Source organism: Cupressus sempervirens, chromosome 7 (assembly GCF_028749045.1).
Source record: "Cupressus sempervirens isolate cs-2001-9-10 chromosome 7, ASM2874904v1, whole genome shotgun sequence".
NCBI lineage: Eukaryota > Viridiplantae > Streptophyta > Pinopsida > Cupressales > Cupressaceae > Cupressus > Cupressus sempervirens.
Genome location: NC_143124.1, coordinates 219233787 through 219305875, shown reverse-complemented (window position 1 = coordinate 219305875; position 72089 = coordinate 219233787). Strand labels below are relative to the sequence as shown.

Genomic DNA, 72089 nt, shown 5'->3' with positions numbered 1-72089 from the left:
GCCCAAAAGGGCGGCGCAGCGGTGCGACGCGCATGCGGCCTGCCCAAAAGAGTGCCACAGTGTGCGGCGCAAAAATGGAGAGAGAGAAGGGGGGGGGGGGGGGGGGTGGGGGAGAATTTTCCTCACCTTCCTCCCTTAGCCAAACAAGATAGTGGAAAAAATGAAAAGAGTGGTAGGAAGGAGGGGGTTTTATAACCCCTCCCCTTGCTTGCTCTTACAAAGCGCGTGTGCCTCAGTATGCACACTCACACGGGATTTTTTTTTTTTTTTTTATTTAAATTTTGGCTTTTTAAATTTTTTTTTTTTTTTGACTCAAATAATCTAACTAATAAACTAATTTTCTTCTCCCGATTGTCGAAATGAGAGTCAAGAGTCAAAAAAAAGTTAGGAGGCCCCCATTCTGGACTCGGAATGGGGCGTGTGTTGTGAATACCACAACAAATAGCCCCCAAAAAAGGAAGAAATGTGTTAAGCATTTCTTTATCAGCAAGCATCCTTCCGACTATATCGGACATCAACCTAGCTTTGAACATGTTAGGCTTATTTCAAATGACTTCATAGTCAAAATACCAAGACTCAAAACTTTGAAGCTTAGTGTGTGCATTATGAATTTCTTCCCTTCGATGCCTTAGCATGTAGTCCATTGAAATTTTTTGACAACTCGAAAACGATCTTCCACTCCTCCTAGCTCATTCATTCGAAATCTCCATGAAGACTTTTATCAACTAATTGATCGACCAGATGAGAGAATCAGTTCGAGGGCTCTTGGCGGGATGTCACGCTCTTTTGATTTTCAGGCCTTTTGAAGAATTGTTCCATGTCATTTGAAATGCCACTTTTGATAGAGCAATACTTTGAACATAAACTATTTTGTTTTGAGAACATATCTTGGAGCCTTTTCAGATCTTTGGAATCCTTCGTTCTTAACACCGTTTTTGTTTTTTTTTTTTTTTTTTTTTTTTTTGTTATAATTTCTTTTGTATCCTAACTATGCTTAGACTATGTAGTCAGAACATCGGTGTCATTTCTTGGATTCGATCTCTTATGAACATCCCTTGCGTTCCTCTTTTAGAACTTTTTAGAAACTCTCACGCCAATCAATGGTCTTAGCTATCTCCGAGGAGACCCCTCCCATTTGAACCAGTTGGAGCTTGAATCATCCCTCATCATCTTTGACTTCAATCCAACAACACCTAAAATGATCAAATTTTAAGTTTTGCAAAGTATTGAGAACTTGTTGGTCTAGAGTCCTAATTTCTTGACTGAAAAACCCTTTATTTCCACAAGAAATGTCCAATGTTCGGTTGGTGCACAATGCACAATCATCTGAATGTTTTGACGAAGAAATACCCCTTCCTGAAATTGGGACCAAAGAGTGGTTAGTAGAATCCTGAGAAAAATCTCAAGTACACCTTACCCCCTAGGACTCAACTTTGAAAACAAAACACACAACTGAAAGGAAACACAAGACCGAAAGCAAACACACGACTTGAAATCAAACACACTTGCAGAAAGGAAAAATCTATTCTAGATGCAGAAATAAAATCTGACTTTTGTTGTTGTTGTTTTTTTTTTTTTTTTTTTGTTTTTTTTAGGCTTCAAAATAATGTTTCAGAAATTGGCCATTTATGGGCAAAGGTAAAAACTCCCCCTGTAAGGAACTTAGCCTAAATGTGTTTTCTTTGAGAATTTTTGCAATCTGATATGGGCTTGTCCACAAGCATTGAAACTTAGTATGGCTTTTTGGCTTTTCTTTCGCCTTATTCCAAAGTAGGACTAGGTCAGAAATCCTAAAGGATTTTATGGTGGCCCTCTTCTCGAACCATCTCTTGACAACAGCTTGATGTTTAGCCATGTGTTCCAATGTAGTTGTTCATTTCTCTTCCATTTCTAGAAGATTCATCAATCAGATTTTGTACTCTGTCAATGTCATCCACATACCCACTCATGAATTTTAAAATAGGAATCTTAAGATTGAGCAGGAATACCGGTTCTTGCCTATAAACAAGTAGATAGGGAGAAGTACCCAAGGCCTTTTTTACTCTAACCCGGTCTATCCACAAGGCGTATTTCAATTGTGTATGCCAATCCTGAGGGTTCTCCTTCAGCAGTCATTTTATCACAGTGATCAATTTTTTGTTCGTAGACTCCGCTGCCCCGTTTCCTTACAGGTAATAATTTGAAGAGAATCTGATGATGACTTTGTTTTCAAATGCCCATTGTGTTAAAAATGTGGATGCAAATGCAGATCCATTGTCGCATATAAGAGCGAACGACATTACAAATTTGGTAACAATGTGCTCTTCCAAAAAAGTCTATCACCACCTTAGCAGTGCAATTCTTGAAAGTCTCAGCCTCCGTCCAACGTGTGCAGTAATTGGTAGCTGTAAGGATGAATGCGTGTCCAGTTGATGACGGTGGGTTTACTGGACTAATGAAATCTAGTCCCCACTTTGTGAAAGGGCGCACCTTGTATACCGGTTGAAGTGGCATTGTTGGGTGCCTTTCTTTGTTAGCACTAGTTTGACATGTATGACAGGAACGCACATGTTCAAACGTATCCTTGAATATTGAGGGCCAAAAATAACCCGACCTTAAAATCATGTGTGTTGTGGCTTTTTCTGAACCGTGTCCTATACCATACTTGTCATGAAACTGTTCTAGGACATCCTTAGCTTCTTCACATCCTAAGCATTTCAAATAAATTCCCTTGTAGTTCCTTTTATACAACTTGTTATCAAGTAACTTGTAAGACTCGCATTTCATCTTAAGTCCCCTACATTACAAACTGTTCATCCATTTGGGGCATTGATCTTGTAGGAGATAATAAACAATATCCTGGTACCATACATCTGTCACCACACCTTGATTGATATCAACTTGTGACACAACCATCTTCTTTTCATCTTCTTCATCAGTTTCATCATCAAATTTGAATTCCTTTTGATTTCCTTCTTGGTTGTCAGTGATCATTTTGGATAATCCTTGACCTCTGACTAATCACATAGGTTGAATCTCTAGATCGAATTCTTGAAGTATTGCCATCCACTTTCCTCTTCTTTTGCCAAGTTCATTCTGCATCAAAAGCATTTTTATAGCTGGGTCAGGTACAATTACATACACCTTACTTCTAAGTATATAGTGACGGAACTTCTTCACTGCCTTGATTAATGCAAAGGATTGTTTATCAAGATTTGAATATTTTAACTCAACGTTCTTTAGAGGAAAACTCATGAAAGTAATGGGTCGCTCATCTTCCTTCTCTCTTTTTTGCGTCAAGATCCCTGCGCAAGAATGTTCAAAAGCAAAGGAGTAGATCTTGAAAGGTAATTCGTAATCTGGGCTTACCAAAATAGGGGCTGTGGAAATGGCAACCTTAATATCTTGGAAGGATTTCTTTATCTCTAGTACCCATTCTCTTTTAGCCCCCTTTTTGAGTAAATCATTGAGGGGGCAGACTATTTCCGCGAAACCACTTATGAATTGGCGCACAAAGTTTATCTTTCCAAAAAAAGATTTCAACTCCTTCCGACTGTGAGGGGGTACTAACTTTAGAATTGATTCAACTCGATCGAGATCAATTGAAATTCCAACCTCAGAAATGACATGTCCCAAGAACTTCCCTTTAGTAACACCGAACGAACATTTCTTGGGATTGAGTGATATGCCGTACCTATGACATCTATTGAATACCTGCCTCAGATCAGCAATATGAGTACTTCAATCTTTTGAAAAGATAGTCAAGTCATCCATGTAGATGACTATACATCTATTTATCAATCCTTTAAAAGCTTCATTCATTTCTCATTGAAATGTAGCTCCTGCATTAATCAACCCGAAAGGCATCCTTCTGTAGGCAAACGTTTCCCACTTGGTTGTGAAAGCAGTCTCTAGCCTATCTTCTTCGTTGACCATGATCTGGTTATATCCTGAGTAACCGTCCAAGAATGACATCATCTTTGAACCATTAACGATGTGTGACACTTCATCTAGTGAGGGTAGAGGGTAGTTATCCTTCTGAGATGCCAAATTCAAGTTATGAAAGTCGACACAAAGACGAATTTCTCCAGTATTTTTCTGTACAGGGACCAAATTTGCTACCCAGGTGGAATGACGGATAGGAAATATGATCTTAGCATCCAGTAATTTCTTAACTTCTTTCATAATCAATGGTTTGATTATCGGATTCACTAGTCATTGTCTCTTCCAGAAAGGTTTAGCATCTGGTTTCAACGGGATGTCATGTGTGATAATATCAGGATCATAAATCTTTAACTCTTCATAACTCTAAGCAATCACATATTTATACTCGGTGAGAAACTTGAGCATGTCATCCCTTTCCTTTTGATTGCATGCTTTTCCTATTTGCACCATTTTTGGTTCTTCATTCGTGCTTAAATTGTACAATTCACATTCTCTAATTCCTTTCTCTTGAGTTGCTCTTCTATTGAGTGTTGATTCGTTGTGGTTGAAGATACATTCAAGTTCAACCATCCCTTTCGGAATTTTTTTGGTTTTCAAATTAAGGATTCCATCGTCATCCTCAATCTCATCATCTTCAAGCTTGTCTTCAAGTGTATCATCAATCTCTTGTCCTTGGAAATGGCAACTGCACATAATAAACTCAAGTATATGTTGATCATCTTGAAAGACCTGAAAGTTCGTGATATTTTCGAGAATGGTAGGAACGGCAACTAATTCAACTGAGAATCTTTTCAACTTTGTTCTTTCTACTAGTTGTAAAGTGTTGGATGAAATTGCAAGGGCGTCTACTACCACATTCCTTCTTCTTGGAATGGATTTGATGTTTAGAGCTTGAAAGTCATCCATTATATCCCATACACTTTTCCTGTAAGCGATTAATCTTTTTTCGTTGCATGAGTATATGGATTTTACTTGTCTTATCACTAGTTGAGAATCTCCTTCGATTATAAGAGCAGTAACTCCCTTTTCCAATGCAAAGAGAAGTCCTCGAATCAAGGTTTCATATTCTACGCCATTATTAGTACATCTAAACTGCAATCGATATGTGACATAGAAAGACCTACCTTTTGGGTTGATTAGTTCAATACCTACACCAACTCCTGATTTGCATTTGGAACCATCAAAGCGGAGTGTCCAAACTGTATTTTCCTTGGGTTTTCTGACTTTGTGCTTATTCGTCCTCAACTTTTCTTTTACTTGAGCCTTGAATGATTGTTTCTTGGGAACCCATTGTAACTTTTCTCATGTGGGGCTTGATGAATCTCCTTCATATCCCATGGATAAAGGAGGAGTGTATTTTTCATGCTTCTCCTGAATTTCCCCTATTAGCCCATTGATTTGTTAGACTTTAGGTTCAGGATGAATGACTACTGAAGTCCATCCTTTACCTTTGACATATCGTCTTCTTCTTTGAACTTTGATCATCCCAGGAGGAGGAGAAGACAAACCTCCACCATCTGAAGAGGTATCACTGTATGATACATTTAAATCTTCACTTTCCTCTTTAGTTTGCTCAATAAAGTTGGATGAATTCACTGAATTTTGACTTTGGATAACTTCTTCGCTAGAGGTCTTCGTACTTTTGTTTCCCATTATTTGTGTCAAAACTTTTGCTACTACTTCTTGGTATGCTGAACATTCGAACTCTGAATGACTAACTTTGTGCAACCGAAAAAATCCCGGAAGGAAGAGGACACTAGGGTCAGCTTCCTCTCCTAAACACTGTAGATTAGTCACCATACTTTCTATGAATTGTGTCACGATCTCAATTTTGGGGACCAACACCTTAGGTTCTTCATTTTTCTCTTGAGATGTCTTGTTTGGAACTAGGCCCAATGCCATCACTTTATATGACCCCAAGTCAGATTGTAAAAATGCTACCTCATTCAGGGAATTGTAATCCATGATCATCGTTTTTATTTTGGGCTCAGCATCTATCTTGATTTGATTGTTCAAACCTTTCCAGGGCAACCATAATTGAGTGAAATCTGTGGAGAACCATCCTCTAAGACATTTTGTCCACTCCCTACTCAGGAGTAATCCGTATGTTTTTGGGATGTCCACCACATGTATGTCAACAATATCCTGGATTCGAGGATCAACTGTTAGCTGTATCCACACATCTTTTAATACTCCAATGACTTTTACCTCTGTTTTATCCAACTGTATTACCACTCGGTTAGAGGGTTGAGGATCAACTCCTAGCCTTTGAGCTATTGATAATGGCATCACATTACATGAAGCTCCTAAATCAATGAGACAATTGTGAAGATTCTTTCCATATATCCTTATGCTTAGCAAAAATGGGGGTACCTCGATTTTGTCCTTAAACATAGTGGGCATAGCTTCTGCGGCATTTACTTGTTGCGGCACTATCTTTTGAGGGACATTATTCGTATTATGGGAAACCTTTTTATTATCCAATATCTTCATGAGTGCTTCTCTTTGTTGTGGAGAATTTTGCAACATGTCGAAAATGGACATATTGGCCTTTGTTTTCTTCAGGTCTTCAACTACATTATATTTTTTAGTAGACCAAGCAAGGTTCTTCAGTATTGTTGGTATGTTCACCTAATTCCGATACTGTGGTCCTCCTTAGGCTGGCCTTACTGGTGGTGGACTGTTGCTTGCTCTAGGATCAGGTGGAGTTGGTTGCAAACCAGGAGGAATTCCATCGGTCAAGGGATCCCTCTTGTTTCTGAGATTATATGTGTTTTGATTATCATTTTGAAAGGCAAACATCTCATCATGTTGAAGATCGGGTTCTTGAATAAAAGGGAATGAAAATTCTTCATTTGCTTATTGTTCCACTTGTACATTCTATGTAGGATCATAAGATTCTAATAGCATTGCATTGAATTGAACAGGAGGCGGATTATCATTCATTGGTAGGTTTTGATTCACATCCTGACTACCATTGTAGTACACACCATCATTGCTAGGCATATTTGGGCCATCATCATACTGATTAATATCAGCATATTGAATGTTGTTATTATCAGCAAGAATACTTCCATTATTTGGTCGAGTGTTCCATTGTCGATTTTGTCTTTGGAAGCCATTTTTGTGATCAGGAGGATTGAAGTTGTTCCCTTCATCGTTGTTTCCTACATTTTTGTTACTATTATTGTTGAAGTTCCTATTGTAATTCTGACCAAAATTGTTGTTCTAGGGGCTAGCATTGTTTCTGTGGAAGTTGTTACTTTGTCCTTGTGACAATCTAAGATGAGTCAACTCATTGTTCATCTGTGACATGGTCTTTTTCTCTGACCAACTTCTGAAAGGAGATTGTTATCTGTTTCCACAGGAACCATTGCTTTTTGTTCAAAGAAGGCTGTTTTCGGGGGCTCATACCCTAGGTATGTTATCGCTTGAGTTTGTGGAGTGGGTACTTGTTGCAATGGAACTGGGTTCATAGGTATGAACTGACTAGATATAGTGAGTGCTCCCACAGGAATCGTTGGCATGGTAGGAACTGTTTGCGTAGGAAGCATCATTCCTCCTCCATTAGGATTAGCTTTCTTTGTGAACGTGATTGCTTCTGCAAAGACTTTGTCCAATGTGTCAATATTTTTTGCAGGAAGTCTTCTCAGAAAAATCGCAGTAAGAGGATCCATGGCATTGAAATAAACTTGGATGGCAGCTTCAACCGAAATTGTGTACGGTGTTTCCAACTTGCAGTAGGCCATATAAAAACAATGATTGAAGTGTGAAACTATTTCAGCTGGGTCCCTTTTTATTGATATGAATTGTTGATGTATCATTGCTGGATTGATGAAAGTTTTGAATTGTTCCAAAAATGATTTTTCCAAAGTGTCCCAATCTCCAATACATCCCGGTGGTAGGTTCACGTACCAATTGAAGGAAATCTCCCCCAGAGAGTAGGGAAATAAACGAAGAACCACATCTTCATTAGCAATTTGCTTCCGGTTGCAAATTTCCTTAAAAATCTTGATGTGATCTTCAGCGGTTCTTGTTTCTCCGTAAATAAACCTTGGATAGAATTTCTCAGGATTCTTCGGGAGGTCATAGAGGGCACCTCTCAAGCTAAGTGGTGAATCAACTGCGTTTGCGAAAAAGGCCATCGGAGGATTTTGTGGACCTAAAGGCGGGTTTAAAGGTGATGCGAGTGTTGGAATATGTGGAGGTCCACCTAGTGGTTGAATGGGTGGTGGAGTAGAAGAAGATGATAAAATGTCGAATGGAAGTGGTTGAATTCAGGGTATTCCTCTGTCACTATGTGGCTTACGAAAATGAGTAAGCTCTAGAAATTCTTGGGCACTTGGTGAAGATCTTAACGCTTGCTGGAATGCGGATCTAAGATCAATATCTTCCAGCTTGTATCAATATAGGAAAAAATGCACCTCTACAAAAGTACACTTCCTCACTTCTTCTAAATTTTGCGCACCATAGATTTTTGCGGATCTGCGGAGCTGCGGACCTGTGGAGCTAAGTTTCTGAAAATTTCAGAAGTGATTTCTGAACCTTTTGCATAGGGTAGATTATTGCAAGGGTGCAAAAATTTTGAAACTTGATCAAATCTTTCTTGTTTCCAATAGTATGTTCTTTGTATCAGGCCCTCCTTCTAGCACCACTTCTGTTGGGCGTTTGTTTTGCACGAGGTCAACGGCAAGAATCCATAGTGTAATTCCTATCTTGAAAAGCAAATCTTTTTAAGGATCCACTCCAAGGTTCAGTGTTTGTCTTGCGACGTACCAAAATCCGCTCAGTAGAAGATAAATGTGAATGCTCACGAGGAGGCCTTTGCTGGTTCCAAAACTCTTTTACCTTGGAATCAAGTAAAATCTATTCGCTGTCTCAAAATATCACACCAAAAGAACAATATTTTTGTATTTTCTATTTTTTCAATGAATGCAACTCTAACAATGCAGCTAGTATGAGGTCCTATTCTAATGGGGGGGTTTGCAAAGAAAATAATGAAACTGAAAGAAAATAACATGAAATCAAATAACTTGAAATTGAAATTCCTAAACGGACATAAGCTACAGAACACAACACACTGCGAGTTAAACCTTCGAAGAAATCGGTAGGAAACCAATGAAAATAGGAGCAGTGCTTCCTAGAATCCACTGATGCAATCATCGATGAGAATCTGTAACAAATCGAATGATGTTTCACTCTTCATCAAATCGCAAGGCCACAGAAAGTGCACTCATGCGAGACAAAAGGCTATGTAGACACAATCAGGTGATCTCTTCTCAAGCTCATTACGTCAACGAAATTCATATATCTATAGCAAACACCATAACTAAAAGATCGCACAACTAGAAACAATGCAATAAACCTTTGGCTCAATCACAGTCTCATGAATAAAATCCACAAAACAATGACACATTCAGGCAAGAATAACTACACTCTTAATGCGAGCACCAAAAGCATAACTTTATTGCATAATAACAGCAGCCCTTTTTTACATTTTACAATGGGGTATTTATAAGAAATCATCTCCTCAATTTGTGTTGAGAGTGAGAGATATCTTAATGCAATAAAAAATGCCTTTAAAACATTAAAACAAACTAAATATATACAAACTGGTAATCTAACTAGTGCTTGGAGGGACTCCACCCATATTTTATTCATTAATTGGATGCATGAGCCATTTACATGTTAAAAACAATGAAAGCATGAGAGAGAAAATAGGAGGAAGCCATCAGTCGAAGTAGAAGTGCATGGAGACACCAAAAATAGAAGTTGGCCCTTCACTTGATGTGTGTCAGAGTTATCTTTCCATCAAAATGTGTTTCCAATGCATGGAAAGTGTTATTTTTGGAACTGGCAGTTGACTGTCGGCGGAGCCTCATGAAAATGCAGAGTTGTGGACCTATGGACCTATGAAGCTGCGGACCTGCAAAGCTGCGAAGCTACAGACTTGTGAACCTGCAAACCTACGGACCTGCGAAGCTACCGAGCTGTAGACCTCGACTGAGTCAAAAACCTCAAAAACTTTCTAAGTGTCAAAATTGAAATTCTGGCATTTGGGTTTTGTTCATCTTCATCCTAAAGATATATTTGGATATTTGCTCTTGAATTTCTCTATAATCATAGTAATTTTAGCGGCATCAGGAAGATCCAAAAGCCTCATACTTATCTTTGACCTTCTATCTATAATTTTCCACCTCAATCTAAGTTTCTACAAAATCCCCGAGTTTGGTATCCAACTCTAACAATGCTTCTTCTGTCTTGAAGGCTTGTCTGATATCTTTATCACTGGATGCTTCCTCTAAAGTTTTTTTGAAGTTTTCCACAACTACCTCAACTGGTAAAAGCTTCTCCCGTTCTTCATCTTCAAAAATATCCAAGCATGCATCACTATATAGCTTTTCTGCTTCCAAAATTCGCTCTCGAGCTTTGTCCTTGAGCCTATGTATCTCATCACGCAATGTTTCCATCACTTTATTTCCCTCTGCAATCTTTTCTGTCCAATCATCTATCATGTCTAGTTCTTCACCAGTATATACATCAATCAAAATGTAGTATCTTTGTCCTTTTATGGCGTGTAGAATTTTCAAATCCTTGCCCCAAACTCGTACCTCATCCATAATGCTGAAGTCCTGCCTCATAATTGCCACGATCTTATCAACGTTGTCTTGTGTAGCATGCAATAATTTCAGACTTCCTATAATTATAGTGATACCCCTATCCTCAAGGTTGTCTCGCCAATCCTAACAAGCTCTCTAAAATGGATTGAGTTGTACACCTTCCCCTTCTTTCAGAATGGTAGTCAAAGTCTCCTGGGGGTGTTCAGAGTCAAGAGGACCAATAACTTCAGCTAGATATCCTTTCAAGATCTCAACTTTCCTTCGAAGTGCTCTGATTTCAATCTCATCACGTTCCATATGGTTAAGAATCTCTTTGACTCCCATAGTCATCATTTGTCGAGAAGTATCCCATGTAGGTTTCCCTAATGTGATATCCTTTACCTCATAGTCCTGAAGGCTGACAGCTTCTTCATCTATACCTTTCTAGGGATGAGCCACTTGTGCAAATAGGTCCTGATTTTGAGTAGTGGTAATGAATGCAAATTGTGTTCCATCCTGTAATGGAGAGTCAGGCTTGCTCAAAATCTCTACAATGTCACAGATATCATCCTCTGAAGTAAGGAATTGATGCTTAGCACTTCTCATTATTTCCTTCTAGAACCATCTCAGGATATGTCTTTCTCCAACCTTAGCTCTAGATGATGAAGGGATGTGTTCAGCTACCTCCTTCCCTTTGTCATTTTGTCTTGGAGTTTCTTGTTGTGAGGGTTCTTCTTCAGTAGTCTTAGTTTCTGTAGATCCCGTAGTTTGATCCTCAACTTCCTGAGAAGGTTGTTGTATACATTCCATTACCTGTGCCTCTTTTGATGGCTCACTAGTAACCCTTGGTTCTGGTTCTCCTTGTAATGATGATTCCTTCTAAACATGTTCTTCTGAACTTGGAGGTGGAGGTGTCAATGAAACCCTATCTACCATCATAGACTGAGGTGAAGATGGGGGTGTTGGATGAGGACCTTGTGTCTCAGATGGTATCTGCATCCCATCTTGTTGTTGAGATTCACCTGTAGGAGTATCTCTAATCTTATCTCCAACCAATTTTGTACCCACTGGCATGAAATCAAAATCTGGAATGGAGAGAATATTATCACCTAGCTCTCCTTGCTCATTCACCCATCATTGTACTTCGTCTTTCGACGAAGAGAGCTCTACTATTTCAGCTTGGGTGGGTGGTGGGATATTTGTGATATTCTTCTTTCTTTCCAATTCTGTAGCTTTGGCAAGTCGGGTTCTCCCTTGTAGAGACACTTGTTCTTCCTCCCCATCTGACTCTGTTTCATCCTCATCTGATTCCTTGAGAATAGTTTTAGGAACAGAGGGATTAGGCACTAATCTTTTATGAACTCTTTGCCTCTTGTTCATTCTAACCTTGACCCTCCTTTGCTTCTGTGGAACCATAGGAGAAGCGAGCTCTTGATGCATCGGAGGAATGGATGTCTCTAGAATATCTTGCTCCCCTTGTTGGCTTGACAAAATAGGAGGCAATGGAAAATCAACCTGGAAATGAGAAATCCTAGAGTCATGGGGGTCCCGGGGAGTAGATTCATGTTGCTGCAAAGGGGCATGTTCTTCAACATGCTCTGTCTGGATCCTCTGAGGAGTGGCTCTCTTCCTCTTTTCTTTCTTCTTTGGTGGATGGTAATATCGCACTGGATGATCAAAGACTGGAGCACAAAGATAGGAACTGTGACTTTCCTCCCCTTTACCTTTTTTAGGCAAGCATGTATATAGAATATCACTGTATCCAGAATTGGATCAAGCAGAAAGGGTTTCTTGATCCAACTCTTTGTCATTCTGATGACATGTCTTGCTCGATGATTAATATCATCCCCTTCCTCTCTATCAATTTCTGCATTCAGAATGGGCCTCTCGGCAACTTTATCTGTATTAAATAAGGGATCTAATAAGTCCTGCGAATCTTGTATCCTTATCTCATCCGGGATGGTCAAATGGAGAGCCTTCTCTGCTAAATACAAAGTCATTCTATAATAGTCCCTGATACGGACATCATAATCATTTGTGGCATTCATCCAATGATCTTCAATAGCGTCCTCATGGTAGAATTCTTTTCCTGCCAAATTTTCCACTTTACCAACACTATCAAAGAACGGCCGAGGAGAGTTATATTCCTCAAGTGGATAGTTCTCCCATTCCCATTCAAAGTTTGGGATATCTTGCTTTCTCTTTACTTGGTATGCCCCTATTTAAAAAGGCCAATCCCAACAAGGCCTTCGTTGTTTCTTGATCCTCTCATAGGCTGACTCAATCTGCCGAGAAATTTCCATCAGAACCAACTTATCACTTGGGTAGTTTGGGAGCTTCTTTGGATGGATAGATGCACCACCGACTTGAATGTATGTGAATGTCCAAAACTGGATAAAATATGCACCAAGAGTTGTGATTTGTGCCTTGTCCTCGTCAGACAATCTCTTTCCATGGTCGCCTTCGATGAATCAAATGATGGTGAAGATAAAGGTATCATTCACAATCCGGTACTCTTTTCTTTGCGGCGAGAGCTTTTTCTTAACTAGCTGAGGATAAACTATATAAGGCCATGCATTAGGATCACATAAGAAGTCATATAGAACTTCTTCTTGTCCTTTACTGTACGCAACTGATTACACAAGTTCTCACTAAGTGTGGTAGCCCAATCTAGTGGCATCTTTGCGTGTCTGATGGTTTCAATGAAGTTAACCATGAATGGAGCGAGATGACCTACTACCGGCAGTCCCATAACTCTGCTTAGGAGAATGATTGAATATCCAATGTCATCCCTCATATATCCTTGAGCCATATCTACATTGTTGATTGTCTTTTCTCGAGATGGCTTCTCAATGAAGTATGATGAATATATAATGTCCATGGCCTCTTGGTGATGATCCTTATGCTTTTATGAACTCTTTACCTCGCTTTCCTCGGGAACAAAATGTCAGGATAAGTTCATGATCAATTCATCTGACTGAACAACCTCAAGATGTGATGCTGCATTTACCAATCTAGACCGTATTAAGGCAGATCTCAAAGAAGATCTTTTAGTTGGGTTGTTACAAACCCTCAAAAATTCTCCCAAGTCCGTGTGTCCAAGTTCTGTGTCTTTGATCTCAGAGTGTTTATTGTGTAATCATGACTTTAGGGTTACGCCTTGAAACTTGTATAGGACTGGCTTTGTTATTGATCCGGATGTGGATGCCATTTCATTGTATTACCTACACGTCACAAAAAGAAAAATAATTAATTACTGGATACATAAAACACATTTAAAAAAACGATACTCAAAAATCAATTTTCTTTTACTTATGATTTTTTATTGTTTATTTTTATTATTATTGTTATTTTTTTTTGACAAATTTTTTTTTTAATAAAATTTTAAAAATAATTTTTTTTAAAAGTGAGGGCGGTGACCGCGGCCACATGTGCCGCGCAAAAGGGACACCGTAGCAGAGCGCCACATGCGCGCAGCCAAGAGGCTTGCGTAGCGCCGCGCATGGTTGTGGCCTTAAAGGCATGCGCCCCCATGAGAGCACCGTGGTGATGCAGCGCGCCCAAAAGAGCACCACAGTGGCGCGGCGCGCACGCGACCTTAAAGGCATGCGCAGCGCAGCGCGCACAAAAGGGCGGCGTGACACGCGCGCGGCCTGCCCAAAAGAGTGCCACGGCGTACGGCGCGCTTGGCGCAAAAATGGAGAGAGAGAAGCGGGGGGGGGAAGAATTTTCCTCACCTTCCTCCCTTAGCCAAACAAGATAGTGGAAAAAATGAAAAGAGTGGTAGGAAGGAGGGGGTTTTATAACCCCTCCCCTTGCTTGCTCTTACAAAGTGCACGTGCCTCGGTATGTGTGCTCACGCGAGATTTTTTTAAATTTTTTAATTTTGGCTTTTTTAATTTTTAATTTTTTAGTTTTTTTTACTCAAATAATCTAACTAATAAACTAATTTTCTTCTCCCGATTCTCGAAATGAGAGTCAGGAGTTCAAAAAAAGTTAGGGGGCCCCCATTCCGAACTCGAAATGGGGCGTGTGTTGTGAATACCACAACAGAAGGTATAGACTATGGTGAAACTTTTGCGGTTGTTGCTAGATTAGAAGGTGTTAGAACTTTACTAGCATATCTAGCACATAAGGATTTTAAAGTTTATCAAATGGATGTAAAATCAACATTCTTGAATGATATTTTTCAAGAGGAAGTCTACATAGAACAACCTAAAGGTTTTGTGGATCCTAGCAAAAAAGAAATGGTCTATAAATTGCACAAATCATTGTATGGTCTCAAGAAAGCTCCTAGATCTTGGTATGAAAGATTTCATAATTACTTGATAAATATTGCTTTTCAAAGAACCAAAAATAATAGTAGCTTGTATATTAAAGGAGGACCAGACAAGAAAATTGCATTAGTAGAAAACTTTGTGGATGACACTCTATTTACTAGAAGCGATGACTTATGCAAATCTTTTTCAAAGGAGGTGAGTAAAGAATTTGAGATGTCTATGTTCGGTGAGATAAAAAAAAATTTTGGATTGTAGATTCAACAAATGAAAGATGGTATCTACATCACTCAATCTAAATATATAAAGGAGATACTAAAGAAGTTTGGAATGGAATTCAAAGTCAGTTGGAATAACTATGCCTACTAGACATGAGCTTTCCAAAAATGATGATTCCAAAGAGGTCAATCAAACCACATATAGATCAATGATTGGTAAATTGCAATGTATAGTGCACACAAAGCTTGATATTGCATTAGCAATTGGTATGGTGGTAAGATTCTCAATAATCCCAAAGAAAATCACATGATAGAAATCAAGAGAATCATGAGGTATCTAAAAGAAATTGAAGACTATGAATTATGGTACAAGAAAAGAGGAAACTTAGAGTTAAAAGCCTTCATTGATGTTGATTGGGTAGGAAGCATTGATGATAGGAAGAGCATGAGTGGTGGGGCATTCTTTCCTGGTAAAAGACCAGTGTCTTGGACAAGTAAGAAACAAAATTCTATCTCTTAGTCAATAGCAGAGGTAGGTATAGCAATAATTAATTGTTCTAATATTTTTTGGTTCAAGCAATTATTGGCAGCAATGAAGATAGAGATCAAATATCTAGTGGTTATCTTCTATGATAACACTAGTACAATCAACATATCAAATAATTCAATAATGCATACCAAGACAAAACACATGGCAATCAAATATCAATTTTTGAGAGAATTGGTATGAGACAAGGAAGTTTGATTAGAATATGTGAACACTAAAGAACCAATTGTAGAGATATTCACCAAGTCATTACCTAAGGATGCATTTTTGCATCTAAGAGGTAAGCTATGGGTCATTCTCTTATCAGAAGCTCACTAAATGAAGTTTAGTGATGCATCAACTAGAATATGTTATAGATCAATCAGTTGATGCATTATTGGAAATGGCACATTGCATATGAATCAATATATAAGATATATTGATATTATCTAAATATTGTCTTTGGCATAAGATCTCAAAGAGGGAGAGAGTTCTGATGTCATAATTCAAAAAAGAGGGAGAATTCTATGTGTCATATCACAAAAAAAAAATTTAAAGATGTGAAAGAGGGAAAGAGATATCAAAGAGGGATAAATTAATCCGATATCAATGAAAGAAAGTTTTCTAATAGAGGAAGAAACTGAAGGTTAAGGGAGTTCACAATGATAGAGGGAGTTCTCATGAATAAGAATCACGATGAAACTAATGATATTTTCTTATTCGATTCTTCCTCAAAATTTTGTATTATGACATGTTGTGTTGCCATCAATGCCAAAGAGGGATATTGTTGAGAACAATTGGTTAATTGTGTATTGTTATTGATGTTACAAACACATCATATCATTGCTAGTCATTGTGTGTCGAGCTCACTTGGACGATGAAGACAACTTCCTGTGTCTTTTGAGCATTCCAAAGTTTACTAAGTTTAGAAGACATTGTCTATAGAGTTCACTCAGGAGATGAAGGAAAGTTGGAAGGTAACAATTATTAACCAAGCTCACTCGGTTACCAAAGAGAATTCATAGATGATAGTATCAACCGAGTTCACTCAGGAGACAAAGAGAGTTGGCATGAAAACCAATGTTAACCAAGCTCACTTGGTTAACAAATGAAAATCATTTTTTGTTAGTGTCTACTGAGCAAGGTCGGCTAACAAATGATTTTCTTATTTTGATTTATTAAGTTCAATTGATTTCTTTGTTGGTTCTAGCCAAGTAAGAAGATGAATATTAAGTATTCTAAGTTGTATTCAAGTTGACTTGACAATGTAAAAGATATATATATATATATATATATATATATATATATATATATATATATATATATATATATATTGAATGAGTGGAACATAATATAATATTTGAAGGGTGTTAAGAGGAAGTGAATTGGAAGGATAAGCATAATATCCTCATTGAGCCACAAAAATATATTTGATCAAGACAGATCAAGTACAAGCCTAAACTAAGATTTATAATCAGAAATTTAGTTGTATCAGAAATTAAGTTATCTCATTGTTACTCTCTAACAATTGTAGCAGTGATCTAGATCTCTTAACCAAGCTGGTTTAACAACCATTTGTAAATCCTCTAACAAGGTGACATTTCAAGATTGAAGTGTCTAAAGACCACTAGCAAGACCACTCTTAATAAGATGATTAAATCCTCTAATATTTTCACACCTAATATTGTGTTTTGTAACCTTTAACTAAGTTGGCTCTTAACTGGGCTCACTTTAGAAGAGTAAAAATTAGTAACTAGTTGCAATTGGTGGTTTTTCCAAATTGAGTTTCCACATTAAATCTTGGTGTCACTTATGTTCATGCTATTTATTTCATGTGTGTGCAACTAAGTTAAGTAAGATTAATCATAGATAATATCTTAATATTTTTATGCTAAGTAGTTACTGAGTTACAACATTTGCTAGTGTTAATTTAGTGCCTATGTGTTTGTCAAGTTATAGTAGAATTTAGTTTTATCAGAGTTCATTTTTTTTTTGTATTGACATCTAAGGGATATAGTATTTATTTTTGTGGTAATTGATTCACCCCTTCCCTCTCAGTTACTCCACTCATATTTCCAACATAGAGGTCAGCATTCTTTAGCTCCTAGGTCATAAAAATCTCTAGTTCAACCCGAGTTGCTGCCAGTGCAACGTGAGTCACAGTTTGAAGGACTTGAGTCATGTAGAGGACCCAAGTTACAACTATTTTGAACCAAGTCATCAGAAGGATCTGATTCATAGATAGTTGAACCCAAGCATAGGATCATTTGAGCTTGTTTAACCTAGTGGAACAAGTCCTATATCCAAAATGAAGGAGCTTATACTTCCTAGATATGTCAAAATGAAATAGGCACCTAAGAAAATTATTTGAGATAAGTCTGAAGGTACAATGACAAGGAATAAATTAAAAGGTACATATTTTCTAACTAAAGTTGAACCTAGAACTATTAAATATGCATTTGATAATGAAAGTTTGATTAAAGCTAATGAATGAAAAGATTGAGACAATAGAAAGGAACAAAACTTGGTCTCTTGTTCCTAGACCCAAGAAGAAAAATACAATTGGTACAAGATGGGTATTCAGAAATAAGTTGAATGAAAATAGAGAAGTTTTAAGAAAAAAGGCAATGTTAATATGCAAAGGTTATGCTCAAGAAGAAGGTATTGATTATGGAGAGATTTTTTCTCTTGTTGCAAGATAGAAGGTGTTAGAATATTACTTGCATATGGTGCACATAAAGGATTCAAAGTATATCAGATGGATGTGAAATCAACATTCCTAAATGGAATCTGAGAAGAAGAAGTCTACATAGAGCAACCTAAAGATTTTATAGATCCTAGCAAAAAGGATATGGTCTATAGATTACATAAATTTTTGTATGGTATGAAACAAGTCCCAAGAGCATGGTATGAAAGATTGCATAATTATTTTATAAATATTAGTTTAAAGGACTAATGACAATAAAAGCCTATTGATGCAGGAGCATCCTAGGTTGCTCTACTTTCCTACATATTTTCAGTTTTCCTTTCTACCAAGTTGCAATGTCCTGCATTATCAAGCTTTCAGTGGTTTTCAAGCATTTAGTTGATGCTAAGGTTTTGGTTGCTGACAAGTGGTTCCTTTGGTTGCCGAGTGATCCTTTGGTTGCTGAGTTCTCTGTGGTTGCTAAGTGTTTGAGGATACCAAGTTTGTAGTTACTTCCAAGTGACTCTTTGCATGTCAAGCTCATGTGAGTGTTGAGTGTCAATGTTCTGTGAAGTCTTCATTTGCCAAGTATTATGTGCCTAGTTCCAGCTTGGCCTGGCCTATCTTGCATTTAATTTTGGTATAGGTAGTTAATATTGGATGTGAGCCAACTTATGGTTTTGCATGAATTTAATGTAAGTTTTAATTTTGTGATAGGCCAACCTATAGCTGCACAAGTATTTAAGGAGGTCTAGGATGGAGATTTGGAGAGGACTAGGTGAGTTTTTGGAGAAGAATGATATGTGCCTAGAATTGTGAATTTATGTTCAATCATGGATTTAGGAATTGTATTTTGTAGATGCCCATAACCTAGAAAGCCTTATAGTTGGGCATTTATGTTGATCATTTGAAAAATCTATAGTGTTTTCACTTCTCCCTCCTTTGGTCATTGTCCTATGTGTTGTGTTTCTGCTGTATTAACTCTTGCAAGGTGGTTTGGATAGATTGAAGTGCCTTTGGCCCTAGTTATTCCTCTCTCCCTGTGTCACCTATACATCAAAGAAGGACTAGAAAAGAAGATTATATTGGCAAAAATATTGTGGATGATAGATTATTTACTGTAAATGATGACTTGCATAAATATTTTTCAGAAGAAGTGAGAAAGGAATTTGAAATGACAATGTTTGGAGAGATCAAATTCTTTGTTTACTTGTAGATTCAATAGATGAAGGATGGTATCCACATTACTCAATCAAAATAAATCAAGGAGATACTAAAGAAATTTGGAATGAGAGATTCTAGCCCAGTTGGAACACCTATATCTACAGGATATAAGATTTTCAAATATGATGATTCCAAGGAGGTAGACCAGACTACATACATATTAATGATTGGAAAACTTCAATATGTAGTGCAGACAAGACCTAATATAGCATTAGTAGTTGGTATGGTGGCAAAATTCTCAACAAATCCCAAGGAAAATCATATGATGGAAATTAAAATAATCATGAGATATTTGAAAGGTACTGAAGATTATGGTTTATGGTATAAGAAAGGAGGAAAATTTGTGTTGAAATAATTCGTTGATGCAAATCGGATAGGAAGTGTTGATAACAAGGAGGGCACTAGTGGAGGAGCATTCTTTCTTGGAAAGAGGCTACTATCTTGGACAAGCAAGAAGCATAATTGTATCTCTCAGTCTATGGTTGAAGTAGAATATGTTGTAGCAATAGTCAATTGCTCCAATATTATTTGGTTCAAGAAACTATTGGAAGGAATTAAGATAGATATCAAGGATCCAATTTCTATCTTCTATGATAACACCAGTGCAATCAACATATCTAAAAATCTAGTCATGCATACCCAGACAAAACACATTGCTATAAAATACCATTTCCTAAGAGAATTGGTGCAAGACAAGAAAGTTATATAAGAATATGTGAATACAAAAGACAAAATTGTAGACATATTCACCAAGCCATTACCTAAAGATGCAATCTTGTATCTAAGAGGTAAGCTAGGGGTCATTCCCCTATCTAAAGCTCACTAAATGAAGTTTAGTGATGCATCAACCAGAGCATTTTGAAGATCAATCAAGTTGATGCAATATTATCAAGGAAGATTGCATATGATTTAGTACATTAGGTACATGGAAACTATATTGATTTTGGTCTTTAAAATAAGATTTCAAAGATGGAGAGTTTGATGCCATATATCATGGAAATTTTCTTGAATATTTTAATATGTCAAAAAGGGGGAATTTGTGCAAAAATATCTGGATAAGATACCAAAGAGGGAGAGTTTTCTATTAGAAGGAGAAGATGCAGAAAAATAATCAAAGATTTATGATAAAGGGAGTTCACACTAATAGAGGGAGTTCTCATGGATAAGAATCAAAATGAAACTAAGGATATTATAATTACTTATATTATTGCTCTAAAATTTCTATGTATCATGATATGGTGTGTTTTCATCAATGCCAAAGAGGGGGATTATTGGATACAATCATTCAATTGTATATTGTCTTTGATGTTAAACAAATGTCAAGCATATAATTAGAAAATCAGTGTATGCCAAGCTTACTCAAGAATTAATCGATGTTACAATATTAACCAAGTCCAGAGAAAGTTTCTATCGAGTTCACTCGGGTGCCAAAGGAAAGTATACAAGGAAAGAGTGTTAATCGAGCTCACTTGGTTACCAAAGGAATTCTGTAGGATGATAGTGTCTACGAAGTTCACTCAGAAGCCAAAGGAAATTTGGATGGAGTGAGTGTTACCCAAGCTCATTCAATTAGAAAAGGATGTGTGAAGAATGTTTTTTTGAGTTAGTGTCTACCGAATAGGGTCGATTAACAAAGGATTTCTCTTAAGACAATATATTGAGTTTGATGAATTTATTTGTTAAGTCTACCCAACTTAAGAGAGGAATTTTGAATATTTGCGAGTGTATTCTAGACAACTTGACAAGGTAATTGATATAAGTATAATCTCAAGTTGTGGGATTGAATGTATGAGCATGGAAGAGAGGAAGATGAGAAGAAGAAAAAAAATTTAAAGGATAACAAAGTATCCTAAGTTGATAGAGCTACATAGATTAATCTGATCAAGGAGGATCAAGTATTCGAGCCAAAATTAAGTTCTAAAATCAGCAAAGAAAACTTTGCATCAGCAATCAGGTCATATCATTATTCCTCTCTAACAATTGTAGTAGTGAATCAAAACTATTAACAAAGTTATCTTAATAGCTATTTTGTAAATCTTCTGAAAAGGTGGCATTTCCATTTGAAGTGCCTAAAGACCTCTAACAAAGCCACTCCTAACATGGTGATATAAATCCTTTAACATGGTCAGACCTAACAGTGTATTTTGTAACTTTTAACAAGGTTGGCTCCTAACAGGGCTCACTTTAGAAGAGTGAAAAACAATAACTAGTTGCAATAGGTAGTTTTCTCAAATTAGGTTTCTACATGAAATATTGGTGTCTCTTGTGTTCATGATATTTTATTTCTATTTTTGCAACTAAGTTAATTTATGGTTAATCACATTAAACATATAAAGAAGTAATATTTTAGTGCTTATTGAGTTACAACAATTCTTAGTGTTAACTAAGTGATTCATATTCTAATAGAGTTTCAACAGTATGTCAGTATCAACAGATTATTGATTCTGATTTGTATTGACATCTAAGGGATCTTGGATTTATTTTTTGTACTAACTAATTTAACCCTCCCCTCTTAGTTACTCCTCTTATATTTTCTCACAATCTTTTCGTTATTTTCTTTCAATGTCTCTTTCCCAAAAGTAGACTATGTCATTTTTAAAAGAGGATTTTGAAACTTAACTTCATCAATTTTGAAAGACAACTTTTCTTAGCACTTTAAACCTTACTTACTTAATTCTGAAATTTTTTTGATGGCATGCTAAGATGTACTCACACTTTCACTAAAAATTCCCTTTTAATCACCTTTGAATCACTTGTATGCATTAAATCACTTGGTATTAAATGAAAACGAGCTTCAAAATTTTGATATAAACCTTCAATCTATCAAATTATGTCTACAATAAATGTGTTGTATACAATTAGGTTTCTAAGTTGCGTTGATATCCTACATGTTGGCCAAGTTTGTTGCTATCGAGTTTCAATGTCCTGCATTGTTGAATTCTCTTTGTTTGTTGAGCTCACGATTGTTTTCAAGTGCTACCGAGTTCCTTTGGTTATTAAGTGTTTCCAATTTCTCTTATTTGTCAAGTTTTTTTGAGTTCCTTTGGTTCTTGGGTGTTGTTAAGTTCCTTTGGTTGCAAAGCTCACTGAGTTGTAGCATTTTGTTTGGTCCTTCATGTGCAAAGTTGTCTATGTGTAGCTTCTTGTTCGAGCCAACCTTTGCATTTAATTTTGTACTACATATTTTTTAAGAGCCAACTTGTGGCTTATTTTGGAATTTAATGTAAGGGTTTAGTTAGTTAGTATTTTTAATAGGATGACTTATGGTCATGCATGTATTTAAAGGGATCTTGGGTAAAATCTTAGGGGGAGATACAGAAGGGATGATCATGAAAAGAAGAAATAAAGTTGGAACATGAAGTTTATCATGGAAGAATTGAAGCCTGAATTGTAATGTTGGTTGTAACCCATAAGGCCTTATAGCTAGGAATGTATACTAATAATTTGATGAATCTATAAAGTATCTTTTCTCCTCTATCACCTTTGGTTATTGTTCTTTGCTTTGTTTCCACTATGTTTACTCTTGCAGGTGACTTGGATAACTAGGTGTGCACGTGGCCCTAGTTATCTTTGTCCATCATGTGTTAGGTGGTATCAAAGCTTGTGGTTCATCATTGTAGATATTAGATCATGTAAAAACCTAACTCAAATTTAGTTATAGGGTGGAAGATTTGAGGATTTGACCTATAACTTACAAATGGTTATGATCTTGCAGGAACCTAATTGTAAAGATTCTTCAAGGTAGAAAAAATGTTGATAATGCCATATTGGATACATTGAGACAAATTGTAGCCAGATTAAATATTGTGGAGATAGCCTAGAGGAGAGGAACACATCTTGATGATGTGTGTAATGATGAAGTAGTAGCACTAAACCCTAATCTAGAACCTGAAGAAGATCAAGTTGAAGCAAGAATGTTGAGAATATTGTCTAGGGCACATTTAAAGCCTACTAAAGAAGTTGTTCCTTATGATAGAAAATTGGCCAACATTTTTTTTCTTGGATTGGATCTCTAATATAAAGAAGCTCTTTGAGTATGAAAACACTCGTGATAATAGGAAGGTGAAAATTGAAGTTACTAGGTTGAAAGGTTATGCCTCACTATGGTGGGAGAATTTGCAAACTGATAGGCAAAAGAGAAGAAAGGAGAAGATCAAGATTGGTTGGAAATGGTGAACAAGGTAAAGAAAAAATTCCTTCTTGATGATTACAAAGTTAGCTTGTTGAGGAAAATGCAAAATTTGAGACAAAGGGACATGACTGTGAAGGACTACACTGAAGAATTTTATAGATTGGACCTCAAATCTAGACATGTGGATGATGATATGGAAAAAATTTTAAGGTACATGAATGGATTGATATCTATGATTACAGATGAAATAAGTTTTGTGAAATTGGATAGTGTGGAAGAAGCATATCAATATGCCTTGAAATTTAAGTAGATCTTGGAAATGAAGCATGAACAAAGACAAAGAGGTAGAGGTTGTAGATTCTAGAGAGGCAAATATAGATCTTATGGAGAAGGTGACAGATCTGATAGTTTTGTGCAAGATAAGGGAAAATATGAATGGAAAAGTGATGACAAGAACAAGACTAAATGGAAAGGTGGTAATTCTTATGGAGGATGTATTAGTTCTTAGTGAAGAAGAGGTAATTCTTATTCTAGAGGTGGTTTTCATAGTAATTTCTTTAGATATGGTAAGGAAGGGCATAGATCCTTTGAATGTAGATCCTCTAAAAGTGGGCAAGGTAACATAAATGTTTTGATTCAAGGAGACATTGAGGGTTCACCAAGTGGACTTAAAGCTGGAGAAAATATGATGGTGAGAAGAACCTTATGTAATAAAGAAAATGATTAATAACATGTCCTTAGGAGAAATCTTTTCAAGATGAGATGTAAGATGGCTAGAAAATATTGCAAGGTGATCATTGATAGTGGAAGTTCTATGAATTTAGCATCAGAAGAGTTAGTTACATAGTTGTAGTTGTAGAGGTTGAAGAATCCTAAACCCTATCATGTTTCATGGATCAAAGATGAGCATAAGATATTGGTAAGTGAACAATATGTTGTGAAATTCAAGATTGGACATTATTTTAATGGAGCTATATGTGATTTTATGCCTATGGATTATTGTCATATTCTATTTGGCATACCTTATAAATATGATAGATATGCTATGAATGATGAAATTCTAAATCAATATACACTTTGGGTAAATTGGAGAAAGCAAATATTATTGCCTTTGATTGAAAATATAGATGAAGTTAATTATACTACTATGAGAATTTTCATGATTAATTAAAAGCAATTTGAAAAGGACATAACGAAGAATCAAGTCTTTTTTCCATAATCCATAGGAGACTGAGTTGCACTAGTAGTGGCTAAGTGAAAAAAGTTAGTATTAACCGAGTTGCAACAAAAACTAGTAGTATTCACTAAGTACTAGTAGAAATTGCAAGATTGTTAAATGAGTATAAGGACATGTTAGAAACCATAGTCCACCAAGATAACTTGGGGGGGTTGAATAATTTATTCAGCAATTAAAATATTTATCTTCTTTAAACAAACTTAACCATTCAACCAAAGTAAACAACAACCATAATAAGATGCACATAGACAATTACACTAGATATGTTAACTAGGGAAACCCTTGATCAAAGGGAAAACTCTAGTGAGAATGATGCCCTCAAGATGATGCACTAATATAAATATTCCTTATTAGAGGATGGACCCTATTAGAATTCTATTACAAAATTCAATACATATGAGTCTCTGTTAGGATATTCCAACCCTATTAGGAGTTGTAGTACATTGTATGCAAGATGAGCCCACTGCGTAAGCATGCAATTTCAACTACAAGAATAGATCACAACTCAAACATGTAATTTACTATTATGTTCCTCTTCCCTTTGTTCTTTCAATCAAACCAATCACTATCAAACCTTGTAGACTAGGTCACAAACCTTGAATCCAAATTTCAAACCTCGGATCACTCAGCAAAACCTTAGCAATGAAGTTTCCTTAACTTCTGTTCTTCTCTACTCAACTTCACATTCTACTCTCTCTATTGCTTATAATCACTTCTCATTGATATTATTTCATCTTGTAATTTCACACTTCATCATAAAGGAAAATGCCCTTCTTTTATATTGAGTCCATAAAACAATTCCCTAAGTCAACTATTAGATCTTCTCAATTAATCATTATAGGACCACATTAAGAACACATTACACTTAGCGATAACATTAATCATCCACCTTGTAAGTTAAATAACTTCCCATATATGCAATATTATGATGAGAGAACTTAGCCAAATCATCATTAACATGTCTTCTTTTATCCTCAACCTCAATTATCAGAATAACAGCTCTACTAAGAGATATAAAAAGTTTACCAAAGCATTCCTCTATAAACTCTATCTCAAAACAAACATCACCAAAACTTACATAACTTCTCCACAGTTATCATTTCTTCATCCGATGTTGACTAAATATACTAGATACTTAGAAGTATCTCCCATAACCTTGGATAGTGAGAATACTCAACTAGCCATCTGTACCAACTTGATCTTTCCACTATTCTTTTGTCAGATACTATAGAAGACTGCTATGTTGACATCAATGAAAAACTTATTCATGAATGTAATATATCATCATAGTAACATATCTACAATACTCCCCCATAGGAATATCATCAACATTCATGCTTCCAAAAATATTCCCTTTTGGCATTGATGGCAACATAGATGAAAAACATCTAGTTCCAAGAATACTAACATAGGACTGTTAATCTTTCTTTTCAAATAATTTACATCAATCATTCTCCCCCATTGATATACCTCAATGTGCTTTCTATCAAACTATCATTTCATGCTATACTTCTTCTTACTTGTCTTTACTTCTCCCCATGATGTTGTTCCTCATGATGTTTTCCCTTGTGATATTTTTCATTTGGTACTTCTCCCCCATTGATATCAATGTCAAAAGTTTCAACAACCATCAAACTCAACAACTTATTCTTACTAGCTCAAGTGTCCAAAGACACTGTTCAAAACAACATCCAACAAGAGTCCTAGATGACTCTATTCATCATTGATACTCCCCCATATAGGAAGCATCATCATTTAATCCAGACAAATAATGGTGCTCTATTACAGTGGACTGATGCACTCTTGCATCATCTACTCTGATGTAGGAAGGGGCATAACCCCTAGCATACCTCGCAAATACTCAAAAGTCTCTTAAGGAAGAGGCTTAGTGAATATATTTGCAATATGTTCTTTAGTGCTCACATACTCCAATCTAATTTCCTTTTTTATAACTTTCTCTCTCAACATGTGATACTTAATAGAAATATGCTTAGTCCTCAAATGCAACACTAGATTTAGACATATTTACTCTGCTTGTATTGTCACAATGTATGACAACAAGCTCACTAATTTTTATCCTTATAACCTTTAGTTCCTACTTCATCCAAACAACTTGATTGCAGTTGTTTTTTGTTGCAACATATTCTACTTCTGATGTACTTTGTGATGTACAATCATGCTTCTTGCTTAGCCAAGAAACCAATCTTCTTCCAAGAAATAAGCCTACACCACTGTGCTCTTTATCTCATCCATACTACCTACCCAATCAACATCAGTATAAGCACTTAGAGTAAAATAATTAGATCTATCATACCACAATTCAAACTCTAGTGTTCTTTTTAGATATGTAAATATCCTTTGACTACTGCATAATGTGCTTCTTAAGGATTAGCTTGAAATCTTGGAACAATTTCAACTACATAGCTATATTTTGCCTTGTGTGAGTCAGATATTGCAATCCTCCAATCATAGATCTATACTTCTTCTACTCAATAGTAGGTGTCTCATCCTTTGCAGATAACCTGTGTCTAGTTGCCATAGGTGTTCCAATGGATTTTATGAGTTTCCAAACCAAACCTTTTAAGTAAATCCTTCAAATACTTAGTTTGAGAAATAGAGATTCCTTCTTTATTTTTTACAATCTATAATCCTAGAAAATATTTCATTTCTCCTACCATACTCATCTCAAATTTCTTTTTCATCTCTTTAAAAAACTTTTCACTTTCATCATCATTTCCTCCAAATATGATATCATAAACAAATATTACCAAAATCATCAAACCATCATCAATTTCTTTCTAATATAGATTACTATCTACCATACCTTTGCTATATCCAAATTTTGTGAAATGCTTGTCCAACCTTGCTTATGAGGTTCTGGGTGCTTGCTTCAAGCCATACAATGCTTTCTTTAGTTTGCATTCTATGTCCTTATCATCTATCAAAAGACAATCTTTAGGCTGCTCTATGTACACTTCTTCTTCAAGTTCTCTATTTAGAAATTCTAACTTGGCATCTATCTGATACACTTTGAATTTTCTTTTTGTTGCATAAGCTAAGAATAGTCTTGCTACTTCTATTCTAGCCACTAGAGCATAGGTTTCATCATAGTCTATTCCTTCTTACTATGAGTAACCCTTACATATCAATCTTTCCTTGTTCCTTACAACTTCACCTTGTTCATTCATCTTGTTCCTAAATACCCATTTAGTTCCTATCACATTCTTGTCTATTGGTCTGGGGAACAATTCCCATGTCTCATTCTTTACTATGTGATCCAATTCTTCTTTCATAGCTTGTTTCCCATAATCATTTTTACATGCTTCATCTACATTATTAGGTTCAACTTGAGACATCAAACATAGTTCTTCATTGACTCTACTTCTTATCATCACACCTTTATCTCTGCTTCTAATAATCTTCTTAGATTGGTGATTCTTTATCATATTCTTTCCCAAAGTAGGAGTTTTTATCTCAACTCTTGGCTCTACAAAAGGTTCCAAGATTTTTCCCTACCTCAACTCTCCTTCATTTATAGGAAGTGACCAAACCATAGTTCATAAGAGGTCTTGTTTGTGCCTTTTTTGACTTGCATTCTATTCATAGTGTAGACTATTGTATTCATAGCTTCTTCCAAAACATCTTAGATACATCATTCTCTACTAACATAGATCTTGTTACATCTGTAACTAACCTATTCCTTCTCTCTGCAATGTCATTTTGTTTACGGGTTCTTGGAGCTGACAATTGTCTTTTGATTCCATTTTCTTCACAAAACATGTTACACTCATTTGAAGTAAATTATCTTCCTCTATCTGATCCTAAACATTTAATCTTCATACTAGATTCATTCTCAACTCTATTCTTGAATATCTTGAACTTATAAAATGCTCAAATTTCTCTTTAAGAAATGCAACCCACGTCATTCTAGAAAATTCATCAACTAGAATCATAAAATACCTTTTACCATAGAATATTTTAGTCTTTGTAGGAATGTTGATATCTTTGTGTACAATCTCCAATTTTACTGTAGTAGTCAACTTCTTACTGGGAAAAGAAGTCCTATTATGTTTTGCCAAAATACACTCCTTGCAAATAATGTTAGTAGGTTTTACAATCTTAGGCAAATCTCTAACTACAAACACACTACTAGTCTTCACAATACTATTAAATTTTATATGACATAATCTCTTATGTCATAACCAACTGTCATCTACCTTTGCAACCAAACATGTAATTTCAATAGGATTCAACTAAAATACATTACCTCTAGATCCGGTTCCTATTCCAATTACCTTTCCATCTTTATCTTTGATCATGCCTATCTTTTTTGTGAACTACAAATGATAACCTTTGTCCACTAGTTTTTGAACACTCAAAAGATTGTGCTTCAAACCATCAACAAAATATACATCCTCAGTATTAATTTTACCATCAAGAGTTATAGATCCAATACTTTTGACTTAGCATGTTGCATTGTCTCCAACTCTGACAGTGCCTCCATCCTAACTCTTGAAGTCAACATACTTGTTCATATCACTAGTCATATGATGTGAACAACCACTATCAATTATCCAATTAGATTTATTTTCAACCTGTGACACCAAAGCCACTTTCTCTAGTCTTTCTTCTTTAATTGCCACAAATCTTATTTCATCATCACCAACACTTACTATTTGTTCATCGAAATCATTTTCTTCATTTGCATACAAATACTCTCTATCTCTTCTAGGTTTGTAATTTCCTCTATACTTTTTCTCTCTTTTAAGACACTTAAATTCATAATGACCATATTCATCACAAGTCCAACATTTTAAAAAATTCTTACCACCTTTTTCTCTTATTATCAAAAGGGCTACTCCAATCTTTCTATCCTCTAGCACTTGTGCTCTTTAATAAACTAGGTTGAATATTCAAGGTACTAAAAGTTATTTTAGTTTTGATCAGACTATCTAAGCTCATTCTCAACTACTTCAAGTTTTTCAAGCAATGTCTCATTTCTGAAATGTTTGGTACAAGATATCAATAACTATATCATTTGAACTACTGACTTAAATAGTGCTATTAGAGTCTTCAATATCTTCCATATAACCTCATCAGCATCTTTGGTTCCTCCTTGAGATTTAATACCTATAGTAATTTTTAATATCCTTCCTACATATGTTCTTATGGATTCATCTTCCATCATTTTAGCATCTTTAAAATGTGCAAATCCAACTTTATAGCCTCAACTTCTTAGAATGTACATCACCTTCAAAACAAGTCTCCAAAGCTTTCCAAATCAAATGTGAAGAAACAAGTGATTTTACCTAATTGTATTTAATTTCAAGAAGTGCAATCAATAGTGCTTCTCTAGCTCTCATGTCACACATAAAAAGATCTCTTTCATCCTAGATACAATTTTTCAAATCCTTTTTAGTGATGATTGTCTTCGCTAATTTTCTCAAGATCCAATATCCCAAACCCATACACAACAGATGTGTCTTCATATTTTCCTTCTAGTTTCCATAAATTGTTCCATCAAACTTTAGACTATCTTTCCTAAACATGCTTTCCATAGATCTCCCAAAGTTGTTAAACTTTATCTTCAATGACCTGATGGTCTAATACCAATTGTTAGAAATGGTAGTCCACCAAGATAACTGGGGGGCGAATCAGTTATCTAACAATTAAAATATTTATCTTCTTTTAAAAAAACTTAACCATTCAACCAAATTAAATAACAAACATAATAAGATGCATGTAGACAAATACACCAGATATGTTAACTAAGAAAACCCTTGATCAAAGGGAAAACCCTAGTGGGAATGATGCCCATAACATGATGTACTCATATAAATATTACTTTCTAGAGGATGGACCCTATTAGGAGTCTATTACAACATTCAATACATATGAGTCCATGTTAGAAGACTTTAAACCACTATTAGGAGATTCTAACCCTATTAGGAGTTATGTCACCCTTGCTAGGAATTGTAGTACAATGTATGCAAGATGAGCTCACTACCCAATCATACAATTTCAACTACAAGAAGAGCTCATTGGTCAAACATGCAATTTACTATTATGTTCATATTTCCTTTATTTTTCAACCAAACCAATCACTACTAGACCTTGTAGACTAGGTCATGAACCTTGGATCCAAATATCAAACCTCAAATCACTTAGCAAAATCTTAGAAATGAAGTTTCCTTCACTTCCACTCTACTTTACTCAACCTCGCATTCTACTCTCTCTATTTCTTATAATCACTTCTCATCAATACTATTCCATCTCATAATTTCACACTTTGTGATAAAAGAAAATGTCCTTCCTTTATAAAAAAATCCATCAAACAATTCCCTGAGCTAGCTATTAGACCTTCTCAATTAATCATTATAGGACCACATTAAGAACACATTACACTTAGCGATAACATTAATCTTCCTCCTTGTAACTTAAATAACTTTTCATACACATAATATTATGACAAGTGAACTTAGCCATGTCATTGCCAACATGTCTTCTTCGTATCCTCAACCTTGATTCTCAGAATAATAAATCTACTAAGAGATATAATAAGTTTACTAGAACATGCCTCTATAAACTCTATCTCATGACAGACATCACCAAAACTTACGTAACTTCTTCCAGACTTATCATTTCTTCATCTGACATTAATTGCATATACTGGATACTCAAAAATATCTCCCATAACATTGGATAGTGAGAATACTCAACTAGCCATCCTTACCAACTTGATATTTTTGTTGTTCTTCTATTAGATACCACAGAGGACTTTTATGTTGACATCAATGACAAACTTAGTCATGAATGTAACATATCATCATAGTAGCATACATACAATACTCCCCCATAAGAATATCATCAATATTCGTGCTTCCAATAGGACATTATTGCAAAAAATATACCTGATCATTTATCTCCAATAAGGAGTATAAGTCATTGCATGGATTTGATTCCTAAAGCTAGTTTTCTAAATAAAGTATCATATAGGTTGACACCAATAGAGAATGAAGAACTTAACAAGCAAGTGCATGAGTTGTTGTAGAAAGGTTTAATTAGAGAAGGTTTGAGACCATATGGCATACCTTCTATATTAGCAACTAAGAAGAATTGAGAATGGAGAATGTGTACCAATTCCAGAGCTATTTAAAAGGTCACAGTAAAATATAGGCTCCCTATGCTAAGGATGGTTTACATAATGGATTGTTTGAGTGGAGAAAGGTACTTTACCAAGATTGATTTGAAGAGTGGATATCATCAGATCAAAATCAAAAGAGGTGATGAATGGAAAACTACTTTCAAGATAAAAGATGGTTTGTATGAATGGTTGGTAATGCATTTTCATTTAACTAATGCACTTAGTACTTTCATGAAGTTGATGAATGAAGTTCTCAAGATATTTTTGGGTAAGTTTGTGATTGTCTATTTGGATGATATTTTGATATTCAATGAGACTAAGGAAGAATAGCTTAAGCATGTTAGACAAGTATTGCAAAGATTGAAAAATGAGAAGTTGATGGTTCACTTGAAAAAGTGTTATTTAATGCAAGAGGAGATTGTGTTGGAAGATTAGAAGGATTAGAGAGACTAGTTTGATGATGATATGTTACATTCATGATTGAGTTTGTCATTGATGTCAACATATCATGTTTGATGTCTTCTGTGGTATCTAGCAGAAGAACAATGGAAAGATTAAGTTGGTACGGATGGCTAGTTAAGCATGATAACCTCCTGAGGTTATGAGAGATAATTTGGAGTATCTAGTATATGTAGTTAACATTGGAAGCAGAAAAGATAAGTCTAGAAGAAATTATGTAAGGTTTGGTGATGTATGTTCTGAGATAGAATTTATAGAGGCATGTTCTAGTAAACTTGTTATATCTCTTAGCAGATTTGATATCTTGAGGGTCAAGGTTGAGGACACAAAGAAGATATGTTGAGGATGACGTGGCTAAGCTTGCTCATCATAATACTGCATGCACGAAAAGTTGTTCAAGTTGCAAAGTTGAAGATTAAGGTTATCACTAAGTGTAACATGTTCTAAGTGAGGTCTTATTCAATAATTAATTAAGAAGGACTAACAACCTACTCAGGGAATTGTTTTATGGACTCAGTATAAAGGAAGGACATTTTCCTTTATCATGGTATGGATGAATGTGAATTGTGAATGTTCAAAAAGTAGTAGAGAGTGTGAAATGCGATGTTGAGAAAAGTAGTGCAAAAGTAAAGGTAACTTCATTGCTCAGGTTTTGCTAATTGATTCAAGGTTTGGTATTTGGATCCAAGGTTCATGACTTGGTATACAAGGTTCAATAGTGATTGGTCCAGTTGACAGGATAAAGGAAAGTACAGAATAAAGAAGAAGATAAGAGTAAATTACTTGTTTGAGCAGTGAGCTCTTCTTGTAGTTGAAATTGCATGTTTAGGTAGTGGGCTCTTCTTGCCTACATTGTACCACAACTCCTAACAGGGTTGGAATCTCCCAACAGGGATTCAAAGTCTCCTAATAGGGACTCATTGTACTAAATGTTGTAACAAACTCCTAATAGGGTCTATCCTCTAACAAGGACTATTTATATCAGTACATGATCTTGTGAGCATCATTCCCATTACGGTTTTCCCTCTGATCAAGGGTTTCCCTAGTCAACATATCTGGTGTGATTGTCTATGTGCATCTTTGTATGTTTATTGTTTACTTTGGTTGAATGGTTAAGTTTGTTTAAAGAAGATAAGTATTTTAATTATTGGATAACTGATTCACCACCCCCTGCCATCCTTAGTTATCTTAGAAGACTATTGTTTCTAACAATTGGTATTAGAGAATCAGGTCCTTAAATAAAAATTTTAGCAGCTTTGGGAGATCCATGGTGAACATATTTAGAGAAGATAGTCCTACATATAATAGAAGAAATTTTAACACACGAGTTATGGAAATTCTTGGTGAGTTATCAGATTTTTGTAAAGAGCAGAGTATTGAGTTTTTAGATCCAAAATATTTTTGTTGTATTCAAGGGAATAGTCATACAAGCAAAGATAGATCCAGATCTATATAAAACATAAAGATAGAGGAAGGTATGTTTGTTTGTTGGACATGTAAAGAGTTTGGTCATTTTTCAAATAAATGTCCTAAGAGATTGAGAAAAGCTAGGAAGAGTCTACTTTCTGATAAAGTTGAGGAATTTAGAGAAAGTATGGAAAGATCCTTGAAAGACTATGTTGAGTCTAGATTGATTAAGGAAAAGCATGTATTAGAAGAAACATCTTTGGTAACTAGTATGGAAAGTATTAATGTAAGAATTGATGAGAAGTTCAAAATACAAGAGAGAATAGTTGATTACAATTCAGATGATGATGATGTTGTTACTAAGCCAAGGAATGATGAGGTATTTCTTGAGACAAACAATGATTTATAGAATGAAGGAGACAGAAGGTAGGAAAAAAGCTCAGAACCTTTAGTAAAGCCAAGAGTTGAGATAGCAACTCCTACTTCAAGAAAGAACATGATAAAGAATCACCCATCCAAATAGATCATTAGAAGAGAAGACAAACAGAGTTAATGAAGAGCTATGCTTGATATTTCAAGTTGAGCCAGAGAATGCAGATGAAACATGTAAAGATGATTACTGAAAATAAGCTCTGAAAGAGAAATTGGACTAGATAGTAAAGAATGAGACATGTGAATTGGTCCCCAGACTAGCAGACAAGAATGTGATAGGAACTAAATGGGTATTCAAGAAAAAATATGAATGAGCAAGGAGAAGTTGTAAGGAGCAAAGCAAAATTGGTATGTAAAAGTTACTCACAGAAACAAGGAATAGATTACGATGAGACTTATGCTCCAATGGCTGGAATAGAAGTTGTAAGATTATTCTTAGCCTATGTAGAACAGAAGAAATTCAAAGTATATCAAATGGATGTTAAGTCAGCATTCTTGAATGGAGAACTTGAAGAAGAGGTATACATTGAGCAGCCTGAAGGATGTCCTTTGATAGATGACAAGGACATAGTATGCAGACTGAGGAAAGCATTATATTGATTGAAGCAAACACCCAAAACCTAGTATGTGAGGTTGGACAAGCATTTGACATTGCTAGGATATAGCAAAGGTATGGTAGATAGTAATCTGTATTGGAAAGAAACTGTTGATGGTTTGATGATTTTGGTAATATTTGTTAATGACATTATATTTGGAGGTAATGATGAAGAAAGTAAGAATTTTGCAGAAGAAATGAAGAAAGAATTTGAAATGAGTATGATAGGAGAAATGAAATATTTTCTAGGATTGCAAATTGTACAGAATAAAAAAGGAATCTTTATTTCTCAGACTAAGTACTTGAAGGAATTACAAAAAAGCTTTGGTTTAAAAACATGTAAACTTGTTGGAACACCTATGGTAACTAGACACAAGTTATCTGCTAAGGATGAGACACCTACTTTTGAGCAGAAGTACAGATCTATAATCAGAGGTTTGCAATATCTGACTCACACAAGGCCAGGTATAGAAAATGTACATGGAATTATTACAAGATTCTAGGCTAATCCCAGAAAAACACATTATGCAGTAGTTATCTGAAGGGAATGTCTAAGTATGGATTATGGTATGACAGATCTAATGATTTTATTATAAGTGCTTATACTGATGCAGACTGGTTAGGTAGTATGGATGATAGAAAGAGCACTAGTGGAGGAGCTTTCTTTCTTGGAGGAAGATTAGTTTCTTGGTTAAGAAAGAAGAAGGATTGTACATCTCAAAGTATATTAGAAGCAGACTATGTTACAATAAAAAATAATTGCAATCAAGTCATTTGGATAAAGTAGTTGCTAAAGGATATAAGGATAGAAATTAGTGAACCTATTGTTATACATTATGACAACCAAGCATGGTAAATATGTCTGGGAATCTAGTATTGCATTCGAGGACTAAGCACATTTCTATTAAGTATCATATGTTGAGAGAAAAAGTTGCAGAAAAAGAAATCAGATTGGAGTATGTGAGTACTAAAGAGCATATTTCAGATATATTCACTAAGCCTCTTCCCAAAGAGACTTTTGAGTATTTGCGAGGTATGCTTGGGGTTATGCCCCTTCCTACATCAGAGTAAAAGATGCAAGAGTGCATCAATCCAAGGTAACAGAGCACCATTGTTTGTTTAGACTGGATGTTGATGCTTCTTGTATGGGGGAGTATCTGTGATGGACAGTCATTTAGGACTCTTGTTGATTTTTTTTGTAAAGTGTCTTTTGACACTCGAGCTGAGTAAGTATGAGTTGTTGTAGAGTTTGATGCAAAGATGTTGGTTGCAGAAATCTTTGACATTGATGTCAATGGGGGAGAGATTGGCATTAAAAACATTATGCTTAAGGAGAAGTTTGAAAGTATGCTAAGAAGATGTTCAACATGAGTATAGGGGAGAAGTTTGGCATGAATTTGTGATAACAGTATGGTATAGAGCAGATTGGGGTATATCAATGGGGGAGTATGATTGATGAAGAGAATTTGAAGACTATTTGTCTTTTGTTGGTATTCTAGGAACTAGATCTTTTTCATCTATGTTGCCATCAATTCCAAAGGGGGAGATTTTTGGAAGATTGGCAAGATTGGAGAGATTGGTTTGATGATGATATGTTACATTCATGACTGAGTTTGTCATTGATGTCAATATAGCATATTTGATGTCTTCTATGGTATCTAAACGGATGGCTAGTTAAGCATGATAACCACCCAAAGTTATGGGAGATACTTTGGAAAATTTGGTAAATGTAGTTAATGTTGGAAGTAGAAATGATAAGTCTAGAAGAAGTTATGTAAGTTTTGGTGATGTATGTTCTGAGATAGAGTTTATAGAGGCATGTTCTGGTAAACTTTTTATATTTCTTAGCAGAGTTAATATCTTGAGGATCAAGGTTGAGGACATGAAGAAGACATGTTAAGGATGACATGGCTAAGCTCACTCATCATAATACTGCATATACAAAAAGTTATTCAAGTTGCAAGTTGGAAGATTAAGGTTATTGCTAAGTGTAATGTGTTCTTAGTGGGGTCCTATAATAATTAATTAAGAAGGACTAACAACCAACTCAAGGAATTGCTTTATGGACTCAATATAAAGGAAAGAAATTTTCCTTTATCATGGTATAGACGAACGTGAATTTTGAATGTTCGAAAAGCAACAAAGAGTGTGGAATGCAAAATTGAGTAGAGCAATGTAGAAGTAAAGGAAACTTCATTGTGAAGGTTTTTTTGAGTGATTTGAGGTTCGGTATTTGGATCCAAGGTTCATGACTTGGTCTACAAGGTTTGGAAATGATTGGTCCAATTGAAAAGACAGAGGAAAGTACAAAGGAAAGAAGAAGATAATAGTAAATTACTTGTTTGAGAAAGATTACTATCAAAGCCTATGATGAGGTTGAAAGACCTTCTAAATGTCTTATTGTGCTCCAAATTCAAGTTGTTCCAGTTGAGAAAGATGTCTTCTTCTAAGTCCTAGACATACCACGTGCATATTATTTGTTGTTGGAACAACCTTGGATTCATAACATGCAAGTAGAGCCTTCTATGTACCACTAGTGTATCAAGTTCCCTTTTAATGGTACTAAGATAGTTGTCCCCAATGACAACTTCATGTCTATAAATACATTATCTACTATGGAAACACTAGTTCCATATAATCACTCTTCTCATGAGCCAACACTATCCTTTATAGAGTGCAAACAAAAATTGAAAATGATGAGCCTACGCATGGGAGAATACACTCCAAATTCTATTTCCACTTTGTCAGTTTCCCCTTGGTCTTACGGGAAACCTTCTGCCAAATCAAACCCTTCAGTTGCTGCTATGATGATTTTTGGCACATTCATGCATTCTTCAATACCCTTTGAAGTATAAAAAGAAGAACAAGCAATTAAATATTGGATCTATAGGGAAGAGGAATATGAGGAGGAAGTTATGGTCACTACTCCTATCTCTCCTTAGTGCTATGACAAGGGGTATAAATTTCTCACTAACATGGGCTATTAGTGTCACAAATCCTTAACTGGAAACAAAAAATCCCTCGCAAAACCCTTGAGTCATCTTTAAGGTTGCAATACTCAAGATACTATTGGCCTAGGCTATGGTCTTGAAGACAAAATACCCCAATTTGACAAAAGAGCTCCCATAATTATTGACTCAGAGGATGATGATCCACCCGTTATTGCTACTGCACAATAAGATGAGGATTTCATGCCTCTCACTTCTCTCCTTTTGGGAGAAGAACCAATAACTACTCACAACCATGTTGAGGCCTCTACTTCTCAAAAACATGAATATGATGAATATGACCATGAATATCGAAATAGAGAAAGGATTTGAGAGAATAAATTGCTTGTTTAATTGCTAGAGAATAAAGAATAGATTCTGCTGAGTATGAATGGGAATGTTCTTCAAATGTATCTTATGAACTAGGGGTGTATGTCATTCACACCTATGCCCTCCAACTAAATTTAGTTGAAGAGTCTAGTGTAGGGTTAGATGTGTTTGGTTCACAAACAATTTTCGTGCACCACACAAGTCCCTCTAGGTCTATTCCTTATTTGGATTCCCTTGCAACACTCACTATAGGCTTGACTTCTCATGTCACTAGAGATGACTCCTTTTGTATCAACAATCTTAAAGCCTCCACATCCCTTTCTTTGATTCACCCTGATATCATAGATTGGTCAGTTGAACATCAAAGACCTAAAATACTATCTTTCCAGAATGACTATGAGATCACTTGCTATCTTAATGCTATTGAACCTATAACTTATTCCACCAAAAAACTTGTAGTTAACATGATAGAAGCAAATATCAAGTACCTTAGTCACAAAATCAAAAGAAAAAATAAGTGGTTAGATGGTAAAAACCACTTTGTGGTAGTATCTAAACCTAAAAAATAGTAAGAAGAAAGATGTATCCAATGGTGAAAACCTCCTTGAGGTGCCTGTGGATGAGATACTTGGTGCTATTCCAAGCTATTTTTAGGATAGATCTTTGGTTCTTATTGAACCTACACAGCCTATCAACTTGGGCACAATAGAATCTCCTAAAATTATCCATGTGGATCAATCATTGTCAACTAAAGAGAAGGAGAATTTTACCAAGTTCCTCCAAAAAAAGAAGATTAGTTTTGCATGGACTTATTCATATATGCAAGGACTTGACACAAATATAATCATGCATAATTTTTTAATATCTCCTACTATAAAACCTGTCAAATAAAAACTGAGAAAGATGCATTCACATGTAACTCTCCTAGTCAAAGCATAGTTGGAAAAACTCTTAAGTGTAAACTTCATCAAAGTTATTTCCAACATTGTACCTATGTCTAAACATGAAAAATACATTAAAGTTTGTACAAATTTTAGAGATCTAAACAAGGCATGCCCTAAGGATGACTTTTTGCTACCTAACATTGACATGATAGTGGACATGACAATGGGTAATGAAATGTACTCCCTAATAGATGGCTTCTCCGAGTACAACCAAATTAAGATTTCTCTTACTCATCAAGAAAAGACAACATTTACATGTGTGTGTAGCACCTTCCCTAAGAGGCTACCAGGGTAACTCATTGTAAGTTGGTTAATAAGTGAAAACATTCAAACTTAATATTAACTAAATGAACCTAAAAAGATAATTTTTTTGTTCTCGCCCATGCCTCGAGTGCTTGTATAGGCTAGGATGGGAGTAGAGAGAATGCATGGTTGTGACCTTGTATTCCATAGTATGCCTTGTTAGTATGAGAGGATACTAGTGGCTGCATGAGGATCAGTAGGGACCCATGGAGTTTAGCTAACTGCCAAGGTAACTTCTACATGATATATGCGATGACATTTTCCTACTTGCATAGTAGGTTCCTACATGTCTTTGTGTGCCTCTAGGAATTAGATGTCGATTTTGTGTTTGGAACCTTTGAGTTAGTATACTTTTAAGATTCCTGGACTTATAGTGATTTATGCTTGTGATTTTGGATAGCCTATTTGGGACTTGAGATTATCTCCTCAGCACGGTGGGAGTGGACCACTTAGGTACCACGCGGTCAGGTGGAAGTGTTTTTCCACTCTTATCATTTGAGATTCATTGAGACATTGTGGCTGATGCGTCCTTCGTGATGGTGGATATGTATCCTTTCATTGATGATTAGCATATGTTAGATGATGTTATCTTATGCCTTTATTTGAATGTTAGATTATTTTCTACATATGATGTAGTATATGATAGGAGTGACATTCCTACTATGCTAATACCAATGATCTCTTCGGTGATTTGGAATGTTATGCAAGGAGGGATGGCTAGGGCCCACGATGGTCTAATGATGTTGTCAACGGTTGGGAGGAACTGTGCACTTAGTTTATTATGTTTGATCTTTTATGATGGATGTTTATATCTTCTATGATGATGTATGACATGTGATTATCTTTACATTGATGTATCATGGATTAGAATAGGATGATGTACCTTATTCCACATATGTATATTCTTTTAAGCTTTTCATACCATGTGACATGTACAGTAGATGATTGAACATTTAGAAATGTAATGTATAAACATTGGACTTATCATTATTATGTCATTTGGTTGTTGTATTAGATGGATTCAATAATGTTAGTTGACTTAGATGTAATTCAACATTAAGGGATGCTTAAAGAATATAACCTATTGTGTATGTTATGTTTACTTTTTGATGGATATTGCTATTGCTTCTGTTATTGTGTATAAGTTATAAAGTGGTATTTACTTTTATGTTTAAAAAAAATGCTACCAAACTTAGTGAAATTCTAGGTTAATTCTTTGGATCTCTTGGCGAAACATTACATTTGGTATCAAAGCCTAAGTTTCTACATTGGGAGCTCTGGGTATTTTAGAACAACTAGAACTTTGAACTCTTAAATGTATCTTTTCAAACTTGAAACTAGGTGAACTGAAACAGAACCTGAACTGTTATTTGTATATTTTTCATACTTCAACACTTCATTTCAAAATTGAAAATTTTACTTAAACCTAAACATAGACAAAACTGAAATTGAACTTAGACTTTTGCAAACATGTGTCTTCTGATTGTAATAGTACTTTGTACTATTGTAGGATGGTATCTGGGACTAGGTCTTCTATTAGAGGTCATGGTCATGGCAGAGCTATCAGTGTCCATGAGTCTGCCCATGGGGGATCTGCTCATGATGAGAGCAGAGGAGAGCATGCTAGTAGGCAGCAGGAAGAGAGTCGTAGAGAGGACCAAGCTGAGTCCAAAGACGTTGATTTGAGACAGATGATGCAGACTATTCTGCATTGTCTACCTCCGGTTCAAGATCAGCCCAAAGCACATCAAACAGAACAAGAGCATAGACCCAAGTCTAGGAGCCCTCGGAAGGATCGTCAGAGGTCCATTGTGTCTACTCAGATGAAGGATCTTTCGAGATCCAAGGTCAAGCCTTTCAATGGGCAAGGTTTTGGTTATGTGGCCGAGCAGTGGCTTATTTCCCTCGATAGGATTTTTGCCATGCAAAATTTTGACAACAATGTTAAGGCAAAATTTGTCATCACTAATTTGGAGAATTTTGGGGCCACTTGGTGGACAATTCAGGAGAAGAAGCTGGGGATCGATATGAGCAGTGTCACGTGGGAATTATTCTTAGAAAGTTTTCGTGAATGATTCCTACTAGAGGAATGGAAGCAGCAAAGGGCAGATGAATTTCATAATCTCAGACAGTATACTATGTCAGTGACCAAGTATGAGCGTAAGTTTTATGAGCTCGTCTTTTTCAAGATATAGTGAAAATTCAGCTTAGTTGACACAGCACTTTATTAGCGGTTTGAACAATCGTATAATTGGGGGTGTCAAGGTATTTGAGCCGAAAACCCTCAAGGATGTAGTACGTCGAGCTATCCTTGTTGAGTAAAGTGTTAACCTTGGTCAAGGAGGTTTTGTAGGAGCGCCAGCAACATCAAGATCTAAAGGCAACTACAATTTAGGTGGTAACAAGAAGCCTCCCTTTTCTAAAGGGAAATAGTATCAGCAGCAGTCTCAGCAAACGCAGCAGTAGAAGGGATCGAATTCTCAAGCTCAAGGTGGTGGCAAAGGTTCTAACTCCAAGAACAACTGCAATTCTTAGCGCAATAAAAAAAATCAGCCCAATCAACCAGCTCAGAGCAGTCAATCTTTTGTTAGCAGGAACAGTTGTCAGCAATCGAATGTACCACCTATGGGTAAAGGATCTGGCAGAAATATAGAATGTTTTTCATATGGTCAGATTGGACATTATGCAGCTCAATGTCCACAGCGAGCACCTCAATTTTCAGGAACTAGGCCTACAGCTTCAGAGCCTATAGTTGGAGATGCAGGTAGAGCTCATAGAGTGTTTGCAGCAGTAGACCACCATTAGGCAGATCATCAGGAAGCAGTGGTTGAGACCATAGGTGCTATTCGAGGTATATCTCTTTCAGTATTGTTTGATTCAAGAGCTACATATTCATTTATTTCACCATGTATAGTTTCTAAGCGTAAGCTGGATGCGGTGAAGCAAGATCATGGTTGGCAAGTGGAACTAGCCTTGGGCATTAAGGTCTCCATAGATTCTGTAGTTCATAAGTGTGGGCTTAGCTTAGGAAGCTTTGATACTGCAGTGGATCTTCGAGTCATACCCCTTGGTTCCTATGATGTGGTTTTGGGTATGGACTGGCTTGGCTCTCATAGAGCTAGTATAGATTGCAGGAAGAAGATTATTATGTGCCAAGATGACCAAGGGAATGATGTGAAGATAGTTGGGATACCAAGGCCTATATCTCTGTGGATGATTTCTGCTATGCAATTGAAGCGGAGTTTCTGTAAGGGATGTTAGATATTTTCTATTATGGCAAATGATCTTGATGAAAAAGATCCCATGAGGAAGACTTTAGATCACCTGATCTTATAGGAATACACAGATGTCTTTCCAAGTGAGATTCTAGGCATGCCTCCAAAGAGGGATATCGATTTTAGTATTGATTTGATTCCTGGAGCGGAGCCTATTTCTAAAGCTCCTTATCGTATGACTACATAGGAATTGGGTGAGTTACGTCTTTAATTAGAGGAACTTTTGGCCAAAGGGAGCATTCGACCTAGTGTATCACCATGGGGAGCTCTAGTGCTCTATGTGAAGAAGAAAGATGGTTCTTTGCACCTTTGTATTGATTATAGATAGTTGAATAAGGTGACTATTAAGAATAGGTATCCTCTACCTAAGATTGATAACTTATTTGATCAGATCAAGGGAGCTACAGTATTCTCCAAGATTGACCTTAAGTCGGGATACCACTAGCTTCGTATTAAGGAAGTCGATATTCACAAGACAACTTTTCGAACTCACTATGGGCATCATGAGTTCACAATGATACCTTTTGGGTTGACCAATGCTCCATCGATTTTCATGAGTTTGATGAATGGTGTGTTCTGATCTTATTTGGACAGGTTTGTATTGGTGTTTCTTGATGACATATTGATATATTCTAAGTCTCAGAAGGAGCATGAGGAACACCTGCGATTGGTTTTGCAGTGCTTAAGAGACAATTAGCTTTATGCCAATGCAGCTAAGTGCGAATTCTTCAAATCAGAGATTCAGTATTTAGGGCATGTCATTTTAGGTGATGGTATTTCAGTGGATCCTGCAAAGATTCAGGTGATAATAGATTGGCCTACACCGACTAATCTATCAGAGATCCATAGTTTCATGGGCCTAGCTGGTTATTATCATAGATTTGTCCAAAACTTCTCTAGGATAGCACATCCTATCACTTCTCTTCAGAGGAAAGGAAAGAAGTTTATTTGGATGGAGAAATATGAGGAAGCATTTCAAAAGCTCGAGGAGCTTTTGACTAGTGCACCGATCTTAGTCGTACTTGATCCAGAAGGTAATTTCATGGTGTGTACAGATGCTTCTCTTGAAGGGATTGGGGCAGTTTTGATGCAGAATGGACAGGTGATTGTGTATGAATCACGCAAGCTCAAGGATCATGAGCTAAATTATCCTACGCATGATCTTGAGTTAGCAACAGTATTTAATGCTTTGACAAGGTGGAGACATTTCTTGTTAGGGCACAAATTTGAGCTACATAGTGATCATCGCAGTCTTTAGTACATTTTCACTCAGCCTAATTTGAATGCTCACTAGAGGCGATGGATGGAATTTCTATGCGAGTATGATTTTGAGGTTAAGTACATTTAGGGAAAGAAGAATGTGGTGGCAGATGCTTCGAGTTGTAGGAGATATGTGGTATCATCTATGACTCTTAGTGTGGATTTGAGGAGTTGGATTCTTTAAGCACTTCCTACACATTCTTGGTATCAGGAAGTGTGCAGAGAGATAGATTCAGGAATACCTTTGGAAGGTAAGTTTGCAGGCTACGTTCGAGAATTAGATGGTCTTTTGAGACATTTGGAGAAGATTTATGTGCCTTTTCGAGATGAGCTTCACACCTTAATTCTAGCAGAGGCCCATCGTACACCTTATTCAGCACATCCAGGTGTCAAGAAGATGCATGCTGATTTGACACATTTGTTCTTTTGGTCTGGGATGAAGCGAGAATTACTGATTTTGTGGCTAGATGTCTTGAGTGTTAGAGAGTCAAGGCAGAACATCAGCACCCAGTTGGACTTTTGCAGCCAAATCTCATTCCTTCTTGGAAGTGGGATATCATCTCCATGGATTTCATTGTAGGATTACCTATGACTGTTCGTCATCATGATGCTATCATGGTCACTATTGATTGGTTGACTAAGGTGGCGCATTTTTTACCAATCAGGTCTTCCTACACAGCAACTTCTGTAGCTAATATCTTCATGTGTGCCATTGTGAGATTACATGGTATTCCCTGAAAGATCATTTGTGACAGGGATCTTGTATTCACATTCGCATTCTAGACATCGTTGCAGCATGAGCTTGGAGGGCAATTAAATTTTAGTTCGGCATATCATCTAGAGATAAATGGTCAGACAGAGAGGGTGAATTAGGTTCTGGAGGATATGTTACAGATGTATGTGATGGATAGGCAGACACATTGGAAGGACTATCTCTACCTAGTGGAGTTTGCTTACAACAATAGGTATCACAGTTCTATTAGCATGGCACCATTTCAGGCATTATATGGACGTCCTTGTCATACACCATTGAGTTGGGATAGTCTTCAGGATCACATCCTGTTGGTTCCTAAGATGCTTCGTGATATGGAGCAACAGGTAGTGCGTATCCATGAGCATTTGACTACGGCACAAGATAGGCAAAAAAAATATGCTGATGCACATAGGACAGATAAGCAGTTTGCTGTGGGTGACAAGGTTTTCTTGAGAGTGCATCCGCGAAAGAGTCCAATCCAATATGGAAAGGGTTCTAAGCTAGCATCTCTCTTTGTGGGACCATTCGAGATTCTTGAGAGGATTGGCCCAGTTGCTTACTGCCTTGCTCTACCGCCCAGCCTAGCTCGTATTCATGATGTTTTCCATATTTCAGTACTTCGGTAGTATATTCTTGATGTTGTACATGTTCTTGATTGGAATGCGTTGCAAGTAGAGGACAGGAAGTTGGCTTTAGAGCCGGTCCATATTCTAGAGCAACGAGAGTTGACCCTCAGGGGTCGAACCATCGAGCAGGTAAGGGTCCAATGGGACCCTACTGATGATTCTTTAGCTACTTGGGAGGATGCAGCTAGATTACGGGAGTTATATCCCTACCTATTTGTAGGCTTCCAGGAGTAAGCCTAATCCAAGGGGGGGTGGATGTAGTGCATGCCCTCATTCACATCTTTTTTGGACATTGTTGTTATTATTATCAGACTATGTTAGACTAGTTTTATGTTGATGGATTAGTAGTATTGTTTTGAGACTATCAGACATTATGTTATGGATTCAGTGGATATATGATGAGATCATTTAGACTTTACATTTCATGTATGCATGATGATCATTACATTGCTTTCAGTTATGATGATGATTAGTTAGATGGTTTATTATCTTATGTGTTTTATTATGGATACTTACCCCATACTTGCATGTGTATGGTGTGCGTGTTTGTTCTTATTGTATGGTGTTTCTGATATGGTTAAGGAAGGGAGTCGTAGTCACCTGCTAGTCGAGATCTACATGATGCACCACTTCCTACCATTGCCTATTTAGCTTAGTATTATATATATATTGTATGCACATGTATGGTTTTTATGCAAGTTGCAGGTATCGGGTATCAACTTTTCTGAATTGTCAAGATGAGCGTACCCTATTATATTATCTCAATGATAAGAGAAGGGAGATAAATTCTCAAGTCCAAATCCCAAACCCTTAAACCAATTGTCCTAGTGAGGTAGGACAAGTATTTGGATATTTTACCCACCGAATGTGTTGGATGACATATTTCATGATTTTTTACCCTTTAGACTGATTTTGTGTGAATTGTTCTATGATAGATTTTTATATTTTATCTTGGAGATCTATGGTGAATTTTCTATTAATTAAGTCTTAATAAATAGATTTAATTAATAAATTAATTATTTGGAAAAAATTAATATAATATCATGATCTTTGATATTTTGATTATAATTAATTAAATGAGAATTAATTGAGAAAAAGAATTAAATAAAAAAAAATTAGAAATTAAATTAATAATTATTAAATAATAAGAAAGTAATAAATAAATAATAATAATAATAAAAGTTATAAAAATTAAAATGAAAGTTATTAAAAAAAAAATTAAATAAGAGTTATAAGCTTGCCTAGGAGTTAATGCACCTTTTCATTTCTCATATGTCAACAACACGGGGGTTAGTGCACCAATTAAGCATATGGTGTCTACAACCTTATGACTCATCTAGAAGGTTGGAAAAGACACATGCTTAGTTGGTGACACCTTCTAGTTGTTTCTAGAGACATTCTAGGTGCTTCCTGAGAGCTCTTTATATTCAGGCATTCTTAAAAACTTAGACATAGCGTTTGGAGAGCGTTTTGGAGCATGGGAGGACTCGAGAACTTAGGAGAAGGGAGGAGCTTGCTCTGTAGGTTTTTTGAGGAGTAGCAAATTAGCATCAAAATTTGGGTAGACTCTTGTGATTTTACTTATGCTATTTTCGCATCTTGCACTTTCTGTCTTCTTCATGTCTTCCATATGTCTTCTAAGGATTTTCCTATTTTGGTTGTTTGCATTCTCAATATGGGTAGTTAAAATTTATTTGAAAACACCTTATATGCATAGGTCTAAAGAGAACACGGGGCTAGGGTTTAAATTGTAGCCAAATCCATTAGAAAATTATTGGGTAAATTTAGAGATCAAATAGTTTATAGGAAAATTCTAAAAATTGAAACCTTTGAATAAATTGTGTATATGTTCATTGTGAAATATAAATGATTATATTTTTGAATCTGCACACACACACACACACACACACACACACACACACACACACACACACACACACATGTATATGTATGTATGTATGTATGTATGTATGTATATACATATATATATATATATACATACATACATATATATATATATATACGTATATATACATATATATATATATATATATATGTATATATATATATATGTATATATATATATGTATGTATATATATATATATATGTATGTATGTATATATATATATGTGTATATATATATATATACATATATATATACATACATATATATATATACATACATATATATACATATACATATATATATATATACGTATATATACATATATATATTGAATCGGATATTTTAAATCGCAGTGATAAAACTTTATTAAAATTTCGAATCGTAAATTGCATCAATGGGAAACGTTTATTAAAAAAATTTTTTTTTTTTTAAATACATATAAAATTTTCTCATGGTAAAAGGGGCAGGGAGGGACGAACCCTTACCCCCACCCCTCTGTGCATTGGGAGTAGAGGCCGGTGGCACTGCTGCCGCAGGCCCTGTGACAGTGTACTGTCGCAGGTCTACGATAGCAGGCCTGCACGGCTCTGCTATACATAAAGCAGCGCACGTATATGTGACTACCGGCGGATGAAACATTCAGCTTTTTTTTAATGCATGGTTGAAAGATATATATATATATATAATATTATAATTCAATTTTTTTTATATAATTCATTTTTATAAAATGATAATTATATATCTATATGTATATATATATATATATTATTAATAATAAATAATTATTATATTGATAAATGGTTTGTATCAAGAGAGTATTTCTTTTAATAACAAATTTGTTATAGTTGAATAATATAGATTCAATTTAATCATTTTAACTTGGATAGATGGATATGAAAAGAGTTGGTAAATTTTCAATTATTATTTAAATTTGATGGGGTTCTTTTTCAACTAATGTTTATATAAACAATTTATCATTAGAATAAATGGAAAATTGATTCTAAGAGTTATAGGGAGAAACATTTATCCATCTAAACAATACATGGGTTGGAAAAAAAATGTACAAGTGATTCTCCATTCATTATCTAAAATTGGAAATGTAAACTGAGACCTCTACATTTAATTCGATGATGTAATTTTTAGCAAACCCAAAACATGTGCTTGCATTGTGTTTTTTCTATGCTATTTATTTTGGGTTTTGGATTGACTAGTGTTGACCAGTTATAGGACGTCTACCAGAGGCTTGGGGGTTATGATTGTGATGTCGTGATGATGTCTTATTTTCGATCTTTATTAACCCAACCATGGCTATGTGATGGAATGCTCTATGTAATGTTTGAAATTATTGATTGTTATAGCTGAAATCCTTATGTATGAGACACTTGACTTAATCATTTTTGAGTCATCAATCAGTTATGCTTGGTTTATTTTCTATTCGTCATGATGGGACTGAAATGTTATTTTATAATTTCATGTTGTGACATGTTTGACTCAACCATTTTGGATTCTTCGATCAGTATGATTTGAGATATACTTTGGTTATTGAGAACCAATGGATACTTTTGATTATCAGTGATACTTCAGTTGCCAATAGAGAGCTGTTGTGGTCATGATTTTCTATGGATGCTTGCTCATGGAGATTTGATGCTTTTATTATGCATATTTTATGTTCTTATTATGGATTATCTTTTATGATTTTGAGATTTATGATTCCATGAGCTTAGGGTAGGTTATCTACTTGTAGTGTCGGGAAGTGGCTTGCAATGGGGGTCGGGGCCCTAAGAGGCTGCAAGGGTAATTCATTGTAAGTTGGTTAATAAGTGAAAACATTCACACCTAATACTAACTAAATGAACCTAAAAAGATAATTTTTTTGTTCTCGCCCATGCCTCGAGTGCTTGTACAGACTAGGATGGGAGTAGAGAGAAAACACATGGTTGCGACCTTGCATTCCATAGTATGCCTTGTCAGTATGAGAGGATACTAGTGGCCACATGAGGATCAGTAGGGACCCGTGGAATTTAACTAACTGCCAGGGTAATTTCTACATGATATATGCGATGACACTTTCCCGCTTGCATAGTAGGTTCCTACATGTCTTTGTGTGCCTCTAGGAATTAGATGTCAGTTTTGTGTTTGGAACCTTTGAGTTAGTATACTTTTAGGATTCCTGGACTTATAATGATTTATGCTTGTGATTTTGGATAGCCTGTTTGGGACTTTAGATTATCTCCTCAACACGGTGGGAGTGGACCACTTAGGTACCATGCAGTCGGGTGGTAGTGTTTTTCCACTCTTATCATTTGAGATTCATTGAGACATCGTAGTTGATGCGTCCTTCATGATGGTGGATATGTATCCTTTCATTGATGATTAGCATATGTTAGATGATGTTATCTTATGCTTTTATTTGCATGTTAGATTATTTTCTGCATATGATGTAGTATATGATATGAGTGACATTCCTTCTATGCTAATACCGATGATCTCTTTGGTGATTTGGAATGTTACGCATGGAGAGATGGCTAGGGCCCATGATGGTCTAATGATACTATTAACGGTTGGGAGGAACTGTGCACTTAGTTTATTATGTTTGATCTTTTATGATGGATGTTTATATCTTCTATCATGATGTATGACATGTGATTATCTTTACGTTGATGTATCATGGATTAGAATAGGATGATGTACCTTATTCCACATATGTATATTCTTTTAAGCTTTTCATACCCTATGACATGTAAAGTCGATGATTGAGCATTTAGAAATGTAATGTATAAACATTGGACTTATCATTATTATTTCATGTGGTTGTTGTATTAGATGGATTCAATAATGTTAGTTGACTTAGATGTAATTCAACGTTAAGGGATCCTTAAAGAATATAACCTATTGTGTATGTTATGTTTACTTTTAGATGGACATTGCTATTGCTTCCGTTATTGTGTATAAGTTATAAAGTGGTATTTACTTTTATGTTTTAAAAAAAAAAATGCTACCAAACTTAGTGAAATTATAGGTTAATTCTTTGTATCCCTTGGCGGGGCATTACACTAAAGGTTTTGTGTTTCTTTCCAGTAAACCAATTTGCATATTAGTTTGCATCGTACGCTCATTGTCTAGTTTAGTCTTCCATTGTTGCATATGGGGAGAGCTCTTTCTTCATATGTTCTTGGACATATCAACTAAGTGCTTTCATACCTTCTTTGATTTTTTTTCTTGATCATTTGTTTTCATCTTCTTTATCTTTTACTTCATCTCTTTTCTATCCTATCATCATATTTGTCTACCCTCTTGAGCCTCTTATCTCATTTCGATGTCTTGCATCCATTTTTGGGATCAAAATCAAAATTAGAGTTCATCTTGATAGTCAAAATCACATTTTAAAATTATACCTTCTTCTAAGCAGTTAACTGATCTTTTGAGGTATAATCTTTGAATCTCCACTGGGGCATCTTCATTTCTCCATGTATCACCATTTCTACACTTCAGATCTACTCTAGTCCACATCTTTCACTTCTAAACCATCTTTTTACTTGATTTGACCTAATTTTCATACTTCATCCTTAGTGGTCAACTCTAGTCAAACTAGGGCATTCTATCACTGATTTATGGTCATTCTTTGGGTCTAATCGTAAATTGGCCATCTTGGACATTGCTATATCTCGATTTTCTCATATCTAGCTCATTTTTGCATCCCCTTTACTTCATTTTGATTTCGATCTATGGGGGCAAAAATACTCTATCATTGCTTGCTACAACTATCTATTTCTTAAGAGCATATGTTTGATATTTTTATGTTTTCTCTTGATCTGTCATCCTTTCTTAGTGTTAGCATTCTTCTTGAGTTTTGACATCATCTTTTTCCTAGTGTTCAGTACTACAACTATCAAGTTGTACATTTAGGATTTGATATCTCTTTCTATATTTCCTTCTTTGGAATCAGATACCTCAATCTATTGTTGCCTACTTGGCTTCTACTTTCTTTGATGTAATGTGTTCCCAAATCGATCAAAAATTATTCAAAGAGGTGAAAATGTAATCACCTAAAAATAGTCGTCTAGACTATTAGCCCCCTTCTCAGCATTTTGGCTAAATTAATTAATCATTTTCCTAGAACAAATTGCTAAAAATCAATTAATTTGATTATACCCTATAGTTTGATTATGCTATCATAAGTTCATTATTTGATTAAAATAACATGTCCCATTTAAACTAAATAAAAGACCCTATTCTTCTAACCCACTCAATGTGCACATATAATGTCTTATTTCTATTTTACGAATTTAAAAAAAAGGCTATTTGACTTTTGTCTTATATGAGAAGTCAACTCTTTATTTATTGGTGACTTTTGTGTGCACATGGATCAAGCCTATTTTCAAACTCCACCCTTGATCCTTCATCTCTTGATCTTGATCTCCACCATCCATATGACTTTAAATCTATGAGCTATCCCTTTCTCAAAGGATCCACACTCTTGAGCATTGTTATGCTACAGGTTTCTCATTTGAATATTTGATCTTGAACCTTGTGGAGAATTTATATTTCTCATCTACATTCTCTCATATCATGGAATTTTTAGTGTAGTTTCATGTAGCTTAGTTTTTTTTTTTTATAATCTAGCTCACATAGCATAACTAGGCTAGTTTGTAATACTTTCGTATTGGTTACTATAGTTGCATTTTGCATTTCATATTAGCTTACTTCACATTTGCATTGCATTTTGAGGAATCCTTTTGTGAACACTTGCATTCTTGCATTTTGTCTCAAAGAAACCTCTCGTTGCATAGTTTACTAGCAAGAAGAGTATCTCTAAGGCTTAGCTGAGACCCCTCATAGACTTGAAACATACTCTGTTGCACTATGTGGATAGGGAGCTCTAAGCCGACATTCAAGCATCCCAATCTCATGGAATCACTTGGATATAAGGGTTTAGAGTGTGACACATTTTGAGTGCACAAGTGTAGACAGAAGATTGTAGATAAGGTTATGAATAGTTGAGGATGTGTTCTATAGAGTTTCCTAGTGATATTTTTAAGAGGACGTATAGAAATTCAAAGACTAGTTACCGATACTTGATATTTACATAAGATAATTTATGGATAGGATTCCTAAGAAGCAATTTGTGATTATTAGATTATATCTCCTAATAGGGATAGAATTTTTATGAGTGAAGTTAGAAAGAAGTAGAATACATCTTGATGATGATGTCAGTGAGTGTGGGAAGTTTGAAGTCGCACACATGAAAGTTTTGTAAAAGCTGTGAGTCAACAATGTCATAAAATTATGGAAAGTTGTAATATATTTATCTTAATGAGGTTCTATTATAATTTGTACCTATGAAATCCTCAAGGCTGACTCAATTAATTATTTTTTGCACTTGGTATAAAGGAAATTGTATTTCCCTAGTTGTAATAGGAATAAAGTGTATGTATATGTGATAAGTGAAGAAGATAATAAAATGTAAGTGTTCTAAGGGATTATTGTAATGTGAGTTTGTGGATTTGGTACTAATATTAGAGAAGTGTTTGGTGCAAAAGAGGCATAGTATGATGATAGAACAAGAATTTGAGTTGTTGAGATCAATTATTATTCTTCAAAGGTTAATACAAGACTAGTTGGATAGTGAATTCAGTGATCTGTCCCTAAAGTTGTTTGGACAATGGGTCCTTCTGCCTTCTACAGCTCCTAACTAGGTTGGTACAACTCCTAATTGGGTTGGAATCTCCTCATAGGGATTCAAAGTCTCCTAATAGGGATTGATATGTATTGAATGTATTTCATTAGCTCCTAACATTGTTCATCCTATTACAAGGAACTTATATATTAGTACATCATCTTTTGGGTACCATCTCCATTGGGGTTTTCCTTCTAACCAAGGGTTTCCCTAGTTAACATATCTAGTGTTATTGTGCATGGTTATTTTCTTATGGCTTATTTTTATGTTGACATTATGTTTTAGATTTAATAAGGTTAATAAAAGTTGTTTTTATCATATATTTGATTCACCCTCCACCCCTCTCTTAGTTATCTTGGTGGATTTTACTTTGTAACACCTTCATGTCAGTCAACAAAGAATGTCTTATTCTCAATGCATCTACAAGATGGTTAGTAACTCCACTCTTATGCCTAATCACAAATGTAAAACTGTGCATGTACTCAACCCAATTCATATGTCTCTCATTCAACTTATTTTGAATTCGTAAACATTGTAAAGCCTTATGATTAGTCGTACAACACAAACTACTTAGGAAGCAAATAATTGTCTCTACTTATTCAAGGCCTGAAAAATAGAATAGAACTCTTGATCATACACAAAATACTTCTTTTTAGAATCATTCAATTTCTCACTAAAGAAAGCAATAGTTTTACCTTCTTGACTCAACATGGCTCCTATTACACTACTCCTTGCATAACAATCAACTTGAAATACCTTATTAAAATCAAGTAAAGCCAATATGGAAAACTTGACAACCTTTTGTTTCAAATCTTCAAAACTCTTTTTAGCTCCATCTATCCACTAAAAATCATTGTTATCCCCTCTCATAGTCTCATTTATGGCATTAAAAATAGACCTAAAATTCCTTGTAAACCTTATGTAGAAAAATTGGCTAAACCATGAAATGCTCTTACTTCACCCATATTCTCAGGTGTAGGTCATTCAAGAATTTCTTTAACCTTATCAAGATCTATCTTCACATCATCAACTAAAATCACAAATCCCAAATACACAATCACCTCTTGCGTGAATGAGCACTTATTCAAATTAATCAATAATTCATCCTCCTTCAATCTTTGCAATACTTGTCTAATGAGCTCAAAATGTTCTTCCTTAGTCTTACCGAATATTATAATATCATCCAAATAAACAATCACCCAAGAATATCTTTAGGACTTCATTCATCAACCTCATGAAAGTACTCAGTGCATTATTCAAACCAAAAGATATAACTAACAATTTATACAAACCATCCTTTTTATTAAAGAAATCTTCCACTCATCACCTCTTTGATTTTGATATGATCATAACCACTCTTCAAATAAATCTTAGTAAAGTATTTTTCTCCACTTAAACAATCTATTATGTCATCCATCCTCGGCATAGGAAACCATACTTCATTGTTATTTTGTTAATAGCTTTATAATCAATACACATTCACCATTATCCATTCTTCTTAGGTTCTAATATAGCAAGTACAAGACATGGACTCAAGCTTTCTCTAATCAAACATTTATGCAATAACTCATGTACATATCTTTTGAGTTCTTCATTCTCAATAGGTGTCAATCTATATGGTGCTTTGTTTAAAAAACTAGCTCTAGGAATCAAATCCATACAATGACCTATACTCCTTACTGGGAGTAAACCTCAAGTATATCCTCTACTACAATCTCCTTGTACTCATTCATCAAGTTTTCAATTTTTTCTTGCACACAACTAACATTGTTAGCTTCTATTATTACTTAGCCTCTACTGTCTTTTGTCACTTGGTCATTACAATTTTCTATTTCTTGCCCATTACTAGCATAATTCTCTCCTCTAGGGATCACAACAAAGAAAACTTGGTTCTTATTCATCTCCTTCTCAAATTATTTCCAATTAACCAGATAAAATCTAATAGTAGTACAATTTACTTCATCAAAAACTTCAATCAAAGGTAACAATGTTGTCTTTCTTCCATTCACTCAAAGAGTATATTGATTCAATCTACCATCATGCACAACATGTCTATTATATTTTAAAGATCCACCCAATAGAATATGACAGAAATCCATAGGCATAATATCACACATAACTTCATCAAATTAGTTTCCAATCTTGAATTTCACAACACATTGTTTACTCACCAACAACTTATGCTCATCCTTGAGCCATGAAACATGATAGGATTCATGATTCTTCAACCTCTACAACTAAAAATTTATAACCATCTCTTCATATGCAAAATCTTTTGAATAAACACTATAAATGATCACTTTGCAACATTTTCTGGCCATCTTGCACCTAGTTTTGAAAAGAGTTCTCATCAGGACAAGTTCTTCATCAGTTCACTTATTATTCAAGATTCTGCTCACCATCAAATTTTCTCCAACCTTAGGAACACTCATAGGATTCACAAACTCACTTTGTATCACAATATTTATATTACCATTTTCACTTTTACTAGAGTACTTACACTCAAATGATATGCACCATTCTTCACCGCATTTCAAATAATCACCACAAAGACCACCTCTAGGGTAAGAATTACCTCTTCATCGATAATAACTAGTACCTCCTCGGTAAGAATTACTACCTTTCTTAGTCTTTCCTTATCTTCACTCTTCCATTCATATTTATCCTTATCTTGCACAGAATTATCAGATCTACTACTTTCTTCATTAGAGCTACCTCTACCTCTCAAGAGCCTGCCACCTCTACCTCTCTATCTTTTTTCATTCCTCTTTGTCAAGATCTCCTAAGCTTTGAGGGCATTTTGGTATACCTCCTCCACACTATCCAATTTCAAAAAGCTTATCTCATCTTGGATTCTAGATCTAAAACCATTCAGGTACCTTACAAAATTTTCAACCTCATCATATACATGACTAGATCTGGTGTCCAATCTATAGAATTCCATAATGTACTCCTTCACAATCATGTCTTTTTTTCTTGGATTTTACATCTTCCTCAACAAAATAACTTGGTAATTAGAAAGAAGAAAATTCTTCTTTACCTTGTTCGCCATTTCAACAAGGTTTTGATCTTTTCTTTTCCTCATCTTTGTCTATCAGTTTGTAAGTGTTCTCACCACTTTGAGACATGACCTTTCAACCCAATTACTACAGTCTTTCCCTTTCTATTATCAGGAGTTTTCAATGAACTTCTACATATCAGAGATCTAATACAACATAGTATTGGTGTCTAACTTTCCATCATAAGGAAAAAATTCCACAACAGGTTATAGATATTCCCTAGACAACACCTTCCATAGTCGTTCCTCATCTTGATCTTCTTCAAGCTCTAGATTAGGGTTTGGTGCCACTGCTTCATCATCACTAACATCATCAAGATTTGCTCCTATTATCTAGATCATCTTCATAGCATCTAATCTAGTTGCAATTTGTCTCAACCTGTCTATTATGGCATTATCAGCATTCCCTTTGCCTTGAACCATTTTGACAAATAGGTTCCTATGAGATTGTAACACTCTAAAAGTTAGGGGTCAAATCCACAAATTTATCACCCTACAATCAAATCAATAAGGATTCTACATGATCTAATCTTCCACAAGGATGAACCTCAAGATCTAATACCACCTAACATAAGGAGGGGTTGGAAATTAGGGCTAGAGGAACATGCAACTATCCAATCACCTTGTTGAGTTAACACAATGGAAGAAAAACATAGAGAACACCACCAACAAGAGAGAGAACTCGCAATATCTTTATTTAATTCATCAAATTATTAGTAACATGCCTAGTTATAAGGTCTTCTAAGTTACCACCAATATAATGATAACCAACTATAAATTCAAGATACACAATTCCTTACAAACTCTTACTCTATACTTTTTCTTCTATGATCCTTCACATTTCTTCCTGAACTCTCTAAGTCCTACCTGACCTAAGCCTATACACCTCTCTTTATACTTGCCAAAATGGCTTGCATAAGATTCTAGATCTTTACATAAGAGAAGGTTGAACTCATAAGGATTTGCACACATCCCAATGCACAATCCTTAAAATAAATTCATGGCTCAAATTAAATACACAAGTCAACTCACACTAGGAACCAATCACAAACAAAATTGATCTACAAAGGAGTTGAGAATCAAAAAACTAATAAGTTCACTCGAAACAAGAATAAACTCGACATTAACAAAACTTGACCAAAATAGGAACTCGACCAACACTATACTCAACAATTACTACATTCGACCAATACTAAAACTCAGTCATCACTACACTCGACAACCACTGCAACTCGGCAATCATTGACAAAATGCATAGAAATGAGCAAGATAGCAAGGCAACTCAGGATGATCCTACATCAACTTGGGATATAAGTTTAGGACAAGAGTATTTATTTTGGGAAGATTCATGGGATAGGCTCCCATCTCCAGATAATGTAAATATATCCATAAACATCAAAAACAATCTTTCAACTCTATGGGGCAAGAATGTGAGTGATTATGTAATTAGAATTAATGATAATCCGTATGGAGGGTGGAAATGGAAAACCCTAGATGAAACTCCACTTTTATCACAAGAAAAGTACAGTTTTAATCAATTTTTAAAAAAGTAGGCAAGAAAATCATAAAGATAAGAAAGATAAATTAATTTGGGGAGCTTTAAAAAGATGGAAATTATAAAGTCAAACTGGGGTATGAAAAGATAATAAATCTTCAATAATGGGATAAGATTGACATTTCTCTAAATCTATGTTGGGATCCAACATTTCTTCCAAAAGAAGGTATCTTTCTTTGAGCTTCTCTTCCAAAGAGAATGCTAACAACAAATAAGTTCGGCAAGATGGGTTTTGAAGGACCATCTAGATACCCACTTTACAAAAGAAAAAATTGAAACTTCCGAACACTTACTTTATGATTGTCCATTTGCTAAGAACTGTTGGTATTGGTTATGTAAGAAACTAAATTGGCAAACCACATTCCCTAATAACCTATTAATATTTTTTAAATATTGGTTGAAACATAGTTGTTCTAAGGTTAATAGTAATTTATGGAAAATATCCCCTTCCATACTCCTATGGGAGTTATGAAAATAAAGAATAGAAGAATTTTCTTTGATGAAAAAATGGATCTAACATCCCTTTTTAATAAATTAGAGGCTTGTATTATTGAGGTAGCTAACAATAATCTCATAAACTCACAAAAGAAGGAAGGTTCTTTTTCAAAATAGGATGTGAATATGCATAAAAATCAATTTAAACTAATTAATCCACCAATAATATACAAAAAATTGAATAAGATCACTAGGAAATAATGTAAATGTGAACCCCCTTTTGTAGGATGATCAAAGTTAAATTTTGATGGGGCCTCTAGAGGTAACCCAAGTCCAGCAGGCTTAGAATTATTTGGTCAAGCAATTTCTCATGTCTAACTAAACATGTTAAACCTTTAGGAGTAATGTCTATAACTTAGCAAAAGTAGAGGCACTAGTAGAAGGCTTATGTCTAAGTAGAGAGATAGGTATTAAAAAATTAGATATCAAAGGAGACTCATAAATGTGTTAAGAAAAAGAAAGACCCCAAACTAGATCCTTAATTCTAAACTTTATGATTGTCCCTTTGCCTAGAATTGTTGGTATTGGTTATCTAAGAAATTAAATTGGCCAATCGATTCCCTAATAACCTATTTAAAAAATTTAAATTTTGATTGAAACATGGTTGTTTTTAAGGTCTATAGTAATTTATGAAAAATATCCCCTTTCATACTCCAATGTGAATTATGTAAAGAAAGGAATAGAAGAATCTTCTTTCATGAAAAAATGGATCTAACATCCTTTTTTTTTATTAGAAGCCTATATTACTGAGGTAGCTAACAATAATCTCATAAACTCATTAGAGGAAGGTTTTTTTTCAAACTGGGATGTAGATATGCATAAAAATTGGTTTAAACTAATTAACCCACCAATCATATACACCAAATCCAACAATATCACTAGAAAATAATGTAGATGGGAACCCCCTCTTGCAGTATGATCAAAGTTAAATTTTGATGGGACCTCTAGAGGTAATCCAGGTCCAATAGGCTTAGGATGTATTATTTGTTCAAGTAATAGTTCATGCCTAACTAAACATGCTAAACCTTTATGAGTAATGTCTAATAACTTAGCCAAATTAGAGACTCTAATAGAAGGCTTAAATCTAAGTAGAGAGCTACATATTAACAAATTAAATATCAAAGGAGACTCTCAAATTATCCACAATGTGTTAAGAAAAATAAAGACCCCAAACTGGATCCTTAATTCTACACTTGAATATGTCCTAGCCATTATCAATTGATCAATTTCAAAAACCAATCATAAAACATATTTATAGGGAAGGTATAAAAGAAGATGATAATCTTGCTAACAAAGGAGCATGTAAAGAAGAGATTCTAATAAGGCAAGCTAATATTATAAATATAAGTTAAATGCTTTCTTGAAGCGAAATTGGTTTTCATTGTCAAAATAAACATGTTAAATTTAGTTAATATTAAGGAAGTTTAATGTTAATAAGAGACATATTTTTTGTCATTCAAAACTTTTCCTTATATACCATTTGGTTTTAAAATTAAAGTTAACAGGAGACAAGATTCATTTTTTTATTATGAAGCATACTTTTTTTCTTTCTAACAACTTGGTCATGGCCAAGTTATATTCAAAAAGAACTATCAAGATAAGATAAGATAAGATAAATTTATTAATGTCCAATAGGAGACAAACGAGAGTCTAAGGGACTAGAAACAATACAAAGGGCAAATGCCAGCAAGGGGGAGCACTAAATGGTGTCTACAGAAAGAACGTGAAAGAAAAACAACAAAAGAACCAAGAAAAGTAAAAACAACAACTACAAACTCTTCACAGTAGAGAAGTAGTCCATAATGGAAAGGTGAGCATTAGAGAAATCGGGTACTCTAAATAGTTGCCTCTGAGGTCTAATAGAGGGATGTTTCCGAGTGTAATCTCTACGAGGTCTCATAGATCTAGTGTGAACCGAGATAGTGCAAGGGGGTCGCTTCAATCCTCGGGCAGGGACCATAGGACTGAAGAAAGAGGTGATGAGTTACATAGTGGTTGATGTCAAGCAAAGCTAGAGTTGTATAGTGTGCTTGTGAAGCTACATGGTCTCCTGAAGGTAGAGTACAAGAAAATCTTGGTCAATATATCTGAAGAATGAGGGAAGAGACCGACACTCTCTGAACAAATAGTAGAATCTCCCTCAAATCTCATAGTAAATGGAAGAACAAAAAATAAAGTGAGACTTGGTCTCAACCTCTCCAAGGTGAAAAAGCTGACAGATCCTGTCCTCCCTATCGATTTGGTGATTAGTTTGAATACGTAGCTAGTGAGATCCCACTCTAAAAGATCCCAAGGAGATGCAAAGAGTGTGAGTCTAACAAGTGAGATACTAGGGGTGTAAGATGATCTCGCCCTGGATATCAAGGAAGTGTGCAATATAGAAGGCCATACACAGACAGAGTCCACCTAAGGGATTCCTCCAGGTCATGATAACATAGTGTTTGTAGATGTCAAGTCTAAGATGCTCATTCAACTCCTATTGAGGTGAAAGAAGATGGGTTGGAGCATCCAGAGAAAACTAAAGGAGGGGAAGACGATCCAAACTAATACCAATCAAGCCCAAGAGGGTAGAGACTTGGGTGTACCAACAATGAGACATGTGGCCAAAGTCTAAACCCACAACTTGCATAGAGGAACAATAAGCCAAGTAGGAATATCTGTGACGACCGTCAAAGGAATCAACGAAGCTTCAAAGCTAGTGAAGAAGCCAAACTAAATCAAGGATGGTCCCCAATCTGAAAGGGTGAGCACCAAACTCTACCAGAATGATGTTATGCAATGTGGACCGATAACATCTGATAATGCACTAAAGGAAAAGAGTTTGGACTCTCTCAACAAAGGCCCATCCAGACTCCAAGAGGGAGGGCTCTAAAACACTAAAGCCATAAAGGATAGTTAGTTTGACTAGGGAGTCCAAAAGGGACATCTTAGTCATGATGTCCTAGAAGTGGTGTCCAAAGCACTATCGCTCAAGAATAGTGAGGGAGCCAAGTTCCTTGCTGACTCTAGGCTGCATGGCTAGTATCAGGTTGAACTGAGGTCCAGAAAACTTAGCCACCACGTATATGAAGATGCAACCTTGATCTTGGTACTCTATAAGTAAAAATGGTTTGATGTCCTCAAACAATTGAAGACCATAACCCAACCTTGACCAAATTTACAATTGGCTCACATGAGTCGTAGAAAGAGGCCAAGCCATCAAGGAGTTGTAGAAGACCATTGAGGGAAGATGCTAGGAGAATCACATCATTAGTAAATAGGAAAATAGAGATCAACACCTAATATAAGTAACAACCATCTCCAAGGAGTGAACAATCACAGAGAAATGCCTCGAGTTCATCAATGTAGATGCCAAAGAGAGTGGGGGAGAGAGGGCTACCCTCTTTCACCTCGATAGTGCTCTGGATAGGGTCAAAGAAGCCCTGTGGAGTCCTAAATCTTCTCACAACACACTCGTATAACCTCATAATAGTTGTAAGGAGAATCTCTAAGATCCCGATGTCCCTAAGATGCTAAAAGAGAGTTGCCCAAGGAACAGAGTCGAAGGCTTTGTAAAAGTCAACAAAACAACAATAAACTTTCACTGAGTAGTGGCGAGCCTCCTTAGTGATGGCCCATAAGGTCAAAACGTGATCAATAGTCTGAAAATCTATACAAAACCCAACCTAACCTCTAGCCCAAAAATGTCGCTGATCGAGCTCTCTAGACAAGATACCATTTAGCATAGTCACATAGAGTTTGGTGAAGGTATGCCCAACCATGATGGTCCTGTAGTTTCTAGGGTCAGAAGCTAGCCCAAATTTACGGTTTGGATAGATAATATGTTTTGATGAAGAGTTGGGAAAGCCGACACAAACCACTCAATTGAAGGGTACTGTAAGAAAGGGACCTAGGATAGAGATACCTAACTTGAAGAATTCGGCATGGAATCCTTCCTCATCTAAACTTATGCTACTATTCATAACTCTAACTACCTCAAAAATGTAGGAAAAGGAGAAGAGGTGACCACAAGTGTGGGAGGATGAGATGGAGAGGGGGTTGCCCAAGAATATCATAAAGGGTGGAGGCAAGGAAGGCAAGGGAGTGAAGGTCCAGAGTGGAAGGGGGGGTGGGTGGCGAGGAAACATGGTGCACCAAATAAGATTTGGAAACTAGAAGAACATGGCACAAAGTGATCTACACTGCAGCAAAGTGAACTTCCATTTCTTATGGTGAAGAAAGTGGTGGTCGTTGAGCCTCAATTGAGAGGAAAGGGAGGAAGAAGTGGGTGTAGCAGACCGAAGCATACAATGGAAGGATACCACTAGTTCATGGGGCAAGACTAGTGAGTGGGGCAAGGGTGACCGAGGAGGTGCAGTGGGCAATGGAGAGAAGGGCAGAATCCCACAAGGCAAGCATAAGTGAGTGGAACATGGAGGTGACATCCCCGAAGTCAGAGAAGGGGTCCTAGGGAAGAAGTCGTCTGAGGTGATGGATGAAGAGCTCTGCATCACCATCGATGAAGTGAAAAGAAGTGTGAGCATGCAAAGAGAGAGAGAGAGAGAGCATAAATCACTCTAAGATATTTATGTTAGGGCTACACCAAGGATACATGTCCATCTCTAATCTTTGGTGCATAATTGAGATGGTTTTTTTAAATCTATACCCAATTTTGGGCCTCTTGGCCTTTTACCTATTAAAAAAAAAAGTGATTTAACTAGTTCATAATTTTAATATTGTCCTATTGGTTATAAAAATCAGTAAAAAATTCAATAGTAATGTTAATTTTAGGTTAATATTAATTTAAATTCTATAAAGATCGACTTGCTTGTGTTTCTTCCTAATAATATAAGCATTTGCATCAAGATATAAATGTAGTATTTTCATAGATTGGATGAAACTTTTTCTTATTTCTTTTGAGATTTTTTATAAGATATTTTAATTATATTATAAAGGTAGAATGTTTCATTTTAATACTAAACTATTTCATTATAAACTTTAATATGATTTATCTTTTCCATATATTTTATTATCTTGATGTTTGGTCATTGAGTGTGATTTGAAAATAAATTAATGTGAAGAAGATTACATTATTGAATCCAAAATCAATTTCAACCATATATTTCTCTATATACTTTTATGGACCATCCCACAACATAAATTACTATGAGTATAACAAACCAAACTTTATAACAGATCAAACTATTTAATTTTTTAGAGAAACCAATTACACATTTTCGTTCAAATTTAATAACCATAGTAATTATTTAAATTATTAGATTATAATCATTTATAAATGAATTCTATATATATATATATATATATATATATATAATCTACATTTTTCCTTTACACCTAGAATATAACATGCTTGGATCATATTCATGAACTCAATCATAAATGTAAAACAAATGAATAATAAATTAGATTTACTAGATATAGAAAGTTAACTACTTGAGTAAAAAATATTGCAAATTACATTTATAGATGAATCAGAATAAATTTCCACATTACATTTCCATGATTTACTTTGGGTGAACTACATGCACCTGAAACTTTATTTCTTTTTTATAGTTCAAAAATAATTTCAAACTATAAAATTACATAAATATTAATGAAATTTAATTTGAATGTATGCTTGTTGTAGGGGTTTGGAAGTAACTCAGTCATCAAGCCAATCCAAACTAAAATGTACTTCCATAATTTCAACTTCAAGTGTAGGAATGGAAATTCTCTTAGCTTGTAGCCAGTGCTTTCCAATCTTCTCATCACACATAACATGTTTCAAGGAAGTTAGTTGACATACAGATTTTGGAAGCCTCTTCAAACATGAACACTCTCTCATATCAAGTTCAATCAAATTTCTAAGTTTACCTATCTCCTCTGGAAGTTCTCTTAGATTCTCACATAATGAAATGTCTAAATATTCCAACATTCCAAGTTTTCCAATTGATGTAGGAAGCTTTTTCAAGCTTGGCAATGCAGATAGCCTTAACACTCTTAGATTGGATAGATTGCCAATGTTAAGTGATATATCTTTTACAAGATGGCAATTAGTGATAGACCATAGTTGAGCATTTGGCATGTCAAATATACTAGAGGGTAACTCCTCCAAGTTACTAGAATGGTCCAAGTTAAATGACCTCATATGGGTATTATTGAAGTTGGATGTGTTTTCTATCCCTTCACATAAGCTTAATGATAGATTCTCTAAGTTATCTGGCATACTTTTAATGTTTCCAATGGAAACTGAAGACAACCTCTCCAAATGGACAACCTTTAGTTGAGGGAGTGAAGATAAGGCATCTAGGCCTTTTAGTGTAGCCTTTTTTGAACCATAATTGAAAATCATGATAATTTTCAAACTTTTCATGGTTTTCAAAAATGGGGGAAGGAAGTATTCACTAGCACTAAATACCAATACCAAAACCTCCACTTTGGGGAATATCATTTCATTCCATTCAGATTCCTTCATAGGTCCTACATAAACATATCAAATAAAAAATACAATTAGAAAAATTTTGTTTTGATAAAAAGAATTAGTTTAGTTATTAGTTCTCATATTATATAGGAAAATGTCAATATTAGAGCTATAGTTCAACATTAAAAAAAATCTTGTGAAAGAAATAAGATATTTGAACATGAGATATATAACTATATATTAAAAATAACACAGACATAGAATAAAGAGAAAAAATTAAGAATATTTTGAATTAGTGAACTAGGAAAATAAAATTAATGATATATACATGAAAATGTATGAAAAATAAAATAGTACATTTTTAAAAATAGAATAACTTATGTTCTATGATTTATCGAGTAATTTTTATAAAATTATTTGTGTCTTATGAATTTCAAAATAGACAGAAAATTACTAAAAACAATTTAAGTTAATATTGTAAATGAAGAATAAGATGCTTGAAGGACGAATATACAAAATGTCATAATGATATTTTATGCCTTAAAAATATCTTAAATAACTCACCTGTGTGAATTGAAACCATTTGAGCATTGAATGTTATATTGTTATATAGCTTCCATTCCTCTAGAATATCATGCCCAATCCTTCTAAGCATAAGTAACCTCTTCCTATGCTCTAAATTGTCATGGTATCCCAAATATAAGGATAAATCTTGCATGACATCATGTTGAGAAAAGTTCAACTCCGATGCATTTCCATAAGAGAGTGTCCTTTTGTTTCTATTTATCACAAGCAACATGTCAGTTGATTGTTTTAAAACGTTTTTAAAAACTAGATTTGCATGTTAAAAAAATGAAATTTACCTTTGGTCATTGCTTAAAACTATAAGATTTCTTCTTGCAAGTTTAAATAAGATCTCAATAGCATCTTGCCACTCTATCTTCCTGATATTAACCCAAATCTGTAGTAATGCATCGACACATATTTTTTTGCCCTTAGGAAATAATGCCAAGTCTAAGAAACACTCTTTGACTACATCATCTAAGGAATCAATACTAGATTTCAAACATCTAAGTAACCCTTCTTCATGATAATTTGATATAATTTCTCCATTGGAAAGCTTGTTCTTCGCTCTCTCCCAAGCCACATTGGTTTGTCCATTTAAGGAGCTCCCAATCACCTTTAGAGCTAGTGGTAAACCATGACATTCTTCCAATACCTATAATTCATGAAATGAGATTACAATTATCTTGATTTTTTGCACATGATAAAATTAAATATATAATTTAAGAGGCATGTGTTTAAATGCCCTAATATCAATCACATGAATTTTTCTATAATTTTTTTTGTTTCAAATAAAATTTTAAAAAAGGTTATATATATAGTAACTATACTTATGAATGTTTTCAATCTTGAAAAAATCATACCTTCTTGACTAGATTTACATCCATAGTATTTGGAATTGATGGTCGTCCAAAAGCCCAATAGCAGAATAGTGATAAAGCATCTCGTTCACCCAACAATGGTATTTGATACAGTTTAGTAGAATCCATTTTGTGAATAATAGAACTATCTCTTGATGTTATAAGGGTCTTGTATCTTGTTCCTTCAAAGAGTAATTTATCTAAAACTTCTTTTGACCAAACATCATCTAATATCATCAAAGTTGGTTCTGATTGTATTAGAAGTTGTTGTTGCAATTGTAGATGCCCATCTTCAATGTTTTGGAATTTGGGTTTATCCCTTTTCAGAATCTTCACCCACATACTTTCTAATATTTCATTGAGATCTGGAGACTGAGAGATAGTGATAAAAATCACATTGTCCTTGAAGTAGCCTAATAAGAAACAAATGTATTTTAGACATAATACATTAGATAATAAAAAGAAATTAAAATGCAACCTTACAATAATATTGGATATTGACTATTGAATAGTCCATCACAAGAACTTTAAGAAGATAAGAAGCCCTCGCGAGAAAATTAGTATATATTTATTTAGACTAATGGAATGTCAAAAGGTGAAGATCCTTGAGCTTGATTCTATTGTAAATGTCTATAATTACATCACATATAATCTCTATTTTAGAATGTTAGATTACGTCAATAAGCATGCATAGCAATAATAATTGATTCTATTGGAAATGTCTATAATTATATCACATCTAACCTCTATTTTAAAATGTTAGATTACGTAAATAAGCATGCATAGCAATAATAAAAATTGAGGCTAAACAATTTTAGATGTGAAATACCAAAAACTGGGATAATTTTCATGCTGCATTCCTCATTAACTCTAATATATTTAGTTTAATTGATTATTATTCTACAAGAAGAATAACTGTGATGGTGAAGGCTGCTAAGTTGATGATTTTTCATTAGTACTCATTGACCAAGTTTTAAGATAAGTTTTAATTCACTCGAAGGCTTGTTGGGAAAATTCACTGTCTTGTGGAACATCATCTATTATTATTGCTTATTTTGGCGCAAAGGCGCATTTGTGAGTTGCAAAATGAGGCCAGAATATCACAGATAATAAAACAATTGGTTATTAACAGACCACAACTAGTGAAAGGGAGATAACCTTTAATTTGAGGATCATTACACAGAGCCAACGCGAGAGTTGTTTTCCCACCACCTCCAATGCAATGAACGCCAACAGTAGACACATCTCTCTCCAACAAAAGCTCCTTCAACTCCTCAATACTTCTCTTCAGCCCCACACAAAACTCAGAGTTTTCAGGAGTGCAAGAGACTTCAAAATCCTCTACCATTTCAGCGTTTTCCACCATATCAAATGAAGCCATTTCTTCTAAGCTTCTCGTTCCGATTGGTCACTTCTGAATGATCGACATGCCTGTGGGCAGCTTAATATACAAGTGCTTGAGAAGCCAAAATTGAAACTTTCATTCATATAGATTTCGAGGAAATTATGAAGAAATGGTCGGATCTTGAAGTATACGCCTTCGTTACTTTCACGTCAATGACTAGGAAAAAGTCATAGAGTGAGACTAACTTGGGCATCAAGTGTTTTTAGGAAACCGTTTGCCGACGGCAAGCAGTAAAATCTACCATTACTTGTCAGCATACATATTCTAGAAAATTGGTTTAGCTAGCAGATTAATAATAAGTCAGGGCTTTGATTATCAAGCCCATCTTTTTGAGTGGCCGGCACGTTGTGAGACCAATTTTTTTTCGTAGATTTTTCGGTTCTAGATGTTTCATGGTGAACCCCAAGATTTGAATCAGTAATGCTGATGTGTGAACTATAGCGAAGTTGCCGGCTTCGAATCTTCATCTTGTTAATGACACCCTCGTTACGTACTATGGTTTATGTTCTTTCGTTTGTCCGATATAGGCATCTATATTCAGACAGACACTATCGATTATTCAAACTTCTATTGAATTCTGGGTGATGCTAAATTTTTGGACGGCAATGCAAAGTTGATCTGCCACTGCGAGTTTTCCGATAATTGAAATTTTGATAGAAGACAGTTGGTTGGTCAACCATAAGAAAATGAAACAGTCGTTCATAATTGTTCCAACTGCTCACCTGTCCTCTCCAAATTTCATAAGTCCATACTATGTAACATGAGTGCCGTGGTGGACAAGAAAGAGTATGGGGGTGGAGGGATGAAGCTGCCATATGTAGGCTCTTAGACAATAAGACAACGTTCCTTATGGATCAATTGGATATTAAGTATAGATTAAGGAAATAGTCAGTTCCGAGTGAGGGAACTTACCTAAATATGGTGGTCAGTCTTAAACATCATACATTAAGGAAGAAATTAAACTTGGAAAAAAATAGTCAGCTTTGCCTATTTAACACTTTTAGTCTAGGAATCAAGCCTTAGTGTGTGATATTTAAACCGTCCAAAATATGACAAGTTAAGAACGTAAAGTTTAAAAAGAATGACAAATAATGAAACATTAAAGCATACACAATAAAGCAAAACAAAAAAAAAAATTCACAAATTTTATAGTGGTTACCAAGATGGCTACATCCACTTTAGAAACAACGAAATCTCTTATTAGTTTCTAGTTAACTTACATCACAATATACAACAGTAATAATATACAATATATATAGATCTCCAATTAAACACTACATGTCTCTAGAAAGAAGCTGGACAATCTCAACAATTGGGAGGGAAGAAGTAGGTCCTTTGGGTTTCATTTCAACAATCTTCCACTTAAAACCCAACCACTCCTATACATGTACAGAGATTCCCCACTTTACCACTGCTATCAGACATTGACAAGACTGTTGATTTTTGGTAGCCTTAATCTAGTAAATCTACAAGTCAAAACTAGTGAAGATATGTCTATATATTTAGTATATATAAGATGTATATATATATTATTATGGTAATATTAGAAAAAATAATATATTAATGACTCAATATATATATATATATATAAACTCACACGTAGTTGTAATTGTCATTTATAATAATCATATATTAATAAATAAACATGTCTCTTTTTGAGACATTTTCATTATAAATAAAAGAGATTGCTGCCTTTGGAGCACACGTACCGAACAGACAGTGCTAATACCTTTGCTGCAGTCCTCTAAACCTCAACATGATATCAGAGCCACTCAATCTCAAGGATCGTTTTGATAGTAAGAGTTAGACCATGCTAACCTGTGAGGTTTAACAAAAGTGCAGATTTTACATATCAGAGCTTCGAGATCTCTATCAGATTTATTGCAAAAACAAATCAGATGTGGGCAAGGATGGACGCCAAATTGTAAGTTCAAAACATCGAACATTTGTTTATTTTACATTATCTGAGAATAGCGCACGGTGACAGCATTGAATGCTGCCAATCGCTCTCCAACTTGGCATGAAGGATCCTGTTGCAGCCCTGCCGCAGTCAGCACAAGCGGCCCAATTACAATCACATAGTCACACTTAAAGACTCGCATTGAATGTGGACATACCTGTATCTAATCATGTTTGTGTACAATGAGCTTGGCAGCACTAAACTGCTTCATCTGCAAAAGTTGGTGAAAACATCATGGATAATGTTTGGTTTGAAATTTTGTTGAAGCCTGCAAAGACATAGTGAAGGGGAGTCAATTAAGAATGGTATTGACTGAAATTAAAGATGGCGATATCTTGTTGAAGCGCAAGTTATCCGGACCGGAAAAGTAGATGAAGTGAAGAAAGGTCTGAGAAACATGAAGTCATAGACAAAATTAAAATACAATCCCGTGGATCCAAGTATTCAAAGATTTGGACAAATTTTTTTATAAGCATGGACCAGTTTTGCTCGGCACGTGAATGTGCTGAGTGGAAATTTGCTCGGCACCAACAAATGCCGAGTGACAGGTAGCAGGTGCCGAGTGACAGGAAGAATATAGGTGCCGAGTTAGCTTGGCACAAGGAAGCCGAGTAAGCCTGGCACACAAAGGCAATGCTCGGCCACAATGAAATGCTCGGCACCAATGGATGCCGAGTGAGCTCGGCTCCGACTAAAGTTTATAACTTAGAAAATTCCAACGTGAATGCATTCACCATTAAAACCAGAGAGCCAAAGCTTTAAGCTTTCAACCAAATTTCTCAAATGCAACATACAAGGGAAGATCAATAGATTCAAGTATGCTAGCTTGCTTTCTATTCAATCTTTCATTAAACTATTACAAAATCTGGGAGCATTTGGCTTCAACTAGAAAAACCTAAAATAACCCTAAATTGATAATACTTCAAACTTCAATAAACTTTAAATCTGCAACTCTAATGGTTGCATACAAAGGTGCCTGGAGCAATCACTGCTTCAACAGGACAAATCTAAACAACAACAAACTTACAGAGTGAACAAAGAAAGCACGTGCAACTGCAGGCACAAACTTCTTTCCTTCTTTCTTCTCTGCTCAGCTCTGCAACTTCTCTCTAATCTGCTTGATCTACAAACCTCTACACTACCATGAATGAATGTAGAAACATTCCTTTTGTCTTCTAACCTAAAACGTTTTTCCCTCTCATTTCCAAATTCGAAAAATCTCACCTACTGTATTCATGGTTTTTCTATCTGTTCTGTTGGTCGTCAGGTGGTAGGTGGGCGTTTGGCTCCAGGGGCAAGACAACCACCGTATTAAATTTTTCAACACTCTCCCTTTGTCCTGAGCCAAACAAACAAGGATCACAGCTGATCCAAATCAACTACACCAAGACACTCTCTTAGGTGTACAAAAGATCCAATGCCTAATGGCTTGGTGAAAATATCTGCTAGCTACTGCTCTGACTTGCAAAAATCCATCTTGATATCCCCATTCTCCACCAACTCTCTGATGAAGTGATATCTGATCTCAATATGCATGCTTCTCCCATGGAAGATTGGATTCTTGGACAATGCAATTGATGAGATGTTGTCACAATAAATTGTGGTTCCATCCTCTTGCCTTTCATTCAAATCTGTCAAGATCCTCCTTAGCCAAATTGCTTGACATGCTGCTGCATTTGCTGCAATGTATTTAGCCTCTTCTGTAGATTGAGCAACAATAGGTTGTTCTTGGATGCCCATGAAATTGCACCCGATCCCATATGAAACATGTATCCGGAAGTGCTCTTCCTATCATCTAAACTTCCAGCCCAATCACTATCTGTGTAACCAACCAACTTGCAGTATACAAAATACCAAATCCCTTGGTACCTTTCACATACCTTAGGATCCTCTTTCCCGCTTGCCAATGGGAATCTTTTGGTGTTTCCATAAATCTAGAAATCAGACTTACTACATGTATTAGGTCTGGCCGAGTTGCAGTCAAATACATTAAGCTTCCAACCATACTCTTGTATAGTGTTGGATCCACTCTCTTGCTAGAGTCTTCCTTGCTCAACTTTAGACCTACTGCTGTTGATGTTGGGGCTGCCTTACTGTTCTACATTTTAAATCTCTCCAAGATCTGCCCTGCATACTTTGCTTGAGAGATGAAGATGCCATCATGCATTTGTTTTACTTCTATGCCTAGAAAGTATTTCAAGAGACCTAGGTCTATCATTTCAAATTCACTTTTCATGGCCTCTTTGAACTCACCAATTAGAGCCTTATCATTTTCAGTAAAAATTAAGTCATCTACATACAAGACAACAATCAATACATTACCATCTGCTGCCTTGATGTAAAGAGTGGGCTCACCATTGCTTTTGCTAAAGCCGTTGCTCATCAAATATGAGTCAATCCTACCCGTGGAGCTTGCTTGAGCCCATAAAGAGCTCTCTTCAACCTATATACTTTGTTCTCTTCACCTGTAACTTCATAACCAGGTGGCTGCTCCACATACACTTCTTCTTTCAATACACCATTAAGGAAGGCAGACTTCACATCCACTTGAAATACCTTCCACTTGTGCTGGGTTGCAATTGCTATGACAACACGCATAGTTTCCATTCTTGCAACCGGGGCATAGGTCTCATCATAATCTCTTCCATACTGCTATTTGTAGCCCTTGACTACCAGCCTTGCCTTATGCCTATCAATCTTGCCTTCAGCATTGCATTTGGTCTTATAGACTCATTTCACTCCAATCACTTCCTTCTTTGGAGGCAATTCAGTTAGCTCCCATGTCTCATTCCTTTTTATGGCATCTATTTCCTCATCCATGGCATTACACCATTTCTTCTCCTTAATAGCTTCCTCAAAATATACTGGA

The 72089-nt window shown here is 35.4% G+C and overlaps 1 protein-coding gene across 1 annotated transcript; it reads right to left on the bottom strand.

Moving 5' to 3' along the window:
- Positions 1-63464: 63464 nt before the first annotated feature.
- Positions 63465-67445, bottom strand: LOC149546286 (disease resistance protein ADR1-like). The gene is made up of 5 exons (XM_089791133.1): positions 67014-67445; positions 65859-66268; positions 65295-65650; positions 64996-65210; positions 63465-64490 (listed from the first exon to the last, which is right to left on the bottom strand). The coding sequence occupies exons 1-5, from the start codon at positions 67234-67236 to the stop codon at positions 63673-63675; spliced, it is 2022 nt and encodes a 673-aa protein (XP_089647259.1). The 5' UTR covers positions 67237-67445; the 3' UTR covers positions 63465-63672.
- Positions 67446-72089: the final 4644 nt, after the last annotated feature.

Coding starts and splice junctions, on each gene's coding strand:
- LOC149546286 (XM_089791133.1), bottom strand. CDS start 67,236: ATGGCTTCATTTGATATGGTGGAAAACGCTGAAATGGTAGAGGATTTT. Junction 66,269..67,013: donor TAATGATCCTCAAATTAAAG/GTTATCTCCCTT, acceptor GTTTCTTATTAG/GCTACTTCAAGGACAATGTG. Junction 65,651..65,858: donor ATGTAAATCTAGTCAAGAAG/GTATGATTTTTT, acceptor CATGAATTATAG/GTATTGGAAGAATGTCATGG.